This window comes from Gossypium hirsutum, chromosome D10, assembly GCF_007990345.1.
Source record: "Gossypium hirsutum isolate 1008001.06 chromosome D10, Gossypium_hirsutum_v2.1, whole genome shotgun sequence".
NCBI classification, from domain to species: domain Eukaryota; kingdom Viridiplantae; phylum Streptophyta; class Magnoliopsida; order Malvales; family Malvaceae; genus Gossypium; species Gossypium hirsutum.
Window position 1 is genome coordinate 26,802,869 of NC_053446.1, and position 72,089 is coordinate 26,874,957.

At 32.5% G+C, this 72,089-nt stretch overlaps 2 protein-coding genes across 2 annotated transcripts; one reads left to right on the top strand and one right to left on the bottom strand.

Annotated features, from left to right (window-relative positions):
• Nucleotides 1-11,527: 11,527 nt before the first annotated feature.
• LOC107914739 (serine/arginine repetitive matrix protein 2) lies at nucleotides 11,528-16,390 on the top strand. The gene is made up of 6 exons (XM_016843751.2): nucleotides 11,528-12,392; nucleotides 12,856-13,296; nucleotides 13,406-13,919; nucleotides 14,382-15,496; nucleotides 15,610-15,771; nucleotides 15,887-16,390. The coding sequence occupies exons 1-6, from the start codon at nucleotides 11,861-11,863 to the stop codon at nucleotides 15,922-15,924; spliced, it is 2,802 nt and encodes a 933-aa protein (XP_016699240.1). The 5' UTR covers nucleotides 11,528-11,860; the 3' UTR covers nucleotides 15,925-16,390.
• Nucleotides 16,391-31,832: 15,442 nt separating this feature from the next.
• Nucleotides 31,833-40,796, bottom strand: LOC107914738 (glutamic acid-rich protein). The gene is given in 6 exon segments (XM_016843749.2): nucleotides 31,833-32,830; nucleotides 33,047-33,982; nucleotides 33,985-34,056; nucleotides 34,059-34,125; nucleotides 39,117-40,039; nucleotides 40,377-40,796. Coding segments are annotated over 5 exon segments (1,635 nt in total). The 5' UTR covers nucleotides 39,195-40,039; nucleotides 40,377-40,796; the 3' UTR covers nucleotides 31,833-32,348.
• Between the last annotated feature and the right edge of the window lie 31,293 nt (nucleotides 40,797-72,089).

The following is a 72,089-nucleotide window of genomic DNA, read 5'->3' on the forward strand; positions in this document are numbered from 1 at the left end:
AAGATTTCCTATTTCACTTATCTCATGTCCATTTTTGTTCATAACTTAACCAATGGTCTAATTACCATATAAAGACCTCTAACATGTAGAACTCAACTTTTTCACTTTTTACAATTTAGTCCTTTTCACTAAATTGAATGCCCAAACGTCGAAATTTTTGAACAAAATTTTCACGAAATCGTTCCGCGAAGTTGTAGGCCATAAAAATATAGTAAAAATAAATTTTTCCTCATCGGATTTGTGGTCCCAAAACCACTGTTCCAAATAGGCCCAAAATCGGGATGTTACATTTCTCCTCCCTTTTAGGGATTTTCGTCCCCGAAAATCTTACCTGTGAAGAGATTTGGGTACTATTTTCGCATAGCCTCTTCGGGCTCTCATGTAGCCTCATCAACCCCATGCCTATTCATAACACTTTCACAAGTGCAATACTCTTGTTCCTTAGTTGCTTGATCTCTCTATCTAAAATTTTTACCGGTTCTTCAACATAAGTCATGTCTGGCTGAATCTCAACCTCTGTTGGTGAGATCACATGTGACGGATTGGAACGGTAATGACGTAACATAGACACATGGAATACATTATGAATCTTCTCTAAGTCAGTTGGCAAAGCTAACCGATATGCTAAGGTCCCAATTCTTTCAGTCACCTCAAACGGTCCAATGAAATGTGGACTTAGTTTGCCTTTCTTGCCAAATCTAAAAATTTTCTTCCACGGGGATACTTTCAAAAACACTTTGTCACCAACTTGATACTTGATCTCTTTTCTTTTTAAATCTGCATAAGACTTCTGTCTGTCTGAAGCTGCTTTTAAACAATCTCTAATAACTTTTACTTTCTCTTCCGTTTCTTTGACTAAATCAACCCTGTAAATCTGATTTTCCTTAAGCTCTGTCTAATACAAAGGCATACGACACCTACGTCCATACAAAGCTTCATAAGGAGCCATCTTCAAACTCGACTGATAACTATTATTATAGGCAAACTCTACCAACAGCAAATATTTCTCCCAACTGCCTTGAAATTCTAAAACACAACATCGGAGCATATCTTCAAGTAGCTAAATAACTCTCTCTGACTGACCATCGGTCTGAAGATGGAAAGTTGTATTGAAGTTCAACTTTGTACCCAAAGCTTCCTACAATTTCCTCCAAAACCGCGAAGTAAATCTCAGATCTCTGTCTGAAATAATCGATAACGGTACCCCATGTAGTCTAACTATCTCTGAAACATACAATTCAACCAACCTGTCAAGTGAAGAATCCATACGAATCGGAATAAAATGAGCTGACTTCGTTAACTTATCAATCATAACCCATACTGCATCTTTCTTTTTCGGTGTCAACGGCAACCCTGCTACAAAATCCATGGTAACTCGGTCCCATTTCCACTCAGGAACTAATACAGGCTGCAATAAACCTGAAGGTACCTAATGTTCGGCCTTTACCTGTTGACAGATCAAGCATCTAGAAACAAATTCTAAAATATCTCTTTTCATTCCTGCCCACCAGTATATCTTCTTCACATCATTATACATCTTTGTACTACCTGGGTGAATAGACAAAGGACTGCTGTGTGCTTCTTGTAAGATGTTTTGAATAAGCTCATCATTCTTTGGTATACATATCCGATTTTTGAACATCAAACAACCATCAGAACCAATCTGAAAATCAGACTCTACACCTGACCCGCACTGAGCTCTTTTAGCTTGCAACTCATTATCATCTTTCTGAGCTTTACAGATTTCTTCAAGAAACATCGGTTTAGCTCTCAACTCAGCTAAAATAGAACCGTCATCTGATAAATCCAAACTAGTATTCAAAGCTCTCAATGTAACTAAATACTTTCTACTCAAGGCATCAGCAACAACGTTTGCCTTACCAGGGTGATAATCGATCACTAGCTCATAATCTTTAATCAATTCTAGCCATATTCTTTGCCTCAAATTCAAATATTTGAGTCATCAAGTATTTCAAACTTTTATGGTCAGTGAATATTCGGCACTTCTCACCGTACAAGTAATGTCTCCAGATCTTCAACGCAAATACAATGGCAGCTAGCTCTAAATTGTGTGTCGGGTAATTTTTCTCATGTGGCTTTAACTGTCTGGAAGCATATGCTATTACTTTATCTTCCTGCATAAGTACACAACCCAATCTATTCAAGGATGCATCACCGTAAATCAAAAATTCTTTACCTGGTTCTGGCTGTATTAAAACAGGAGCTTTAGTCAATAATGCCTTTAACTTGTCAAAACTCTGCTGACATTTTTCAGTCCATTCAAACTTAACATCTTTCTGTAACAACCTTGTCAACGGGGTAGCTATCATGGAAAATCCTTTTACAAATCGTCTGTAATAACCAGCTAATCCAAGAAAGCTTCTAACCTCTGATACATTTCTAGGAGGCTTCCAATTAACAATTGTTGAAATTTTACTCGGATCAACTTTAATACCATCACCTGAGACAATGTGTCCAATGAATCCAACTTCCCGAAGCCAGAACTCACTTTTACTAAACTTGGCATAAATCTTATTATCTCTCAAAATCTGTAAAACAATTCTCAAATGTTCGGCATGTTCGGTCTCATCACGAGAATAAATAAGAATATCATCAATAAACACAACTATAAATTTGTCCAAGTACGGTCGAAAGATTCGGTTCATTAAATCCATGAATATGGCAGGAGCATTAGTCAAACCAAATGGCATCACAAGAAACTCATAGTGACCATACCTAGTCCGAAAAGTAGTCTTCGAAACATCTGACTCTTTAACCCGCAACTGATAATAACCAGATCTCAAATCTATCTTAGAGAACACAGTGGCTCCCTTCAATTGGTCAAACAGATCATCACTTCTAGGAAGTGGATATTTATTCTTTATTGTGACTTTATTAAGCTATCGATAATCTATACACAACCTCATTGAACTGTCTTTCTTTTTCACAAAAAGCACTGGTGCACCCCACGGAGAACAACTAGGTCTTACAAAACCTTTATCAGTTAATTCCTGCAACTGAGCTTTCAATTCTTTCAATTGCAACGGGGCCATTCTATAAGGAGAAATAGAAATAGGAGTGGTACCTGGAATCAACTCAATACCAAACTCAACTTCTCTAATAGAAGGCAAACCTGGCAATTCTTTCAGAAACACATCGGAAAACTCACAAACTACCGGCATGGATTCAATTTTCAACTTTGGATCTTTAGTATTCAATACAAAAGCAAGATAAGCTTCATACCCTTTTCTCAAACATTTCTGAGCAGACATAATAGAAATCACGGTAAGAGAATTATCTGACTCTTCTGAATTAACCCGAATAATATCACCATTTTTTCATTTCAACTCAATGTATTTCTTTCCACAATTCACTATCACATCATAGGCAGTCAACCAATCCATACCAAGAATCACATCAAACTCATCAGATGTAAATAGCATGAGATTAGCGGGAAAACAGTAACATCTAATCATCAAAGGGCAATTTTTACATACTTTGTCTACTAACACATACTGGCCTAATGGATTTGATACTTTAATCACAAATTCGGTAGATTCTATGGGCATGTTCATACTAGGCATCAATCTCATACAAACATAGGAATGGGTAGAACCCGGATCAATCAAAGCAATAACACTAGTATCATAGAGAGAAAATGTACCTGTAATCACATCGGTGGAGGATGCCTCTTCACGACCGCGAATAGCATAAGTCCTTGCGGGTGTTCTAACATCTGATCTAGCTGTTGAGTCTCTGGACATACCTCTGTTACTTGCTCCAACTCCCAAATTCCTCTGTGGTCTGCCTCTAATGGGAGCATTTCTCGATCTTGCACTCGATATTACTCCACTTTTACCTGTTTCAGGACAATCCCGAATAAAATGATCTAGTGCACCACATCTGAAACATACATTTTCATTTGCTCGGCACTCATTGAGATGATGTCTACCACACTGAGCACACTCTGGTCTAGATGGTCGAGTACTACCCACACTTGCAACTGTAGTAGTCTGAGCTCTTGAACCCACAAATCCTCTACCTCTGTTTCGGCTAGGATACCCGGCTGAAAAATTTGATCTAATAGAGAACTCTCTAGGCCTCTTGGATGTAGACTGAAATGATCTGCTCATCTGCCTTTTCGTCGTGTCTTGAACTTCAATTTTATCTTTGCCCCTTTTTTTTTCTTTTAACAACTCCTCTGCCTTACAGGCTCTCTCAACTAGAACAACATACTCTTTTATCTCTAGAACACCAACTGACAGTCGGATATCATCATTGAGCCCATCTTCAAATCTTTTACACATAAAAGCTTCTGTAGATACACACTCTTGAGCATACTTGCTGAGTCTGACAAATTCACGTTCATACTCAGTAACAGTCATCTTACCCTGCTTTAACTCAAGGAATTCTTTTCTTTTCTGGTCAATAAACCTCTGACTGATATACTTTTTACGGAACTCCTCTTGAAAGAAATCCCAAGTAACTCTCTAACTCGGTACAACTGATACAAGAGTCTTCCACCAATGATAGGCTAAATCTCTGAGAAGTGAAACAACACACTTCATGCATTCCTCAGGTGTACAAGATAACTCATCAAAGACTCTAATAGTATTCTCGAGCCAAAATTCTACTCTCTTTGCACCATCATCTTTAGTAGCCCGAAACTCTTCATCCCATTGTTTTCTGATCTTATCAACTAGTGGCCTTTCTCTTATAACTGTACCTGTACCTGTAACTGGGGGAGCTACATGGGGGATCTAAAAATCATGAGGGGGTGGAGGTCTAATAGCCAGATTCGTACGAACGAACTCAGCAAACCATTCATTCATAGCTTGGAAGAAGGCTTCTCGAGCCCTTCCCTATGACTAACTGTAACGGGCATTTCACTAACATTTTGTGGCACTGTCCCTTCTGTGGGAGCAGGTGTATTACTCTCTACATCATTTGTACCAGCTCGTTCGGGATCCATAGCTATAAAAGAAAACATTTTAAAATCGTCAGGAGTCGTCACACTATCAAAATACAAGTATGGCATGTATAGCTAGACTTTTATTCATACTGAATATTTCGATAATCGGCTAAACCTTGGATCTGAAACCAATAAATGTAACACTCCTTACCCGAGACCGTTGCCAGAGTCGAGCATGAGGCGTTATCTGATTTAACTTACCAGTTCAGAGCATAAAAATTTGCTTTTAAAATTTATTTCACTATTCACCATAATGTTGTGCACCTGTGCAGCAGTCACTAATTTAATTATAACTTGAGTTAAAAAACTTGAAATTTAGATCCGTAAATTTTCCCTAAAACTAGAATCATATATTATCTTACCATAAAATTTTCAGAATTTTTGGATTAGCCAATTAGTACAGTTTATTCATTAAAGTCTCCCCTGTTTCACTGCCTGATGGTTCTGACCTTTATTCACTAAAAATCAAATTTCTCATCGTATGATTTTCATATGGTGTTCTCACTTGTTTCTACCAAAAATAGACATACTAAGGAATCTATAAATATAAATTATAACTCATAATTATTTTTGTACAATTTTTAATTATTTTCTAAAGTCAGAATTGGGGACTCCAAAAACCATTCTGACACTGTCTAACCAAAATTCAAATATCTCAGAATATGAAATTCCTTTACCCACACCATTATTTTTCTATGAAAATAGACTCGATAAGCTTTAATTATATATATCATTAACTCTCTAATTCATTTTATACTATCCTTGGTGATTTTTCAGAGTCACATCACTGTTGCTGTCCCAAAACTGTTTCATTGCAAATTTTTACTCTTTCATATTCTCTAGGTATAAACTATCACCTAAGCATTCATAACACCACACATGTTCTTAATTAGCCATTTCAATAGCTAACCATTAGCCATATCATACAAACACACTCAAAATGACTAAGTCTCTATACATGCCATAACTTTACACGTTTCGAAGTCACATAATACCGAGATGTCTGTAGATAGTGTGAGACGAACTCCGACGTCCTTGTGATCCTCGAACTGACTTGGCGATACTATAAAAATAAGGAAAATAAAGAAAGTAAGCATAAAGTTTAGTAAGTTTACAAGTAAATAAATAACAACATTTATCATAAATAACCATACTCATAAATTTCATCAAACATTAGAATCTTTACTCGCTTCTTTACTTACTCACTTACTTGTTTACTTACTTGCTTACTTAAATAACTCATGATTATAACTTACTCCTCCCTTGCTGAAATTTCTTTCTCAACTGATAACTGAGATATTCTCAATCCTTATAACTCACCTGAATTTATTATTATGATTTTATTTGAACTTTCATGTAACATGGTCTATTTACTAGTCCATTGAATCACTTGGAATACTAAGGATACTCGGGTCTCTTGTCTGATGATACATGCCAAAGCTATGTCCTAGACATAGTCTTACATGGGATGTTTTCTGTACTGCCAATGTCATATCCCAGATATGGTCTTACATAGGAGTTCTCATATCGGTGCGCATGCCATGTCTTAGACATGGTCTTACGGTGGACCTCTCATCTCGGTGCCAACGCCATGTCCCAGACATGGTCTTACATGGGACCTCTCATAATCTCAATAATGATGCCAATGTCATGTCCCAGACATGGTCTTACATGGGATCTCATTCCCTTAATGTCATGACATTTGTATCCGATACATTCCCAATGTTTCAACGGGGATTTTGTCACTGATTCTCTGTCACCTCATACTTAAGTCAACATTAGATATTTTCATGAAATAAATACATAATTGCTGAAAAATAACAACATTAATAATAATTATCAAAATATTGCATTTATTTACCGTAAACTTACCTCGGTACAAAATATGATCAAATCTAGCACTTTAGTCTTCAACCTTTTTCCTTCCCCGGTCTAACTCCGAATTTCATTCTTCTTGATCTATAATAGCAAATTTATCTTATTTAATACTCACATTCATCAAAACAATCCTTGACTCGAGCTTTGGAAAATTATGATTTTGCCCCTAAACTTTTGCATAATTACACTTTTGCCCCAAAAGCTCGGAAATTAAAATTCATCCCTTATTATTATGTTTTATGAAATTTTGAACACTTTTCCCTTCTATGGAAACATCAAATTCTCAGTCTAACACTTACTTATGAGCAGTAGGTATTTTTACCGATTATGCCATTTTACTCATTTTCACTTAAAATCGCTTAGCAAAAGTTGTTTAACATAATTCTAAGCTTCATATTCTACCATTAAACATAAAAATAAACACATTTCACCTATGGGTATTTTTCCAAATATGAACCCTAGGTTAAATTATTGCTAGAATAAGCTAAATCAAGTTACCGAGACTCCAAAAACGTAAAGAACATTAAAAACGGGGATTGGGATCACTTACTATGGAGCTTGGAAGCTTGAAAACCCTAAGTATGGCTTCCCCCCTTGCTAATTTCGGCCAAATGAAGAAGATGAGCACGATTTTCCATCTTTTTCCCTTTTAATTCATTTTAATTACCAAATTACCAAAATGCCCCTAACTTAAAGATTTCCTATTTCACTTATCTCATGTCCATTTTTGTTCATAACTTAACCAATGGTCTAATTACCATATAAAGACCTCCAATTTAAAATTTCATGACAATTGGACACCTCTAACATGTAGAACTCAACTTTTTCACTTTTTACAATTTAGTCCTTTTCACTAAATTGAGTGCCCAAACGTCGAAATTTTTGAGCGAAATTTTCATGAATTCATTCCGTGAAATTGTAGGCCATAAAAATATAGTAAAAATAAATTTTTCCTCATCGGATTTGTGACTTTTCGACTAGGCCCAAAATTTGGATGTTACAAACATTCAATGTGAAAAGAAAAAGAAAGAAAGGAAATTCACGGGGATCACAATTTTAATCCTAATCAAGTTGTCAGTTAAATTTTAAATGAGCTGGATTTTAACATAGAAAATTGAAGAAAAAATTAAAAGTACACAACTTAAGACTAATTTAAAAAATAAATTAAAGTGGTATTATCATTAGTGTGTCAGGTAGCACCAGCGAGGACGATTAAAAACAACCAATTTTTGTAAATAATTTTTTCCTTGACCTATTTTCGTAATTAATTTTTTATATTATTTTTGTAAAAAAGTTATTTAGTTTATTATAATTATCATACTAATTTTTTTAAAAAAACTCATCTTTATTCTTTTTCTCTATCATTGTCTAACATGAAAACTTCACTTTCTAATTGTATGTTATCATTAATTTTAATTTTACTTTATTCTAATTTTTAATTAGAATTAGAATTATATTTTTATACGAATCTTCAATTTATTATTATTTTTAAGTAATTTGTAATTTCAAAGTAATTAATTGCATCAAAAGTTCAACATTAATCAAAGATGATGATGATAAATTGAAGAGGAAGATCAATATAGAAGATGATGATAAGAATAATGAATTGAAGCAGAAGATTAATATAGAAAATTTAAACATATTTGTAATATTATTAGTATTTATTTTTAAATTATATTATATTTTAACTTATCTTTAATTTATTATATTGTTAATTTTTTAAATTTATAATTATATTAGTAATCTCAATAATTGTTTCACGTAGGAAAATAAACTATTGAAAAATTAAAAATTATGTTATGATTCGTAAAGTTTAATTTGATTTTATTTTATATACTTTGAATTTAATTTTTAATTAATAATATTATTAGTTAGTTTTAAATCAGAAAAATAAAATGTAAAATGCTTAAATAGTTTTTAATATTAAAATTTAAAAAATGAAATTAATATTTTAACAGTAATACATTAAAATATAAATGTTTTATTAAATAATAAAAATATAATTGTGTAATTTTAATACATTAAAACCATAATTAATTTTATCAATTATTATTATGCATATACAAATTAAATCAAATTCTAATCTCAATTCTCAAAATAATTTTTAATTTTTGAAATTTGATATTTACATAAAATTTTAAGATAGAGTTCTTCTTTCATCTTTATTCAAACTCATAATAAATGTTAAAGTAATATATCTTTAATTACACTTTCATTATAATTTAAAGGATTAATGATAAATTTGGCTGTTTACATGTTTTTGTCAAAATGACTCTAATTGTATTTTTGAGCCTTTTTTAGCCATCAACCTTTATTCTTTTTTTCATATTGCTTTTTTTTAACAGATTTGATGAAAGTAAGGTTAAAAATGTTAATGGGATGATGTGGAATTTCACATGTGGAATATTTTTAATGAGATGTAATTAATTGCTTAGATAGTCCAATAAAATAATTATATGTGGAAAATAATAAAATAAATAAATAATTCATGAAGTTAAGAAAATAACTCTTAATTTAAAGAAAATAAACGTAATTATCTAAAAAAGAGTTTCAAAATGAATACACAGATTCAATATTTTCGATTTGATTTATTAATTATCTTTCTGAAATCTCTCAGTAAATAAACGTATGCATCATTTTGATTTTTTTAAATAATTACTTTTATTTATTTAAATTAAGAGTTATTTTTTAATTTCATGTATGATTTATTTATTTTATTATTTTCACATATAATTATCTTATTGAGTTACTTAAGTAATAAATTACATCTCATTAAAATATTTCACATATGAAATTTTACATTTAACTTTTTTTAGGTGAAATAAATAATTACAATTCTAAATTACATAGCGTTATTCTGGGGGTGAGTAAAACCCCTTATCTTGTCGGATTCAATGAAAGTTGGGGGAGAATAAAAAACTTGCAACACCAGAGCCAACTTCGTTAAATAGTCAGCAACCTGATTTTGTTCTCTAGGAAAATAGCGCAAAAGCCACTGACATTCTTGGGACAAGATGCATTTTATCAGTCAAATCTGTTAAAAAAAACAATTCGAAAAAAAGGTTTATGGAAAAAAATGCTCAAAAATGCAATTAGGACCATTTTGGAAAAACATATAAACATTAGTGACCAAATTTGTCATTAAACTTAATTTAAACTATTCAATTTAATCAATAAGCAATATCTTATTATTTATACTATTTTATTTTCATCAATTGTGTAAAGATTATTAAAATATTTTTATTAAATAAATTTCTATAATACGAAATAAAAATTCAAATTTTATATTAAATTATTTTATATTTAGATTGTTTTCTTATTCTAGCTTTTCGCTTAACATCATCATGTAGAAAAATCAAAACATCGAGTGGCATTCTATATTTTTCATATATAAAAGAAAAAAAATTACATTATGTTATAATAAATAATTATATATTTCATATATACAATTTTATAAATAATATAGTTTTATAATATAACTTAAATAATATATTTATGTTATTTATAAATAGTGTAGCTTTTAATTTATAGAATATTAAATTTTTATTAGCACTATATTTGAATTATCAAAATAATTAATATAAATTAATTATGTTAATTAGTTATTATTTGGAGGAATGCTGCTTATATTAATTTTAAGAAGTTAAATTATATCATATATTGAATATGTTAACCATGCATTAATTATGATTTGACTTTTTATTATAATAATATTTGAGTTAATATATTTCAATTATATTTAATCATTCGAATAATGAATATTAATTTACACTAATTATAGAAATTAAATATAATATAAAAAATTAATTAAAAATTAAACACGTAAACATTAAAAATTAGTAACTTTCTAAAAAAAGGGCTTTTAGATATTTTCTTAATTGATTTGGGAAATGACTAGAAAACATTATTTATAAAATATATAATTATGACATGTTTTTAAAAGATATTAAAACCAATAAAATACAACGTATAGTGAGACTTGAACTTAGAATATTATGATTTTCAATCTTTAATATATAGTGAGACTTGAACTTGGAACATTATATAGTAGGACCTGATCATGGGTTAGATCACTCGCTCGAAAAGTGAGTAAAAATATATGTTTAAAAAATGAGTTTGGATAAAAAATAAGGCATGTTTTCTAAACGGGGCGAGCCTTAAGTAAGATTTTTGGTCCAGACTTGGCTTGACCCGGCTCGAATCTGCTTAATTTTTTTTTGCTTTTGTTTTACTATCATTTTGTTGTTGTTTTGCTGTCATTTTGCTATTATACTGCTATTATTTTCTTTTTATTGTTTGGATATTATATAACTATTATTTTATTATTAATTTTGCTACTATTTTAGAGGTATTTGATTGTTAAGTTGTAACTATCTTAACATTATTTAATGTTTTTAATATATTTGATGTATTATATATTTTAAATTTATTTCATATAGAAAAAAAATTAATACAGATGGGTTGAGTTTAGATTTAACATTTTTTATCTAGACGGACAAAACTTTAAACCTATTTTATTGCTTGAATCCCAACCTAGTAAATGAATTTAAAATTTTGGCATCAACCGGACCCGGCCTGAACTCGGCCCCACATGGCCTGGTTTCAGTTCTGATACAAACAAAATTACCCGGTTAGGCGTTTCTATTTTTTGTTTTTCCTTTTTAAGAAAATTCTTTCCATTTCCTGGTAACCAAACAAAGTCTAACGGACCCCAGAAGTTATGAACAGTCAAATCGAAAAAGCGTTATATCAAACCTACTTTTCCTTTTTCTAAAACAAATAAAAAATATTTAGCTTTGATTTTGAGGTTTTGCGTGGCTAATTGGTTAGGTTTTGATTCATTTGCATTAGTAAATTGGGACTTTAATAGTATTCTAGTTCTGAAATTTCAGCTAGGTTTACAGGCGTACATTTGATGGATTTTTTCCTCAAATATGTTGTTTTATTTGTTGTTGACATTTGCATTATTGCTTATTCGATTGTTCTAGCAATTTAGGTGTTTTTGAATTGATGGCGGATAGAAACACGGCCGCTTCAAAGCCTATATGGATGAAACAAGCCGAGGAAGCCAAGCAAAAAACTGAGGCTGAAAAAGCTGCTGCTGCTAAAGCAGCTTTCGAAGCCACATTCAAGGATGTTGATAAGAACCGTAACAAGGATGTGGTGGCTGCTTCATCGGATAGTGAATCCGAGGACACCGGTGACTTGGTGAACAAGCCAATTGGTCCCGTGGATCCCGTTAATGGCATGGCAGCGGGGCCAGGAATAGCGGGTGGCACTGCCTGTGCTGCCTCCACGTTTATGGTGGTAACGAGAGATGCAGATGAAAGGAAAGTACAGAGTGGGGGTGCGCAGATTAAGGTGAGGGTTTCTCCAGGTGTGGGTGTTGGGGGCTCAGAACAGGATGGCATTGTGAAGGATATGGGAGATGGGACTTACTCTGTAACTTATGTGGTGCCTAAGAGAGGGAACTATATGGTAAACATTGAATGCAATGGGAAACCCATCATGGGTAGCCCATTCCCGGTGTTCTTCAGTGCAGGTAACATCGTTGAAACTATGTTTATTCGGTTTTAACTGCATGTTTAGCTGTCACTTGCCATGCATGACTTTGCATGTTTCTTGTCCCTATTTGATTGTCTATATAATACGTGGATCTTTTAATATTCAAACCTTGCCATGCATGACTTTGCATGTTTCTTGTCCCTATTTTATTGTCTATATAATACGTGGATCTTTTAATATTCAAACCTTTGGAGTATTTTTTGCTTCTAATATGAAATGCAGTCTTTTGTATATTAGTTTTGTTATTCTAGGTGAAGAAGGCTCACGATTAGGAATTTGAAAAGTTCCCAATGATATTCACCTTCTCATTACTTTGCACTCACTGTCCATATAAAATTGTTGTTGAGTCTCTGTTCTTACTTTTGGCTTCACTTGTAAGCGTGGTTCTTGGTTGCAGTCTGTAGTGCTCAGGGCATAGATGTTGAATTTTTGTTATGCAGGTACGTCTACCGGAGGACTACTAGGGGTGGCTCCTGCATCCACATATCCAAATCTAGTAAACCAAACCATGCCCAACATGCCAAACTATACAGGTTCTGTTTCTGGAGCTTTCCCTGGCTTGTTGGGAATGATCCCAGGCATTGTTTCTGGTGCTTCAGGTGGTGCTATATTGCCAGGAATGGGGGCATCTCTTGGGGAAGTTTGTCGAGAATACCTCAATGGCCATTGTCCTAAAACTGATTGCAAATTGAACCATCCTCCTCACAATTTGCTGATGACTGCTTTGGCTGCAACAACCAGCATGGGAACTCTTAGTCAGGTACCTATGGCACCTTCAGCGGCTGCAATGGCTGCAGCTCAGACTATTGTTGCTGCTCAGGCCCTTCAAGCTCATTCAGCTCAGGTGCAAGCACAAGCTCAGTCAATTAAAGATTCATCTGGTACTTTTTGCACTATCTTATTTTGAACTGTCTGTTTCTTTGTTAATTTATTTCCCAAGTTCTATTTATTTTGTTGGGCTCAAGCTAATGGTTGTCTGCTGCGTGTCAGATTCTCCTGACAAAGCTGGGAAGGCTGATGCATTGAAGAAAACCCTACAAGTTAGCAATCTTAGCCCACTTCTCACAGCTGAGCAGTTGAAACAGCTTTTTAGCTTCTGTGGTTCTGTTGTCGAGTGTACAATCACTGATTCAAAACATTTTGCTTATATAGAATACTCAAAACCTGAGGAAGCAATGGCCGCTTTGGCATTGAACAATATGGATATTGGTGGTCGACCATTAAATGTGGAGATGGCTAAAACGCTTCCTCAGAAACCAGCTATTTCATCATTGACATCATCGTCTCTGCCTATGATGATGCAGCAAGCTGTTGCCATGCAACAGATGCAATTCCAACAGGCTTTGCTTATGCAACAAACCTTGACTGCTCAGCAGGCAGCTAATCGAGCCGCAAGCATGAAGTCTGCAACAGAGTTAGCTGCGGCAAGAGCTGCCGAAATAAGTAAGAAGCTAAAAGCTGATGGGCTTGTTAATGAAGAGAAGGAAATCAAGAGTGAATCTAGGTATGTGTCCTCATCAGGACAAATGTGCTTCCTTACATACATGTCTTGTTACTTAAGGCTTACTTTTTGGTTAGGTCCGAATGCTTCAATATTGTTAAAGAATGAAGTTACTTATTGAGCTACATAAGGAATGCAAGCAGAGTTTCGCTATTTGTTATGATACGTAGAACACCTATGTTTGCTCCTTTAGGTTTATTGTGGTATGATGGACTGCAGCAGCAGCACTTTTTTCAACAAATAATGTTTATGATTCACTATTTAATTAGGAGCAGAACAGTAGAAGAGGTATCTTTTTGTAATGATTCTCTTTTTGTTGTTAGATCTTTGATTATGTCTTTCCAGAAGATGCTTTTACTTATAGGAACCAAAGGAGATCACTGTGTTTCCCTTTTTTGTCTCTATGTTAAAGGCTTCAAATTTGCTTAAAAGTAAATTGAAGTTCTTCTAAATCATTACTTACAGGTCACCATCTACTTCCCGTGCACGGTCAAGATCAAGATCCAAATCAAAGTCACCCCTCAGTTATCGAAGACGGTCAAGGTCAAAGTCAAGATCACCAATCAGCTATAGGCAAAGGAGGAGGTCTCACTCTTATTCACCTCCACCTCGTTTCCAGCGAGACCGTAGGTCCAGATCACCTGAGCAGTCTCATCATTGTTCAAGGTATGATAGTGAAAGACTGTCATATAGAGATCGAAATGACAATGATAGGAGTAGGAGAAGAGATCTGGACAGATCACATGATCCTCGTTCTTCTATTTTGAGGAGAAATAGGAGTAGGAGCCCTCAAATAAGAAAATCACTTGCTGTAGATTCAGACTCCCCAAAACATAGCCGAGAAAGTTCACCAAAGGTGAGGAGATCATCCCGTCCTGGTTCGAGATCGCCAAGGCATCGTAGAAGAAGGTCATCTCCAAAGGATGATGAAAGAAAATCAAAATGCAGAAAGCGCTCTAGGTCAAAATCTGTCGATTCTGATAACAAAAAGGATGAAAAATCAAAGCACCACAGCAGAAGGCGCTCCAGGTCATTATCTTCAGAAGGTAAGCATCGAAGAAGCAGGTCTTCTGCAAGTTCAGATGATAACAAATCAAAACACAGACGGCAGACCTGGTCAGTTTCTCCGGAAGGCAAGGTTCGCCCCCACAGTAAAATTGATGAAACAAAAAATGATGAGTTGAAACATAGTCATAAAAGGCGATCTCGGTCTATATCTACTGAAGGTAGGCAGTACGCCAAAGAGAGGAGTGGTAGAAGTAGAGATAAGAAGTCTAACCATTGGGATAGAAGGCAATCGAGGTCAAGATCTGCTGACCGCAAGCATCCCAAAGGAAGCAGGCTGTCCCCCAGAAATTCAGATGAGAAAAAATCAAAACACCAAAGGCGCTCTAGGTCAAAGTCTACTGAATTCAAGCAACTTTCCATTGATAAAACGGATGAAAGATCAGAATGCTGTGCGGAAAAACATTTTTTATCTGCTGAAGATAGGCCTCCTAGAGGAAGAAGATCTTCTCCAAGAAGTTCTGAAGACAATGATTCAAGACCAAGAAGGCGCTCTAGGTCAAAGTCTGCTGAAGGTTGATATTATTTGGATAGTGTGAATAAATGTTCACTTTTTGGCATAAAAGCAGGAAAGACTGGAGATTGTATCAAGCTGCTTACTTCCATTGTGAATGATATAAAAATGCAGGGGATGAAGGAATGTTGGTTTCAAAAGAGGGCTCCAAAGTTTCTGTAAATGATGGTCAGGAATCAAAGAGAAAATGTTTTCTGCACTTTGGTAATGCTGAAGGACTCTCACCAAATAAAAGGTCGGATGCAGAAGAAGCAAACAAACTTGAAAGATCAAGTGGTAAGCAGTGGCTTGAAATTAATGCTAATGTCACTGTTCACCAAAAAATAACTTAACATCAATAGAGTTGTATAGTAAATGACTAATAGTAACTTCTATATGATTTCCTTTGCAGAATTAGAAAATCATTCAATTTCTCCTCAGCCGAAATGAGTTGTGGGCTTTATGTGGAACTGGAATTTGGGGATTTCTGTGATCATTGACTTCTGAGTCTCTAGTTTAGGCGTGTTTCAGCTCAAGCCAAGCTTGTTCAGATATGATCAACTTATTTAGAGTTTAATGAGCTTTTGGCTCTTATATGAATGGCAGCTCTAAGAGATTGCTTAGTGTTTATTTTGGTGCTCAGGTTTTTAGCCATTTTTTGGTTCTTCATATGTGTATGCCCTTTGTGCTCTTTTTTGATCCTTTGCAGGAATGTGGAACAGGTTGTAATTGAAGTCTCTGAGATGTCATTTACTATGGATAAAGTATTCCAAGCTGTGTTCTGCTTTCTTCTGGAATCAACCATGCAATGTTTGTAGCAAGCTTCTTTTACTGCTAGATGCATGTTGGACCATTATCTCCATTGCTGAACTGTGAATTTAATTTTTGTTTATTTGAAAGTTCGATTCCTTGTTTCCATTAACTTTGCCTCTGTATTGAATTATTTAGAAACTCATGTATTAGCAGGTGTGCATGTACCTGAAGTCATGTGCCCTCCAATCTGTTGATTGTAGAATAGGGGCTTGTTACTGTCAGTCTAGAAAATAAGTGATCCATGTTGGGAAGCTAGATCTTACTGTAGGCCTCTTTGATCTGCCTTTTTGGTTACTGATTCTTGTTTTCTTACAGCCACCTCTGCCTTCTAGCAGTCTTTATGTTCTACAACTATTGTCCTTTCTTTGATGAACTTGATCATAGGTTCCATTTTTTCTTTTTTGCCTTAGATGGTCTGGATGGCCTGTTATATCCCTACTCATGCAGGTTTTATAAATGGTGTTCTTGCTGAAGCTGTTCAATGATAATTTTTGGAGGGTTGGTTTTTAATTAATCTATGTGAAGGTATGCAGTTGCTTTGTGGTAGAGAGCTAATGCTATTAAATTTCTATTGATAATTTTGAAATTTGTTTAGCGTTGATTGATAGAAATATGAATGAATGCATCTATCTGCTGCCGTCTGCAATACTTTGTAACTTTCCTTTTTATTTTTATTTTAATTGTGTTACCAACCTGGTTCTTTATCTAGTCCCACTTTTTTACTTTCCTATTTTTGTTTTGTTTTGTTTTCATTTTGTTGTTTTTCCTCCTTTCCAAGGAAAGTTGTTGGCGAAAGCTACTTTAAGGTCCTGTGTAACCAGATTCCTTTGGGATGAATGTCTCTGTTTGATCCCCATGACAGATTGGTTAATCACTTAAGTTCATGGTTTGTCACAGGTAATCTTCTATGCCAGTGTTAGGCTAGTTCTGTTTTATAATACTACTAATTAGCAAGTTAAAATTGCTTGCACTTTGTCTCCTAGATAGATAGGTATTAATTCTTTTGCTATGGTAACTTGCTTCTGGTCAATCAAAATTCTGTTGATCAACTGAAGCAATTTGTAACCTTTAGCACTCTGCTTTATCTCATGGTCACACTGGGAAAACTTCATCTAACCACTATCAGGTTCCTATTTGGGATTTGAGACATTATTTGGTCATCTCATTGGAGCTAGGTCTGTGCTAGTTTAATCATTTAGAATTTAAACTCTTAAGATACTTTGTTTTGGTTGAAGATTGCATATGCTTTTTGCACTCAAGGAGAAAAGGCATAACTCGCTCATCTTTTCCACCGTCCTGTCTTCTTTTTTTCTCTTTTTTCAAAGTCTTCCCCCCCCCCTCCCCTCTTTTCTTTTCCTTTGGTTTCTTTTCTAGGGTTGAAGCATGGATATCAGGATATGGTGAATAAGAGCTGAACTCAGCCTTGGTCTCAAACATCTTGTTGCATTTGACAAAATCTATTAATAATTCCCAATTCCCTCCTATAGAAATCCACCCTGTCTCTCTCATGCTGCTTTCCCGTTTATGTAATGTTGATCCTGTATTTTTATCCTCTCATTTTATGCACATCTTCAGTCGTTGGCCATGCCCGAGTGGTCTGACAAGTTAATGATAGGTGATGAGTTCAGGACATTTTGATTTGTGAAGCTGTAGTTCCTAAATAGTGTACCCTCCCTCAGCAAGGGAGTAGGATTCGGTTCATTATCATTACCATATTTACTTGTGTAGGCTTTATTTATTGATTAATTATAAAATTCATACTTTTCAAGAAACCTAGCCTGCCCTCTCATTCTATTTATTTATTTTATTTCAACTATTAAGCTAAGCAAAAAGAGGTGCGCCAATTTTGAATTCATGGTTCACCTCATATTATATGTTTAGAAATGCAAATTGAGTTTTAAAAAATGATGTTTTTATTTTACTTATTTTTCTTTCATAAGTGCAGGATGAAAATTATCAACTGATTGGATGCATTGAGAAGATATGAAACTAATAATAATGAATGAGTTTTTAAGATGGAATTTATTTAATGGAATTATGCATCATGGCTCATGCACCTCCTGTTTAACACAATTTAGGATCACAGACTAAATTCACTCTGAAAGGTGTGCTTAAAATGAGATCACAAAACTAAAAAAACAAATTCGAGATTTATTTATTTGGTGACATCTTGGAAAAAGATAAACATACAAAAATTCTCTTGAAGAGCTACTGCTGTTAAAATCTACAACTTTCTATAATGAAATATATTTATTTTAAAATATGGTTTCTTATTTACACATAAAAAAAATGTTAAACGTATCTAAATAAAAATTCAACTAGAATTGGATCGAGGAGGCCTAAATAAAATTTTTGATAATCTTGCATACTGAATTACAGTTCATTAAATAAATTTTTTTATCTAACTTAAAATATAAATATTAATGTAAAATATCCTAATATTTATAAAATAATGAAATAGTAGAATAGATTTTTGGGACCGAGGCAGACTCGAACGAAAAGGTAAAGATATCTTGAGTCAATCTAGTTAGATCCTTTAAACACCTAAAAAGCATGTGAGAAAAGCCATCAAAATTTGCGATAATAATAACGGTTACTTTGATTCAGAAATAATTTGCGCATCCAAACAACATTGCTCTATATTATTTTGGATAAACAACATTTTTAATAATATTTCTATTTTACTCTCTCAATTATAAATATGTCATTGTTTTCATAAAATAGTTTAATGTCATTAAATAGTTTTAACCAGTGACAGATGTGACCTGTTTTATTAGCATAATAACAAATAGCTCTTTAATATTTATACATTCTATTATTTTAAACTAAATTATAAAAAAATTCAAAAATTTTTAGAAATAGAGATTTACAAAAAAAATTCGATACAAATTCTAAAATTTTATAAAAATGCATAAAAAATTATAAAAGATAAATAAAAATAAAAATGGTGTTTGTTAGAAACTGACTGCTTGCCCCATTTTATGTTCGAATAACAGTTAGAACAAGCAAAGTCAAAACAATCAAAGTATTTGTATTGGCATGTTTGACTTTTGATTAAATCTCATTAAAGCAAGAAATGAGGAGATATTTCATAGCCAACATTTTGGAATAATCATGATCATCAACTCATGTAACTTGGAGACGAAGTGGAGAAGATTGAAATGCTTGTAAAGGCTACGCTTATCCTTATATTAAGTGATCAGAGGTTGTTGAGTAAAACCAGATAATGATAGAATTAATGGTATTATTTATTAGAGAATTCGTGTAGATAATTTCAATATTTAAATAAAGTGATAAACCTTTATCTTGTGGTTGGAGATCATGCTATATTCATGGCCTATATATTAGCAGCTTAATAACGATAGTGGTGGATAATTTTTTTAGTGTCTTCAGCATTTGTATTTTTCTAATTTATTGGGTAAATTAGTGACACTCTTTTATTATTTGTTGGAGAAAGTTTTATTGTTTGTATGTGTGGATATTTTTGGGAGAGTGATTTGTAACAATTTGGGTTTAATATTAAGGTTGCAAACATTTGTTGGTGTAAGGGTAGTTTGGGCATTAGTTGATAGTTGATTTGGACGAACTGTGGAATAAATTCATTCTTTTAGTGAGGTTCCTGTAAAGTAGGATTAGAGAATCCAAACTACATTAACGAATATTATTTGTTATCTCTCCTTACTTTCATCTTTGCTTTACTTTGTCTTTTAATCTATTCTATTCAGTTCTGTTCCAACCTTTGTTCTAATAAAAGTTAGAATGAAATTGGTTTTTAGTTGCAAACCAAGTTATTTGTTCTAACAGTATTTCGATCATAAAATTTGGTACGAAGTGCAAACTAGGCCTTCTTCAATTGGTATTAGAGCTGGCTACAGACGTACATGAAGATGATCCTGTGTTCAATTTGCAACTATGGAATCTATTAATGTGATTAAGGAGCAATTAACTTCACTTACCATAGCGTTTAAAATTTTTTCTAAGAATGGAATGAATTTAGATGTTGATAAGAACAACCATAGAAGAAGATCCATGTAATTTATGATAATTTTGAGCCCAGGAAAAGGTAAATTCAATGCTATGAATGCAAGAGCTTTGGTCACATTCAATCTGAATGTGCTAACACCATCAAGAAGAAGCAAAATTCACTTGCTAGGAGTGATGAAAAGTTTAGTGATCTTAATAATTCAAATAAAGATTTAAACAACTATGTTGATTTTACTACCTTTGTTCCACAAGTTCCAACTCTTGTTCCAATAATTGTGGAACAAAAGATGATTTAGATCATGATGTTGAGCCATATGATTCAATATTCCTATCAACATATAATAAAGAAGATGGAAATATTGTGTTAGATGAATGACTTATTGAGAGAAGAAGTCATCATTCTTAAAAGGGAAAATGTAAAGTTCAAAAAAGGGGTTGTTCTAAAAAAAACTAAAAAGGAGTTAGTTGATGCCAATGTTGTTTTAAAGAAATTTGGAGACCAAAGTGAAAAGCTTGATGAAATTTTAGTTTCAAAGAGATTTGAACTAGACCATAGAGGATTTGGTTACATCAATAAAGGTAAAGAACTTATGATTCATACAATTTTAGTTAAAGCAAAAGAAGTAAGTTCTTTTTAAGAGGGAAAAAAAGATTTATTTGTAATTATTGTGGAATATAAGGACACATCAAGCACCACTATTACAAGATGATATGTGATTGGAAAAAATTCAAGGTTGTTGCAAAACCTGATATAACAATAAATACAAGAAGGAGACCATGAAAAAGCTTATTTGGGTGAGAAAAGATAAGCCACATTTGAGTTATGAAGATCAACAATTTATCAATGCTCGTGTGAAGTATGTGATTACAATTTCTGTTGATAAATTTAATATCTATCGAGGATCAGACATACTCCATCTAGATTTCATGAAAAATATCCTTGTTGTTCCATGAGATATAATCCCTATTATTGATGTAGCATTCGATCTCATTCTCTTTAAACAACATGATGCAAACTAATTGGGAATTAATAGAGTAAGGGGGAGCAATACTGTTGATTTTACTTATGGTTGATTCCAATGCTTCTATACTCTGAATTGATGCTGATTTGGTGTTATTGGTTATTTGTTTCTTTTTTGTTGTGTTAATTATTGTTGTTTTAATTGTGCTTCATGGTGACTCTAAATGAAAATATAGAAGCTTTTTTTAAGTATAATTGAAGAAAAGGCTTTATGTAATCAGTGAAAATTGTGGAATCAAACTAAAGAAAGATAAGGATGTTTTAAACCATATAATAACAACATATGGAACAACCTTGATTCAACTTGTTGCAATTGAACAAGAGGCAGAGATTTGGATATCTTGAGGGTTGAAATGAATTCATCAATATTAAGTTTTAGAGATTGAAGGCTAAGAAATAAAGGTTGTTAAGCTGTTAGTGAAAGGACCACTGAGAAAAGGGGAAGAGATGTGCAACAAATTCTTATCGCTACTGATAAATGGTTGATGCTGGTTTGAACTGCTATTCAACTTCTAGACTTTTATTACCATTTTCAATTTTTATGGTGGCTATTTTCTCTCTTTTTGGTTATGAGTTTAGTTTATTTCAGATGCTTTGTACTCCATGTTATTTTTGAGGTTTGGTACACAATGTGATTATAACACCCCATATCCAACCTGATCGTTAGGTTTGAGCTACGGAATGTCACATTTATTATCGGAGTAACTACAATAACATTCGAAAATCAAATACACAGTTTGTACATTTCATTAGGACTAATACTTATTTATAATATGACATCTAATCAAATTCAGGATTTAAACGAGCTTACGAAAGCTCTTTCGATATCTCGAGGTCGAATGAGGAGCAAAATGCAACATTTTTAAAATTCTTAGGTTGGTATCACGATGTTGAGGGTATCACGTCACGACGTCACCTACTGTTTTCAAAGTATCCAAATGGTTCCAAATCACAACACCTAGACCAAAAAACCAATTGCATCATTTCATTAATTTAAGCTTCATACATAATTCAAACACTTCATATAATATCATTATTATCCAAACTAACAGCATGACCATTCACAACTCAAATCCAAACTTAATACTTATGAACATTTACACCATTTAACCATTTAAACCTTATACCATTTACATGATAACTACAACATCTCATATGCTTAAGTTCAAAATTTACATAAACTAATCAAAATATCAGTTTGACCAATTCACAACCTAAAACCAATTCAACCCTTGGTACATGTCACATATTTAAAACAGAAAGAACTGTACAAACATTGTTAAGTCAAGAGGTGAAGTTTGGATGTTGGATCAGTCCTCGAGACCTCAAGATCTTCTAATACCTGCGCACGAAATAAACAAACCGAATGCTAAGCAATAAAGCTCAATAGTATTTTCATGATTCAAGTCAATAACATTAACATTAATAAGAACTAATGTAATTCAATAAAGGATTTAGTCATAACCATTTCAATTCACTTCCTTATGTATCATATACCAATTCCATACACTAATTCATTTGGCAATTTCAAATGATCGTACCATACCATGCTTTCTAATATATACCACAACCATTTTCTATCCATTTCCATTCCTACTTATTCATATAACCATCTAACTGCATATATAAATAGATATATACCAATTTGATGCTCAACTTCATTCTACCATCTCATTCACTCTTGAGTCTATTGGCTCGTTCATATTTAAATTAGTCCCCAGGGCTCATTTTTAACCGGTTCGCATGATCTTTCACATGATGTTGTTTTTCCACATTCCATATATATGCACCAATTCATGTTTTATAAACTCTATTAACCAAACCGGGACTCAAGACGGATACACGGATCTATTACTTTGTCATCCCAGGTTGCCCAAAAATGATGACTACTAGAATATGTACATACTACCACCTCGGGTTGTTCGACAATGGTAGCTTTCATAATCTATTTACTCTATCATCCTGGGTTGCCCGACAACGATGACTACTAGCATATGTACATTCTACCACCCTGGGTTGCCCTATAACGATGGTTTCTAATCACTATACTTGACCCTATGGCATGCCAACTATATCTGACTTTACCCGAACAACTAATAAGGTAATCAATGTTTTAATTACATATCATAAACCAATCTGCATATCATGATCACATGTCATAACCTCATTTTATATTGTGCTCGTTTCTACCATGCTCAGAACAATTTACAATCTTTGCATTCAATACCATCGACATAATTGAATTCTAAACAAATAAAGTTTTACCTTAATAGTTAATATGCAATAAACATGTATATGTATGTATATAAATGGAATGATCTCAAATCATAAAAGTACAAAACTCGTCGTCATCGTTAGCTACGTTTGACAATTCAATAATAAAAACAACATCAGTTTACATCCAATTAACATTCAAATACAGAGCCAAACATATTTTGTATTTAATTCAATTTAGTCCCTATATCTGGGATACTCGTATTTTAATGTCTAACAGCGGATTAAAATCTTATTTCACATTCTTTCATTAGAGACTTTATACTTCCTATCTATAACATAATTTCATGATAGTTTTCAATTTATTCAATTTAATCCCTAATATTACCAAGTTATCTAACGAGCTTAATTTAGTTTCCAATTTAGTATTTATCATGATCTAAGCTTATTAACTATCAAATTCAAGCCTAATTCATCAATTTCTTTATAATGGAAATTTGATAAATACTTAACAATTAAAGAAATTGATACATGGGCTAGCTAAATCAAGTTCACATGATTCAATTTCCATGAAAATATTAAAGGACTAGTTTGATTACCTTAAAGAATTTGTGGCCGAAAGTTGTTTAAAAAGCTTGAAACTTTCTTTCTTTCTTTCTAAAGGTGGGACGACATGAACTAAGTGAGGAAGATGATGTTCTCTTTCTTTCCACTTGATTTCTAAAGTTCACATCATTAGTAATTTTTAATTAACAATTTGAACATGTTTAATTGACTTAATTAAGGTTTAATTATACATTTTAATTATCATATTAAAACTAAGTGAGAAACCCATCATCTTCCACTATCTCATGACAACCAATGGTTACTTAACCATTTTAGTCTTTTGAATAATTGTTATCTAGGTCTTCAAGCATTTTTCTAAAATAAAATTCAATAGTGATTATAATTTTACAATTTAGTCCCTGTGTTTTAATTATCTATTTTCTCGGTTAAATTACTTAACTGATCTTCAATATATTTTCATGATAGCTTAATTAATCTTTATATTTCATCCTTACAAACTCGACTTACAAAAATAGGATTTCAAAATCGCATTTTTTGACACTACCTAAAATCAAGTTGTTACAATGATGGCCAAGCATGCATGTTGATAAGGGGAGCTTCTTTTGAGTATCTTATTTGGTAGCTTTGACAAAAAAAGGGGGGGGAAAGTCTTTAGGCAGAAAATGAATTTGGTGAACTTGGATATGGTAGCAAACTTAATGTTCTGATGCTTATGGTGTTTATTTTTAGATATGTGCAGCACGTTTCTTTATACTTGGTTGATGATTGATGAACAAGCACAAAACTCGATGACTCAAGTTGATAGGGGGAGTCTTTAGTATGATGCACCTTCTTAGGTAAAGTTTTAATTTAGTTTCCTTTATTTGCCCTCATATGTGTTGAGAGTGCTAATCGTTTATTGTTGTTTTTTTTAAATGCCAAAGGAGGAGATCATTGGAAACTTTGATTGTCTGTATTGCTTGTCCCATTTCATGTTCAATAGTAGTTAGAATAAGCTAGTTTGGAAATTAAAGTTTTTGTGTTGGCATGTTTGATTTTTTATTAAATCTCATTAAAACAACAAATGAGGAGATATTTTGTAGCCAACATTTTGGAATCATCATCATCATTTGCTAGTGTAACTTGGAGAAGTAGAGAAGATCGAAATGCTTGTAAAGTCTAGGCTTATCTTAAGTGATTAAAGGTTGTTGAGTAAAACCTGATAATGATGGAATTAATGGTATTATTTATCAGAGAATTCGTGTAGATAATTTCAGTATGTAAATAAAGTGATAAAGCTTTATCTTGTGGTTGGAGGTCATGCTATATTCATGGCCTATATATTAACATCTTAATAACAATAGTGGTGGACAATTTTTTTAATGTATTTAGCATTTGGATTTTGCTATTTTATTGGGTAAATTAGTAACACTCTTTTAGGTATTTGTTGGCGAGATTTTTATTGTTTGTATATGAGGATATTTTGATAAGAGTGATTTGTAACAATTTGGGTTCAATATTGAGACAACAATTATCGATTGGTGTAAGTAAGGTAGTTTGGGCTTTAGCTGATAGTTGATCCGGACGAATTGTGGAATAAAATCATTCTTTGAGAAAGGCTTCATAGAGTAGGATTGAAAAATCTAAACTGCATTAACAAATGTCGAAACCAGTTTTAGATTTAAAAAAACGGGGATCGACTTTGAAAATGAAAATGGGAGTTGCCACCGATCTTTTATTGAGGTGCGATCGGATCACCTTGAAAATAATTTTAGGTCTGCGAATTTTGAGAAAACAGGTTCGGGAGTCGGTTATGCACGAGGAAGGGTTAGCACCCTCGTGACGCCCAACATTGGTACCAAATTGATTGGTTAATGTCTTAGAGTGGAAATTTTGAAAAGATTTTAAAAATACAATCCTTTTAAATTTTAAATTTGAATAAACCAAATTGAGCAGCAAGATGTACTCATTTTGCAGAAATAAATTGCTACACTCAGTGAGTTAGGGTGTAACAATTCAATCTTCAAAATTAGATTTGTTCCCTTTTTAAGAAAATCATGTGTTTAATGAAGGTTACTTGATTTTTAAGTCAATCAAGAAACCAAAATCCAGTAAGTTAGGGTTCAATTTCTCGAAATTCCTAAACCTCAAATATTACCTTTATTTTAAAATCGGGACAACAAAATATCGTATCCAGTAAGTTATGATCCAACATTTTGTAATCTTAAGAATTTTATTTTAACAATCGTATGGTTTTAACAAAATGAACACTTGATAATCTAAATTCATCGAGAAAAATTGAAGCCCAGTAAGTTAGGGCACAATTCTCTCGGGAGCTTATGAACACCACGCTTTTTTAGGAACTTTGAAATAAAACAATTATAATGCTTTAATGAATGCAATTCTTACAAATAGAACATAATTGAATAGCAATACATGTAATGTAAAAGACAAATAACTATCTAAATTTAAACTAGAAGCAATCAAGCAAGTAATAGGCTAATATAAACATTCTTTAATCATGTTATACAAACATCCACATTAATAATTAAGCAACCTAAAAATTAATAATCAATAAATAAAAAACTTTGAAACAATAAGAAAAAGGAAAAGAAAAAAAATAGTAACAATGAATAAGATGAATATTTGATACAATTTTGGTAATTGAACCAAAAAAAACAAATAAAAGGGTTGAATAAATTCTAATGAAAGATTTTTAAAAAAGGGAAATAAAATAAAAGTGAATAACATAAAATTAGCACTTATATTTTGATTTATAAAAAAAAATCTAGTATAAATAATCATACATACATAGTAATAATGTACAAAAGTTAAATAAATGAAATAAAATAACAAATTTAAAAGGAATAAGGTTTCTATGCATAAAAAATATCATTTGAAATTAATAACATATTATTATATATATATACACATATATACTAAAAAATACTACATATACCTATATAAAAATATGAAGTATTATTAAAACTTGAAGTTAATTATATATATATACACGTGAACAAAAAATAAAAGGTATGTATAAATTATATTAAGGTAATATCCTAAACATATATAAGAATATTTATAAAATTAAGAATTGAGTATATAAAATAATATGATATAATAAAAAATTTATAGAAAGATTAGGTTAACTGATACCCGTATATATATAAAACTATTAAATATAATAACGACAAATGATAATAAACTAATTAATTTAACGAAAGTGGATCTATTTGAATTCAAACAAAATACTAAGGGTTAATTTAAAACAAATGAGCAATCGTCCATATTGAAAGCCACTGAAAATCACAGGGACCATCGTAGCAATTTAACACAAAAATCCTCTTTGGCTTACAGATTGAAATACTCAAAACGGCATCGTTCTAAACTGTACTCAATTGAAATCCGAATCAATAGTAAGATATAAATTAAAATAAATAAAAAATTTGAATCAAAGTCATATAAAATGTAGAAGGGTCTACTGCGCAAATAGATCGTACAACAAGAATGCGCGGATCCTCCCCGGGTCGGGTCACTGCGTGGGCCAAAGGCTGCTAAACGGCGCCATTTTACAGGCGTTTTAAAAGGCAAAAAATTTGCTACCCTACTGACTATTTCAGAATAAAAGAAAAGAAAAAGGATAAAAAAAACCCTAAGGGTTTCGTTCCCTGCCCAAGTGTCGCTCTTCGCCTCGACTCCGATCGTACCAGAGGAGGACGCGAGCTTCGACGGCGTCGACGTCAAGGTGATATCCCCTCCTTTCTCTGTGTTTTATCTCATGCATAAGAAAGTAAAAAAATAAAATAAAATAAACAATGAACCCACAAAAAAAATTGAAAGTCGCCTCTGTTTCCTTTTTTTTTTTGTTACACAAGATTCGTCATAAAAACAGAAAAGAAAGAAAAATGCAGAGAAAAAGATGAAAAGACACCTTCCCAAACTCAGTCTTTTTTTTGTTTTTTATTGATACTGGTGTGTAACCCTTACAAAAGGCTCTCTGTTTGTTCTTATAGCCGAAATCCGTGAGAAAAATGAAAAATAACCCCCCAAATCCCTTTTTTACATTTTTCTTATTTACTCCTCTTTTTTTCTGATTTGCTGTCGATTTCTCTTTTTTTCTTTGCCTTTTCTGCTTTGTTGCGTTCGTTTGTCCTTCTTGCAGGTACAACGTACGGAGGGTGGACGTGGCACGTACGGAGGCGAGCGCGAGGGCAAAGGCTCGGAGCGTACGGAGGCTGGTCACGCGCGGAAGGCTTGGCTGCAGCGCATGAATCTTTTAGGGTTTTATGTTTCTAATTTTTGTTTTGGGCTGCATTATGATTGGGCTAGGGGTATTGGGCTTAGGCTAATTGGGTTTAGGCTAATAGGGTTTAGTTTACTGGGCTGTGTTGATTTTGGGTTTGTAAAAACAGGACATTGTTTATTGTTTTTGTTTTTTTATTTTTTGTTTATTTAATCTGTATGGGCCCGTGCTAAAATTGGGCCTAAGAACAAATATTACATGTTATCTCTTTACTTTGCTTTCTGTTTACTTTGTCTTTAATTTGTTCTATTCGAATCTATTTCAACCTTCGTTCTAACAGAAGTTAGAACAAAATTATTTTTTAGCTACAAACCAAGTTACTTATTCCAACAATATTTCGATTATTAAAGTTGGAACAAAGTGCAAACCGAGGCTTCTTTAGTGTCAATCAGTAAAGCATAATTTGTTCAACGAATAATGTCAATAATGGTGATGATTGTTTCCACATCTAACATAAGTAAATGAACAAAGTGTAGATATGATGTTCTGGTGACCTGGTAGGCACAATGAGATTGCAAGAAAAATAAAGTACAAAAAAAAAATTAACACTTAAACAAGGAGCGCATTAACACACAATAATTTCAAGGCTTTAACATAAATATATATTCATTTTAGATTTTAGGGCTAGAATGTATGAAAATTGAAACATTAATTTACAAAGTTGAATTTCAAATGTGCAACATAACTAAATCCAGTCTTCAAATTTAAATAACTCATAAATCCCAAACAAAAGGAGTATATATGTTTACAATAGAACTAACCGTAACACAATGGATCTTATTAGCCAATTTCTCCTATGCAGTTTTTGGCCATTGCTTAAATAATGGCTTAATTGAACAGGACTATATCATTTGTTTGAGTTATGTATTTAAACTTTTTTTTATTAAACCCTAAACCCTTTTATCCCATTAATTGGATATCTAAACTATAATTCTATTACCAATCCATTAAAAAAATATCATTATAGCATTAAAATTTGTTAATATTAAATAAAATAAAAATATCTCCATTCCCTCTCTTTCCCCCCTAACCCTCTCGCTCCCTCTCTCCCCATCTTCTCACTCATTTCCCTTTCCTCCCTTTTCTCCAACATTTATTTATTTTTTCTTATCCCATTAATTTGATAGTTTCAAAGCTTAGAGATCTAGTGATTGCGAGGAAAAATGTGAAAGAAAAAATGAAAAAATAATTAAAAAAATAAAAATAAATAGATAAATAAATGAAGGTGTCAAGGGTCACAATTTGATTAGCTCTGGCTTTTTTTAACAGAGCATTATGGTGTGGAATTATAGTTTAAGTACTCGGTTCGACCAAAAAATAGTTTATTACCTAACTCAAACAAGGGATATAGTTTATGGATCTCTTATTCAATTAAACCTAAAAAAATTAAGGGTAAACTATAGGTCTGTCTCGAAACACAACACTGAAACTTGATAATTGAGTTGGATTTGAGTCCTAACTTTAAAATTGACCCCACAATAACTCGTAACTTAATGAATTAGAAACCTATATATAAATGAATGTACGTGTATGAACATAATGGGTGGTTTAATTGTTATGCATGATAATTATGATCTAAACTTTGTGAATATATGTTAAGTTAGTTTAAGTTGTTTCGATAACGTAATGTGACATCACACATTCGGATCTGACTACTAGGTTGGGTGTGAGGTGTTACAATGTTCATATTTTGGTTAACTAGATTTAAAAATTTCTTAGCCACTAACATTATGAAATTTAATAATTTGGTCACTTTGTTAAATCACGAGCGGCAACCTTTTTTATTGACATAATAATAAATTTAGTCATCCAATATTTACATATTATATCAATTTAGTCTTAATTTTAAAAATTTTAACAAATTTAGCCCTCAACTTTACACATTCTGTCAATTTAATTTTTCTTAATTTCAAAATTGAAAATTAAAAAACTTTAAAAAATAAAAAGTTATTTAAAAGTTATTTTCAATAAAAGTACATAGAATTTTATAAAAATACATATAAAATTATAAATAAATGAACACTCAACTTTCTCTCATTTTTTACATAAAATCTATTTATTAAAATAATACTTTTATAAATAAAATATTTTTTTAAAGACCCATGAACAAGACTTAAATCAAATTCAAAATTTTCCTTGTTTTTAGTTTATTTTATATATAAAAAAGTTTATTATACGTCTAGCCTTACTCCTCGTCAAATATATCGAGCATTAGACATCGCCTTCGCCCACAACCACTGGTACCAACAGCCCTTACTTCGAACTCCTTGATTTCCACATCCTCCATCATTGTGCCATCAAACTAGGATTTGGTTGTGGAGCTATCAAAATGGGCTTCTACCTATTAGGTCTCCAAGACTTCATCATCACCTATCTATCCTCAATTATATCCGCCCTTAAGCACAACCTCAAATGCAACAAACTTGTTTTAGGCAATAGTCTAAAGACATTGATTCTTATCTTTTTTTACTTCAGGCTGTAATTTTGATCCAGCCTAAACATGGTGGTCGTTAATAATATTGAAAAAAATGAAATGTTGAATCTATGTAAGTCTTCTTCATGGTTTTTTTTCCATGAATTGTTTTATTGATAAGATTATAATTTTATTTATAAAATTATTATTTTAATAAATAAATTTCATGAGAAAATATATAAATTTAGTTATTAATATTTTTCTAAATTTGAATGTATTTTTACCAAAAAAATATTTTTTAACTTTTAACTTTTAATTTTTAAAAATCAAGATTAAATTGATAGAATGTAAAAATTAAGGGCTAAATTTATTAGATTTTTTAGATTTAAGAAACATTAGATGGTCAGATTTATTATAATACCAATAAAAAACTACCACTATCGGTGATTTAACAGAAGAGTAACCAAAATATTAAATTTCGATAATGTCACTAACTAAAATATATATATTTTTAATTTAGATGACCAAAACAGAAACATGTTAATAATTGGATGATTATTTTTATAGTTTACTAAAAAGTTAAATGCTGTAAAATAATCATGAATCACATGTGGTTGTACGAAAACATTCAAATGCACTTGGCTCTTTGTCGAACTGTATGCCTACCATAGTCATTATCACTCTTTTCCCTTTATTGCTAGTATCTTCTCTTTCGTCAGCATTCTTGCTTGGACTTCTATGTATTCTCTCCTTATCATGTGAACTAAAATTTCCATATATAATTTTTTAGAATTAAATTCCATTACCAACTATATATTTTTGTAACTTTAATTATAAACATCGAAGCATTCCATTAACTATTTAAAAGCAAAGTGAAAAAAAATATCAAATTTCAAAATCGTTAATGACTAAATCAATTTTGATGAGCAAATAATAATACCCAACTATAGGTGACTATCCATGTAGGGTTCTTTGGTCAATATGGCTAATTCCAAGACCAAGACAAACCCTTGATTCAACCGTAGCAACAAGGAAGGAACATGGAAAAGGGCAGAAACATGAGACTGAAATCATATTTTGGACAACAACAAAAAATGGTTAAAATATAAACACGGATGGAGGTGAATAAATTGGAAACCGAATGCCCTTACTTTCTTTTTCCTTCTATCTTACATTTCTTGTAACTAAGACCCTTCTATGTTACAAATCAAAATTGCAGTGGAGTTTTCATTCACCACAGCTTGTCGTCTTCTTCTTACATTCTCAATTACAAACTGCCTTCTCAGCCTTTTCAAGCAATTATAATAAGAATTGCAGAAGCTTTATACCTCTCTTTCTTGGAAGGCACCATCTCAGCCGAGACTCCGTTGCCATCGTGTGTTTCAAATAAATATGTGATTGTTGACGTGGTGGATCAGTTGCTTTCGACAAATTTGGTGGTCAGTCATGCAAAATCATTCACTGTAACACCGGAGTTCAACAACAAAAAGAATGCTGAAGAGAAATCAATCCGCCCAAGGGCCAAATCCTGCTGTGGTGTAGGAGGGTTAACCAGAAGCCAGTAATGAAGAAAAAAATCAGTATGGAATAACATATGGGAGAGCACAAACATCGGTGGACTCTATCTGCAGAGCTTCTGCCCACACCTGTGGTGCCTCATCAATCTTGGAAAAACCCACCTTGGGCTTCTTCGATTGAGATCCATTACTGTGGAATAGCCATGATTGGTCATCAAAATCAGACCATTCTTCCATCTCAGGCACTGAAAGTACCTGGCTCAAATACTTGGAATCCGGATGGGGTGGTTTCTTACACACTTCATCCATTTGACTAGCTTGTGCACTTGCTGATAAATGCGTTGCCGGGGAAACAGATAACACCTGAGCTTCACTGGTACCATTCAACTTGTGTTCTTTAGCATTCACCTTAAGACCAGTTCCTGCCCCATGGCTATTGGAAGCGAGTGGGATGGGAGCTTGGCAAGATTCTAATGTTTTTCCATTGTCCATCAATAGAGAGGAAGAAGTTCTTGGCAACTTATTGGGTTTAAGGTCATTAACTGCGAGAAAGAAGAAAATAAAGAAAGCAGAACTTGTTATCAAGATGGCTATAGAGAAACTATTAATCCCTGCTAAGAAAAACAGAGAAACTATTGCCGTCAAAGCAATTACACGATTTTATGCACAGGTTTGTAGCAGTTTTCTAACAGATAAAGGGCAGCAAAATTTCAAATGATCATTGGCGATGATACATAGAATCATGGTATAAAACTCACCATGAAGAAATCCATTATTTTCCCAGTCCTTCCGCTTGCGGTGATTTTCCTCGACAACAGCGCCCTTGTTGCCCTCCTTAGAAGAATCTGATGCTTTCGGATTAATGGTGCCGACAGGGTCATCTTTATTGTTTCTTTTTAAGTTATCCAGCTCCAAATTCCTATGTTCACCTTTCGCCTTTGCCTTCTCTTCCTTCTTCTTCTCCTTCTTCTTCTTCTTCTTCTCTTTGTCCCTATCCTTATCTTTCCCATGACTTTTTTTCTCCCCATCTTTAGTCTTGTGCTTGTCCCTGATTTTATCGTCACTTTTTTTTTCTTTGGTTTTTTCTTTCCCTTCATCCCGCCTCTCATTACTACTCCCCACTTGTCTCGGGATCCCTTCAACTCTAGAATTAACTGCTCCAACAATATTCTGAACCATAGCATTTCCACCCGATCTTGTCTCGTCCCTGATTCCTTGCACATTTGACTTACTATCATCACTTCTCTTGTTCTTTTCCTTCTCTTCAACCAATGCATTGGCAGTCTTAGCCACCAATCTGACCATTCCCTCATCTCTTTTTGGTACGGTACCCATATGCTTTTCCTCCAATTGGTTTCCAGCTCCGGCACCTTCACCTCTGACCCTCCTCCCCAACTCATGCACAAATTTAGAATCCCTGAAATCTTCAGCCTGATGACTTTGGCTAAGCTTCTCCCCATTATAACCAGAAAATTGCCCTGCAAATTTCTTCTCACCTGAGAAACTGCTTCGATCTTTCTCACTACCCTTCTCTTTTGGGATAAACTTCTCCCCACTGTGGCCTTCAGATTTTCCAGGAAGCTGCTTCTCATCAGTGGTTTTCTCCCCATTTTGACCCTCGGGACGACCAGGAAATTTCTTCTCCTCCAAGTTATTACTTCTATCTTTTTCTTTATCTCGATCTTTTTCCTTCTTTTGTCTCTGTCTTTGTGTTTTTCCTTTTTGTCTTTCTTATCCTTGTGCTTTCCATCACTTTTGTCCTTTTCCTTTTTTCTTTATTTTCTCTCCTCTCCTTCTCCTTCTTCTCTTTCTTATGCTTCTTCTCCTTTTGCTTCTCCTGAAAATCTAGAATCATATTAGAAAAACATAGATTCATGAATCAAGCGCAAAAGATAATTTTACATAGCAGGGAATCAAACAAATCATCAGTAACCCTCAATAGATGAAATTTATACTAAAGGATCCATTATGCACCAAGTTGCAATTAATACTGAGAACAACGTTTTTGGAACTGGACCAATGGTCGAACAAGTCTGACCACCGATCCAATAATAAAAAATAAAAAAGAAAAATTCTGAAAAATAATTAAAAATAGGAAAAAGAATCAGAATTTTTAAAAAAAAAAATTATAAACACAAATAAATAGCAATAATGAGATAAAAATAAATTATACATTCCAAATTCAAATAAAAATTTAAAACATTAACAGAGTGGACTACATTAACCCTAAAACTTGGAAATTTTTAAAACATTATCCAAAGTCCAATATTCATCCAACCAAAATTAAGTAAAACATTAAAGCATTCCAATATAAAACATTAAGACATTTCAATCCAAAAGTAACCATAAAACATCAAAACCTTCCATTCTAAAGTTAGCTAATTAAAAACATAATGGCACTTAGGTTTTTTTGCTGGTTTTTTCTTCTTTAGTGTTTAGATTTCAGTTCTTTTAATTTTGCTGCCCCAATGTCCCAATTTAGCCATTTAGGTTAGTTTTTATTTTTCTTTCCTCTTTTCTTTTTAAGTACTAGGGATGATTTGGGCCGGTTGGTTTAAGCATTGGGGTTGGGCCAGTTGGGCTTTTTTTCCCAGGTTGGGCCATTAATTTGGGCTAAACATAAACAAACCAGTTCAACCCCGTTTCCAAGCGGTTCGCTCTAAAATCAGTCTAAACCCTTATCGGTATACTGGCTGGTCTGGATTAAACAACACTGACCGAGAACAAGTGTACTTATGAGTGAAAAAACTGTCGACGAATTACACACTAATCACAGCAAGAAATTTTCCAAAGGATTACTTAAAAGATTATCACAGAAGATAGTTCTCTGATAATTCTTCTTTGCATTATGTCCTGAAAAGACAAAGGAATTAAAAGAAATCCGATAGTTAGGGGGGAAAGGAACAACAACACACCAAAAAGACAACAAAAAAATGAATGCTTGTAGTAAGTGGCAGACAAACCATCATTTAGCAAGATATAATCGATCAGCAAAGCGAAAGTATTAGGTTTGAATAACTAGAATAGAATCTTAGTTTTCACACACCTCTACAATAAAAAGTTTTATGCTATAAGACACATAAAATACCCAGCTGTATGTCTAAGAAAGCTTTCTGGTAACATGCTACACTACGTTACTCTGACACGGGTATATTCAATATTTTGTAAATTTTGAATGTATTTGGAAAGTCCTTAAAGGGTCATATCATAAACTCATGCCTACATATGCATAGGACACAAGTACTTCAAGGAAAATGAAGAGTTGGAACAACATCAATGCTACATACCAAATTAACGAACAACTTCTACTAGTCAAAAAGTATAGGAAATGATACTCAAATCCATGGAGTACTGCATTTACACCAAAATGTACTGTAAATCTGTTCTATACTTAGGCTGCATATGTGATGAGGCAGGCACTCAACCTTTTATTAGGTATAGAAGCTGTAGAACAAAGGCTTGCAAGAAAATGGAATGTAGTTAATACAGCAACCTTTACAGCAGACGACAGAGAGATTTGCATTACCAATCCCCTAACGGTTTCAAGAAAATGAGAACAAGTAGTGAAGTACTAGAAAACATCCATTCACAAGAAATTCACAGGATATAACATGCCTAGTCACGTACATTGTCCAGTTAAATTTAATATGCAAGCATTCATCATTAACAAAGCAGTTATACATTGCACTTGAATAAGGAAGCCTTAGAGGAATAGAATTTATAGTTAAAAAGGAGCTGCTAATGCAATCAGCATTTTCCATAAAATAAGGAAATATAGTCTACCTACTCCTTTCTCTCAATAACAGATCGCTATAACCAAGCTAGATCAATAAGAGAAAACAAAAAATAAATGGCTCAAAACAAACTTAATTAACTGTATTCTAAAACACAAGAAAGAATAATGTGAAAGCCAACATAAACAAACTTCATTTTCCTTATTGCAAATTACTTGGAATTCTTGATGCCTTTTATTGGTGTATTTAATGCCAAAGGTGGAACTACACTTTTTCTCCCAAGTATTATGCAGTAAAACACAAATGAGAGTGCAATATACCCATGAACTGCTTAATACCCCAATGAACAAGAACTGTTATATACCCCAACGAACATTGCTTAAAAATATCGCTTCTCCAAAAAGTCAAATTCTCAATGAAGTAATTTGGGCATTTTCTGACTTCCTCATTTACTTTTCTTCGGAGAAATTGGTACCTTTTGAGGGAGACAGGAGGAAGGGAATCTTTCATGTCCTCTAAAATTACACACTCACTCAGGAAAAACAAAGCAAAACTTTCTAGAACATGCTTAAATCAAATGTTTGTAAAGATGCAACTGGTATCATATCAAAAGAGCATCTATTTCCTACTCTTCCTACTCCTAGACTACTAGAAGCTTTGCAACACAGGTAGAACTAGGGTTGTAACCGAACCAAGCCGAGCCTGATTAATGAAGGCTCAAGTTGATCTAAATTGAACAATTCGATCTTGCTTAATTAAGCTCAACAGCTCAAACCCAACTCCTATGTCTCAGCCTCCCTTACTTTATTGAGTAAAAACCATAAACAAATTCAAATTCAACCTTAATTTGCAACAATCATCTCTCAAGATCCCACTTCATGACTAAGAAACATGTGATTTTGAATCTTAAAGTCTTTATTGATCAGTTCAGACCATGAAATTAAAGTATTAATGCAGAAGAAGTTTGTTGCTGATGCCGCTGCTATTGTTGATGCTGAAGGAGTTGCTGATATTCCTGTAGCTAATGTTGTTGGGTAGAAGACAAGAGGGTGGTTCAGGGAAAGGGTGAGGCCCCTTGGTGAGAGTAAGGTTGGTTGCTGGATGAGATGAAAAGGAAACATTCAAACGTTAGGAGAGAGAGGAAGGAGGTCGAAGCTCACGTTAAGTGTGAACATAAAATTAGCTATTTAGGGTGTGTTTAAGTATTTATATATTTAGGGTAAATTTGTAATTCAATAATTAATTAATGAAAGTATATATTAAAAATACAGAAACTCAGCTAGGCTCATGAGGTACTCAAGTCAAGTATTAGAATGCGAAGAGACATATCCTGGAAATCGAATTGGGATCTACTACAGGGAATTAATCAGAATTATTCCTTTATGATCTAATATACCCCTAGTACACTTACTAAAAATTCATTCAGATACATATCCTGGAAATCGAATTGGGAGAATACACAAGGGGAGTGGGAATTTGAAACAAGAACATAAGAGAAGCCAATTTTGGTACACCGTAGAAGAGTAGAAGTTCTTTGAATATGAGGACATATAAAGAAGTTATATGTCACTGTTAATATCCCACTGGAGAGGATATATTTCTTATGTAGCATCATAGTAAAGCTGAAGATATGGATTATCAATATTTAAATTACCAAATGCAATAAAAAGAGAAGGAAGAAGAAATATATATTGAATATGGAAGAGAGGCAAAAAGAGTCACACGTACACAAATTAACATTAATACTTCATTAAACAATCACCTTCAAGCACAGCTAATTTCATGCAAACATGATCACAACTAGCATTAGCAAAATTAAAAAATAAATTTAAAAGAAAAAGAATAACTCGTTCAGTGTGAGTAAAAGAAAGTCAGAGCCCTTGGATCTACTTGTTCTTAAATTAAGTCAAATTAAGCAAAAATCTGTACCTTTAACTAGCATTCAACACTCAACCAGAAAGCTCTTGGATTAATTATTAAAACTGCATAGCCAGTGACTTTTGGACATCCAAGTGTCTTAGACAGAAGACATAACCTACCTAATGAAGTTTCAAACAGATGGAACTAAATACTACGCCATATTGAAACCACAAGCAATACAACTTGTTTCTTCTGGCATATTTAAAGCACTTCCTTCAATTTCATACACTTAAATGAGCTAATTAGTTCACTCTCAATCTGACTAGCAAAAGCTGCAAAAAACTAACTCTATATCTTCCAGTTCAAATCACTTGATCTGAACAGGCCATATTTTTCAACTCCATTGGTGCCACATTAATTTGTCATAGCTAAGTTTCTTATGCAAAAAAATATATTTAGTCCAAACACAAACAGGTTATCCCAATATTCTAACAGATATTAACAAAGTCAAAACTTGGGAACAAACTGCTTCTTCAAGATATTGTAAAACAGGCATCAAAATAAGTAATCCATTCTTAACAAATTAATAATTTAAAACCCAAGCCAATAGGACCAGCCTGTGTATACTCAAAACTGTCACTTATTTCAGGGCGGAACAAGAATATAACATATGTAATAACAAAGGGAAAAGGTAACAAATTAAGAAAGAAGAATTGTTGAAAAAAAAAGTAATCTTCAGGAACAAACATGAACTTTCCTTCATATATGATTCCTAGAACAAGTCCAACATCATTCACTAGAGTTTTGTGCACAGTAGATTAAGAAGGAACCACCTAGTGATGCAATATCCTTAAGTGATGCAAAATTCCAAAATCCTAAGTCAGATTCCAACACCATAACAATAACTGAAAATAAAGCTATGAAAAGGGTTCATTCACTCATAAACATCACAAATAGTGCCTAATGGTGAGTACCTAAATTAAGCACCAGAAGTACTGTTCTATCACTTCAAATAAGCTTCCGTTCTGCTATTCATTCCTAGATAATTAAGATCTTATCTTTCAGAATATACAAGCTATCAGTCTAAACCACTAAATCACATAAGTACTTCCATAAGCAAGCCATTGCATTTTTCTTGAATCCCCAGTAAAAGCAATCACAAAATATTATGAATACATAAAGTATAGGTTTGAGTCAAGCAAAATGTTACAGAACATAAGTAAACGGTGTTAACCTTTTTTAGAAAGTCTGCATCATCGGTCCTAGCCTTCTTTTCATATCCTGGTGGTGGGAAGGGAAAGCAACGCGACATTTCACAGAAGTTCAGAAACCAATACACGAATGCCTTCCGAAAGCCAAAGCACTTGAATTATCTTCCAGAAGCAATGTTCCAGAAAGGGAACAACCAGAAACTATGCTCCGTATCCCTTCACACATTTCCAGCTTCAATGTTCCTCCATGAGTCCTATCACTCTTAACAGCTCAAAAAGTTCCTAAAACCCACCACGCCCCTTAACCACTCTAACCTCAAAGGTAACCCCAAGTCAACTATCAACCACTAAAGAAATCACTTCAATTGCAAAAATTGCCACTGCAAGTCCGGGATCACTTACTAAACCCTAGTATAATCTTACACTAAGCTACTTCAACAATGCCCGAAATAGAAAGCTAACTTAAAGAAATGCTCTTTTGATCAAGAATTCTAGCTCAAAAGTTATGTTAAACCAAACGGTTTTCTTAGAAACAAAAATGGTCCAGTAAAATCTGACCTCCTATGGTGTCTTCCCGGACAATAAGGAATCATCACCTCCTCCTTCCAATAATAATCCAATACCAAAACCATCCCCCAATTGAGATCGAACACATAAAAATACTGAAAACCCTAACACCCTTTTGTCTAAAACAGGTAAAAATATTCAAGCTTGTCTGATCACTGTATACACAATTCCATAAGAAAGCAATCTTCTTCCATGCCCAAAAGCCTTGCAAATCACCATTTTTCTTAAGCAATCTGTTCAAAAACCGAAGTTTGAGGCAAATAACTCTTCAATCCGACAACCCAAATACTGGAGCTTGAGCCCATTTCTACTCTGATCGGAACCCTAATCAGTTCCCAATTTAGGAAATTTCCCCAATCTGTTGATCCGCATGAAAACCCTAAAAAAGAAAACCCATCAAACAAAAACTTCTACTGAGTAAAAAATTAAGTACCCATTAAGAAACAAAAATCATGGAAACCCAAATTTTATCTAACAACGATTAAACAAAAAAAATCTCGAAAAACCAAGAAAATTTAAAAAAAAAAAAAGGAAACACTTTTGCTCCGAGAACCTTAGGGTAAATGGGTATCGATCAAAAAGCGAAAAGGAAAGATTTGATTCAAAACGTAAATTCTGTTTTGTTTGTTTTTTTCAGAAAAGGAGAGAAAAACCAACTTTTGAAAAACAAAAACAACATTGAAATATTGAAGATAAATGGGAAGATTAATAATTACCTTGCCCGCAACAAAGTGGGCATTGTAGAAAGGAAGAATAAATAGATCCTTGTTTGTTTGTTTGTTTGTCAGATTAATAAAGATTAGATTTATAGAAATATAGAGTTAAAAGGAAATAGATAGATAGAAAGAAGAAGTAAGCTAAGTTTAATCTCAGTTTCAATCTTGTTTTGCAGTCATATGATTAATATTGTTTTAGGTTTTTTGAAAGGGTCTGGGTATATTTAAGAGAGAGATGGATGGAAAGACCAAGAGAGAGAGAATGAGAAAAGCTTGTTTTGCAACAACAAGGCCCTTACTATGATTTCGTTCGGAAGTTACACGCGAAAGAGAGAGAAATATATATATAAAATGAGAAAAGAAAATTAAAAACCAAACAAAGAGAAGAGAAGAGAAGGGGAGGGGAGGGGAGGGAAGAGAAAAGAAAAAGAAAGGAAAAGGAAAATATATAGAGTTAGTGGATTGTTAGACGCTTTTTACAACTTTACAAATTAAAGATTACATTAGATTACACTCTCTTAGATGCCTTAAAGAGATCAGAAGATATGACTTTTAGTTAATTAATATGATGATAAGCATACATTTTTTTTAAATAGAAATTATATTTATGTGAAGAGATTTTTACCTCACATACTAGACTTCGTTAACAATGCCATGTCAATATATACAAATGGTCTTTGTATAAAGATATCAACTTGATTGATGCAATACAAATTTAATGATCAACTAAATTCAAAAAATTAAGAATCAAGAAAGTGCAAATAAATAAATTCAGGAATCAAATTATATATTATCACTTTCTAATTATAAATTATAAAATAAATATAAGATGTAAAAAATTGAAAAAAAAAAACCTGTGTGTTGTACGTAATATGGTGTGAGGGTACATGTCTTCCCCCTCTCTCTCTCTATTCTTTTATGGGAAAGATTTCATCTCACCATCAATGGTAGTGGATACTGCAAATGAGATTTATTCATTTTGGATTTGCGTTTTTTTTTGTATTAATTTAGATATTTTAAGCAGTTAATTTGGAATGTATTCATTTTTTGTGATTTATCATTCTTTTTTTCTTTTGAATGTTTGAATTTATTTCTTGAATCTTTTATTATTATAAATAATGGGTTCGAATTTGGATATTTAATTTTATTTTTATTTTTAATTTTAATTTTTTTACTTGTTAAGTTGGAATATTTGAGGGATAATATTGTTGAATTTAAATTTGGCATTGAGATGGTAATAATAAGTCTAGTCACTTTTTCTTTAATGGAGGTGGAATGTAGAGTGGATGGTTTTAGTAATCATTAACTTTCTTTTAAATTACTATTTTACGGTTAATACTATATCCATCGTATATTAAAATTATATATACATGCTAATGCAAAAACTTGTGAGAAATTATACATACTTCTAAATTTTATATTAAAAAAATTGCATATACTTACAAACATAAAATATATTTTTTTTTTGTAAATTACAATAACAGGGCAAAACTTGAATAACCAACGCCAATTAATGTAACTCAAACTCAAGTCATATTTAAGATGGTGAATACCTTTAACCATCCATCATATAAAATTCATAAAAGTGTAACTTTTGCACTTAACAATAGAACCCTAAATATGGATAATATTTATCATTTTCTCTTTTGAAGAGTAGAGAGAGAGAGGGGTTTGTAGTTGTCAACCCAAATATCTCATACTTCCTTAAAATTATAATAAAAAATTAATGTAATTTTTATTTTAAATAATTTATGATTTAATTAATCCAATCGGAGATTCTCAGCAATAATAATTTATAGTTGATGATACTCATCAAGTGAATCTCAATTTATTTGAAAAATGAAAAAAACTATACTATGAGGATATTTTTATCATTTTATATTTTAGGTAAAATCTAAAAAATACATGTGTGATTTATACTTAAAACACAATTTTTAATATATTAACTTTACCATTTCAACCAATATTCTATTTATCTGTTACATTAAATTTTAATTAAGTATTTATTATATAAATATTCTTCACTTACATAGTATATATGTTATAATCTAATAATAATAATCTTCTCAAGTGAATAAATTAAGATAATGTTTTATATAATGTTATTACTTTGTATTTTTTTTTCAATTCACTTAAATTTTATTGACTTTAAAAAATTTTAATTACATATTTAAATAATTTTTTTATAATAATATTTAAATAATTATTGTGTTAATAAATAGTACATTGTTGATGTGAAATTCAATGGACGTAAAAGATAGTTCATATTATAGTTGAGAGTCATTGTTAATATATAAATGTGGGGATTAGGGGATGTGCTCTTTTGGAACTCTTCTTGCTATTGATGGAGGGAGTTTATATAAACGAGTTGAAATTTCATTTGAGTCTCATCAAATGAAAGCGTATTAAGTAGAGATTCATGAAAAGTTTTAATAAGGTGCAACTAAATATGATAAAATGTGACTAGACGTGATTGTATTCTAACCTAATAAGTTGGTGTTGAAGTCTAATTTAACATGAGCCTTAAGTAGATTTTTTCAGGATTTGGAAGAGCCTTTTTGTTTGAGTAATTATCTTGGCAAATCTCTTTTAGCTAGGGCGAAGTTTTCTCAAATGATTTGTGAAGAAGAGGTGGTTTGAATCAACATATATTTTGTTGTATAGTTTATATATGAAAACTATAAGGGTAAATTACACTCATGATCATTCTAAAATAGAATCTATCCTATTTTGGTCATTCTAATTTTTTTTTCAATTTAGTAACGGTGAGAAGTAGTCATTGTCGTTAAATTTTCTGTTTTCTTTTAACTGATTGCTAATGTGGCACATTGACACATTGAGCGATTAACATGTGGCATTTTTTATTGACTCTTGACTAAAGTTTAGGGACCTCCCTATAATTAACCCAAAACTTTTTTCCCTCTAAACTTTATAGAAAGGTCCATAAACTTTAGTCAAGAGTCAATAAAAAATATTACATGTTAGTCACTCAATAGGCTAATGTGCCATGTCAACAATTCGTTAAAAGAAAACGAAAATTTTAACGACAGTGACTAATTCGCACAATTATCTTATTTAGAATGACCAAAATAAAACAGACCTAATTTTAAAGTGATCATGAATGTAATTTATCCAAAAAGTAAAAATCACATAGTTTAGTCTTTTATCATTTTATATGTCTTATTGCTATTATTATTGCATATTTGATATTTTTACTATTATTTTATTTTAATAATATTTACTAACATAATTACAATTTTTTATCATACTGTTTTAAAATATTATATCCATCAATTAATATTTAGTTATATTAATGTAGGTTAAATGAAATTACTAATATTAATAAGTTGAAAATATGAAGGATTACTGCGCTATTAAGTTGTGGCACACATAAATGTAGGTGATATTTTCTTTATAATATTAACAACATATTTATACTATTAATCAAATCTTTAATTGAGTTAATGTCACGGATCAATCAGATATTAGTTCAATTAGAAAAATTATGAAAACATTGTTCAATAATTAAATTAAGTTATATTTTTTCGTGAATATTTTAATTTTTTTATTTCAAAGAACCAAAATAATTAAAATTTTGCATGTGGATCAATTTGAATTTATGTTATTTATATATAGCAATAACATATTAACTTTATCACTATATTAAAGTTTTATTTTAATATAATATATATTAGTTGTGTTTACGCTTTTAATTTTTATTTTACTCACAATTTAATCTTTTTTATTTTAATATTTTATATATTTTATTTTTAAACTATATATTTTATTATTTATTATATATTATTTTATAACTATGGTTTGTTTTCTAATTATGTAGGTTTTACAGCCACGCGTGTACGATATAATTTCTAGTAAAAGAAATAAAAGATTATGTATGATAACAATAGGAGGGTGAAATAACTTTGAAAAACCCAAAATTTTCAGAAAAGAAAATTCTGGTCATAAATAAAAATATGATTCAACATAGTATAATAATATTACAGTGTAGAAAGAAGCTGAGAAGAGAGCGGACGCGCTTAGGAGGAGCGTGAAAAAAGAAAAGGCTGCCAAGTTACATTAGGAAACCATTTGGGGAAAGCACATGTGGGTAGGTTTCCACTTGCCTGTTACCTATTTAATCTCAAACCTAGTGCTTAATAAACACGTGGCACCGCCCTAACCTATCATCTCAACTATCTGTCCGTACACGTGTAATTTTATCACTTTTCCTTACAAAGAAAGATGAATTGTGTGTGATTTGTCTCTTCTCAACACCTTCCCCCACGTGATCCTGTTTCTCAAATTTATCCTATTAGTTTTATTATTTTATAATAATTGTTTTATTTGGGCAAACTTTTTTTTAAATAAATACAACTCAAAAATCAACAATAACATGAAGTCATCTAGATGGGATCTTCTATCGGACATAAACCAATTCTTCTGTCTTATACTGCCTTAATCATTTTGTTTGCGAGTTTATTTTCATCTTAGGGAATATGTTGCATACCTCATTAATTTAAAAGCTCCAACAAAGCATGAATTCTCTTTATCAAAGTAGAGTTGGAATCTCCAATTATTCCTTCTTGAATGATGTTGATTGTTTCAAGACTGTCCATCTGAATTAAGACTCTATCGATTCCCAATTTCAACCCATCAAAAATAACCCAAAGTTCAAAATCTAGAATTGCACAATTGCCCAAATATCTACTGAAACAAATAATCCACCCCCATTACGATCTTGTAGAAATCCTTCAGCAGTAGCGAACGCGTCTTCTGCTCTAACAACGCCATCCATATTCAAACGTATCCAACTGTTTTGTAAGGAAGGGTCATACTCGTCCTTGAAGATTTATGAATGCGAGAATTTGAAATGGAAGCATATTGCTTTGCCCAACTTAAGGAACCTTTTATGACTGCATCGTGGCTCCAAGACAATCCTTGAAAGATGTAAAGGGTGCGATTCTTCCAAATACGCCAGATAAGAATTTTGAATAGTCTGTGCCAATTATTTCCTCCTCCCAAAATAGCCGATTGTTGATTGTTGAGATTATGCTCTATCCATTGCTAAAGAGACCCTAAGAAAAAAGAAGGATGTTTACCTGTTGGAATTAACTGATTCCAGATGCCTCTAGCCGCAATGCAGTCTCTTAAAACATGTAACACATCTTCATAACCATGGGCACAAATTCCACAAGTAGTATCCACTCCTATTCCTTTTCTTCTTCACTCCACATTAGCAAGTAATCTATCTTTTAAGGCAAGCCATATAAAGAACCTCACCCTTTGCGGTCCTTGGAATTTCCATGGAATTTTCCAAACTACTTCATTCGAATTCCAATCCCCTTCTCGAAGCTTCTTGTACGCATTTTTAATAGAGAACGAACTAGACATGGTGCCTCCTTAACTAATTCTGTCTGTCCTAGAATTTGGCTGTAGTGGAGGAGTCCTCACAATCTGATAAATAATCTCTTCAGGAACCCAAATTTGAAAGAAATCTAAGTTCCATTCACCATTTTCAATAACCATATCGCTGATAGCACAATTCATATTTAGATTAGAGTTAAGAGGTATCCTTTTATATAAAGGCCCAATATTTGGAATCCAAGAGTCTCTCCAATGGTTAATGCTTCGTCCATCTCCAATAGACCAAAAGAGATTCTCATGGATGAGAGGCCATACCTTAAAAAGAGATTTCCACAAAAAAAGAACTTTGTGATCTTGATAAAGTTTCCGACAGGCCATTTTGAACCCCATACTTTGATCTGAGAACACTATCCCACAGTGAAGGCAAATTAGACACGATGTTAAAGTATTTGGGCAAGCTTTAGAAAATATTAATCACTAAACTTTGAAAAGTTACGTAATGATTATTAATAGTATCGAATTACTACATTTTAATCATTCATTAGTTAATTTTTGTTATCCCTTGACTTGTTGAAATATAGTTAAAATATTAATTTTGTACTTTTCAAATTTTTTAATGATAGTTGTTTGAATCACTTTGGTCTTTATTCCTTTTTTTTTGAAGCACTTTAACTCTGTTGGTTTCGTTTTTGATCAAATTGATCTTTTTTTGACGGAATTGCATATGTGTCCATTAGTTTACTGATAGTCAACGGCATGCACCGATGTGGCACTTTACATGTGTATAATTGCTGACATGGTACTATTTTGTCTTATACGTTATAGTTAAAATATTAATTTTGTACTTTTCAAATTTTTTAATGATAGTTTTAAAAAATTAAAAAGTTTATAAATATATATAATCTTTTTTTCTAAAATTATAAAATATAATTTCAAAAATATATTTCTATGTATTTAAAAAATAAAAAATAAATAAAATTTAAAAGACATAATACCAAAAATAGCCTTTTAACGTTTGTGATCAATCACTTTGGCCTTTATTCTGTGTCTAAGCACTTTAACTCTCATAGTTTCGTTTTTGATAAAAATTGATCATTTTCTGACGGAATTGACGATGTGTTCGTTAGTTGACTAATAGTCCACAGCATGTGTTGATGTGGCACTCTACATATGTATAATTGTTGACTTAGTGCTATTTTATCTTATACGTCATATCAACGAAACAATTAAAAATAATTCAAAAGGTTATAGAAAATATTAAGAAAAATCTTTTAAAAAATAATTGCAAATAAAAAATATATTTAAAACCTAATTGTTTTAGTTATATTTTTCAAGCTATTAAAAATATTATGAAAATGATTTGATTTTTTTCCCTTAACGAAGATTCAAAGTTTGATTCATGTTCAAAGGGTTAAAAAGAGACTGGATAAGAGTTTAAAGTTTTCTGACCATCGTTGGCGACAGCTGGCGTAACGATTTGGCGTCGATTTTTGGATTTAGTGGTTGTTGTTTTTAGATTGCTTTAGAACAGAGAAAAAATTGAAGGGCGAGAGAAGGGAGAAGAGAATATTTAAGAAAAAAAAGAAGAAGTTTTTGTTGTATTTAATTAAAAAATTAATGAAAATCAAATAGAGTTTCAATTAAAAAGAAAAGGTAAATTTGATGGTGGGACCATGGATTAAAAATTGAAAAATGGAATATTTTTTAATTTTTATTTTTTTTCTTTGCTTAAAATTTTTAAAATTTTGAATTTTTAAAAATATTTATTTATTTTTATAGTTTCTTAATTTTTAATTATTTTATTGACATGACATATAAAATAAAATAGTGCCAGGTCATCAATTTTTCACACATGGAGCGGCATATCAACAAATATTGTTGACCGTTAGTCAATTAACAGACAATCATCAATTCCGTCAAAAAATAAACAAAATGATAAAAAAAAATAGAACAATAACAGTTAAAGTGCTTAAAAAAAAGAATAAGGGCTAAAGTGACTAATCAATTGAATGTTAGGTTTATTTTTATATTATGCCAATTTAAAAAATTATAATCAAATTCCTAATAACATTTACTATTATTGCTAAAGATCACGTGGCTTTTCAAAATATCATGAAAAGCATATGCAACTAAAATCTCACCCATTGAGTCTAAAGTCTTAATTTTTTATCTAATGTTTATATCCAAATTTCCTACAATATTTTGGACTTATACAAATAACCCATACTTCTAATAAATTTGAACTTAATATTTTTTCCCACCATATACAACCATTACATTTAATCCCCTTTGTCTCTTTTATACCAAAAGTATTATTGGGGATCGACCCATATAGACAATGAGATAATAAAAATGGAGAGAAACGAACATAAATATTTTACATGAAAAACCCTCAAAGAGGGAAAAATCACAGACAAAGGAGGTATCGACTTTTCACTAAATCAGTAAACAAATGAGAGTACAATATGGAAAAAAATAAACCTAAAAGTACTAAACGTACAATCCAAAACTCCGAAAATAAAGTCCTGCCTCGAGAAGAAAATTCTCTCAATAGTTACCATGGAACTCTCAACAAAACTCATATCCGATTGCATCTTGTCGCCCTTAAAGAAAAGTCATTACTGACTGGTGTGCTAATTTTGCCCACTCAAAACAGGGATACAATTGCCCCTTTAAATAAGCTAAGATTAAAGTTCTAATCATACTAAAATATCCCTGGAATAATAAAAGTTCAATTGGGAGAAGAAGTCCTACTTGGAGTAAAAAATGTGTTTACTTACGTAGAGAATACGTCGTGTCGTCCCATGTATGCTCATCACAACGTCATTGCTACCTTAAGTTGGGAGTTCGCAGCGTCGTCTCGACGTCAGAGACCTTCTAATCCTGATGTTAATCTTGTTTTGGCCCTTCTTTGGTTACTCGTCGGTTCTCATCTGAGGCGTCTTCAACATATCCAATAAATACAAGACACACCCTACGAGAATAATATAATCAAAACTGGTTTTTCAATATTCTTTTAAATTTTAGAATTATATTATTTTAGTAAAATTCATCAACTTACTCAAAGAAATTAATAAAAAAGCAAAATAAAATGAATGATATCGACAATTCAAATATTGTAACGCTCCAAAATTCATAGATTTAGAATTAATAAAACCATTAAGAAATGAACCTTAGTATAAATGGTAAAAAGCCCCATTCTATTTATTTTCTTTTTTTTTCAGCCACTAAAGAACAAACTTAAACTAGTATACATATTACATGTGGTAAAAATAATCTAAGAATGGGTAGTATCCCAAGTATTAAGGCCTTTCATTTCCCCTTTGTCCTTAGGTTCAATTCACGCCACTCTCTTTCCCATTTCCTCTTTTTTGACGACAAGAAGGGATAATTGCCTAATCAACCCCTCCAATTTTGAAACCCTGAGTATTCAATAACTTTTCCTAACTATACATTGATTTTAATTCCTTTTCAAACCGAAATTAAAATCCTCTTTTTGTTTCCTTTAAAATCTATCATCTTCTTTTATTCTTTTCTTTTATTTTCATAAAATTTTACATTCATTTGCTAGAAATTGATCTCTTGAAAACCTGAGTCACAATGAATCCTTGTTTGAACTTTTGTAATCCCATTAAAGATCGGTAAGTATTCTTATTTCCAATTACATAGCACCCTAGAAATTTGGAACAAAATAGTTCTTATCAATTTTCCAAAATCAATTTCGAATCTTTTACGAGTTTTCCTAAAAATCTTGAAAACAATATCTAGTTCTCGCTTAATTTTCGGTTGAAAGACCAATTTTAGGTACCCTAGATCATATTTGAATTAAAGGGACTTCGCTTGGTCTCTTGGTGAAAGGTGTGTTCTTTTACAAGTGAATCGGGGAAAAATTATGTCTAGGATAGGGCCGCCCGGGTGGACCACATGGCCATGTCCCCTTGTAAACTATAGGATAGTTCGCTTCTCACATGGGCACGACCCTTCCACACGGGCATGTGGACCACATGAGTGGTTATACATCCACTGTCACTATATTTCTGATGTACTGATATTGTTATGCAAAACCATGATAGTACTGATTGCATGAGATACATGCCATTGTTACCGCTAAATCGAACATATGATAAGCAAGTTTGTTGCTAATTTTATGATATGTTATAAACATAATAATTGCTACTGTATATACTTGATATATGCATGTTAATGTTACCATACTTAACTGTTATAACATGCCATATTGCATTGCATAGGGGTGGGACGTTTGAACAGAGGAAGTAGTCGACAGTTCATTTGCTCGACCAGTGGTTTATCCACAATATATTAGCAACTTTTATCTACACAAATGAATGGTTCATCCACCAATACTCTAGTCGGCAGTCATCTGCTCGACTAGTGGTTTATCAACAACTTATTAGCATTTTTTTATCTACACAGATGGATGGTTCATCCATCAATATATTTATCATTAGTAGTTATCTGCAATGATTAGTGGTTTATCCATAGTGTGGTATAGAGGTATAGGAGTTATGGGAAACTTCTAACTGTGGTGTGTAATAGTGGGGTAGGACCTTTCTACTGTTAAACCGAACTTGCATTGCATTCATAAGCAATTATATGGCTACGAACATTGAAATATTATGTTGATTAGTTGTTTTGAATTATCGATATTCTGTATTTCTATTAATTATGATTTATTCTATGAGTTGATATTATGCATGACTTGTCTACTAGTTGCACTGGTTCCCCTGTGATGGAACTCACACTAAGCTTCATAGCTTACTCCCCATTTAATTTCCATCTTTACAGATGACCCATAAGGTTAGGACACAAACACGACATTTGGAGGGTCTCGACTTGATTTTATTTACTAAAATATTCTTAAGTTATTATTTGATATCTTATTATTATTCAAATATTGTAATATTTTATTTTAAACTGTGGAAAAAGGTTCTACGATTCAGTCAAAAAGGGAAGCTAAGTCCTTGTTTTATCAAACTTTATGAGATCATCGAAATGGTGGGACCCGTTGCATATAGACTAGCATTTGCTGGTGGAATTGCAAAAAATGCATGATGTTTTCCATGTTTGGATGCTCAGGAGATATCGCTTAGATCCATCTCACATTATCTTAACGGAAGAAATTGAAATTCAGTCTAATATGTCTTATGAGGAAGATCCGGTCGAAATCTTAGCTTATGAGGTGGATGAGTTACGAAACATATGCATCCCTTTAGTAAAAGTGTTATGGTGTAGCTATAGGATTGAGGAAGCAACTTGGGAATCCGAAGAGATGATGAGATCTCAATACCCTCACCTCTTTTTAGGTAAATTTCGAGGACGAAATTTCTTAAGGGGGAGTTGTAACGACCCAGTTTCCAGTGGGTCAAAAATTAAGGTTCTAAAATGTCATTTTTGTAAAATGTGTTCATAGATATTAATATTTAATATTTATGAGACTAGTATAGAAACATATTAAAGTTAGTCTAGGAATTTTGCTTAATCAATAGTAAATTAAGGTACAAAGGTTATGACACTAAAGTTAGTGGAGTTGAAAATTACGATTTTGAGATCTCGTTTCCATAAACTGAGTCAGTAAATATTATTAAATAATATTTACGAGTTAATTATAATTTTATATTAAATTTTGATTGGATAAATTTACTAATTGGACAATTAGTAAAAGTACAAGCGCATCGGTTCTTAAGTTAACCGATCTCGTAAATAAAATTTATAAATGTTTACAGAGTTAATTTTTAGATAGATTAAATTTTTGTTAGGTAATTTCGTGTACTTAGTGCTTAATTTAAGCACATAAACTAAATTGCATAAAGGTAAAAGTGCAATTTATAAAATGATTATAATTAGAAGTTAATGAAGGGACTAAAGTGGCAAGTTAACCACTAAATTAAATTGTTTAGCCGTTTAGTATATATATTATATATACATGTGGCGAATTAGAAAGAAAAAAGAAAATGAAAATGAATGAAAATGAAAAGAAACTTTACAAAAAAATGGGTTTAGTTAGTGGGGTGTGTAAAATAGAAACAGATTGTTTCTTCACCCTCAGACCATCGACGCAAAGGGAGAAAACGTTAGGGTTTTTAAAAGTTCAAGTTTCAATTGGTATGCTTTAATTAGTCCGTTTCTTGTAATTTTTACATTTTCAGAATCCCGATTCTATAAGCTACCTAACCCATGTATTATTTTTGGTACTGTCAGAGATTGAGGATGTTACCATTATTGTATGCTAAAAGTGTTAGGGACCAGTTTGATAGATTTTTGGGTTAAGTTTGAAAGCTATGTTGGTCCCAATATTTAGGTATTTGATTGAATAATATACAAAGGTTGTGTATTGTTAATGTGGTCTATTTGTTTAATTCGTAGCTGACGTTAACCCAGAACCTTCGGGGAAGAAGGGAAAAGACAAGATCAACGACAAATAGCTCGGTGATCATTGTTGGTGTTTCTATAACCCGACTATTTCAATTATTGTTATTAATTATACATATATACATTTATATCCAAATACATATCACTTGGTTGGTAAGTTTATAAGAAGAATTAGTTCTTGAAATAATTTGGTTTAATGGTCAAATAAATTTAAAACATGAGTTGGAAATGATTTCACACATATTAGTCGGTTTTACTGACCAATGCAGGGCGCATTTATTGTCAGTTATATTGACCAGTGCGGGGAACACATATTTGTCAGTTTTACCGACCAGCGTACATCACATTTATTGTTGGTTATACCGACCAGTGCTGGGCACACATATTTATCGGTTTTATCGACTAGTGCAGGGTGCATTTATTGTCAATTATACCGACCAGTGCTGTGCACACATATTTTTTGGTTCTACCGACCAGCGCAAGACGCATTTATTATTGTTTATACCGACCAATGCTACGAACACTCATTGTCGATTTTATCGGACAACGCTAGGAGCAATTCATTAATACAGGTTTATTCGTTAGGCACCGAGTGCCAAATTTAGAGTGTTAATTGGAACCGTATACATGGCTAAAGTTGAGTTACATTAATAAGGAAAATAAAGAGATGGAATTGAAATAGGGATTAGAAATGAGTTTGATGAATTGTATTAAATGGAACGTGGATTTCTTGATTATTCCGTAATATAACTTGGTTTCGGATCAAAAGAATATTTTCTAATTTGTTATCCAGTAAATTACTCCAATTTTTGTTATGTGTACAAGTTAGGTATTCTTTTGTCAGATTGTCAGTTCAACATTGAGCGGCAATCCCGGACTCAATGTTGGTGGTTTGTTTCTTTTTGGTCTTGGAATGTACCTAGATGGCTTAAGGTCTTTGTTTAGTTATCCCTTTTGTAACGATGTAAGCATGCATATTGATAAATGAATGTGATCATTTTGTAACGTGAAAAATGTGTTAAGGTGTCAATTGTGGCATATTGGTTAGATTTAGGATGGATGATTTTGGCATACTTCTAGTGTCCTTGGAACTGTCATAAACTATGTGTAATCTAACTTTTTGCAGGGGGTTTTTCATAAAATAAGCAGAAATGCTGTTGATTTTTAAAAAAAAAATAATTTTACCACTACACTACCATTTCAATAAAGTGAAATAGTAAAATAGGTTGTTACGACATTTGAATGTGGCATTTTATATTCGGATCCTCTAATTGGGTTGGATATAAGGTGTCACAAAACTGCCAACACTTCCTCCATAAAACATATCCCATCCTAGATGCAAGTGCAGAACTAATAGATATCATATAAGCTTACAATGTACATGCTTATGGTGACAGATTGTAACCTTCCAAACCCGGCCTGAACGTTATAGCTAGATTGAGAAGGCTACATTAGCCACTGAAATGGCTAAGCTAACTAACTTTACTTTTGAAGACCTTAAATAAACTCATTTTAGAGAAAACCGTAGTTCTACTTTGAGTTAGCTTAAAAACATTCATTCATTAGGTCGTGTATACTTAGGATTCCTTTATTGTTGATAGTGTTTTTTAGAAAAACTGTTTGCTTGTCGTTTTTCTTTAAAAAAACTCAATGTTAAACTAATGCAGTGGAAAAACCATTTTTCAAGTCATTTTGGAAACTTAGTTGTCTTATCGATTTATTTTTCAAAAATGGTTCCTTTACAATCCAGCGGAAACGAGGGAACAATATCAAATTTTACTTAAGCCCGATATCATGCATTATTCGGTTATTATGCTTGGGTAATCCATACATGAAAAAAATCCCAGAATAAAAGTTACCAAGCCACAAACCAAAAGTTATTAAAAATTACAAACCAAAACCATTAGAGATTGATTAATACTTATTAAAAAATAATTCGAGGTCCAAGGTGATTCTCCGAATGCCGAGTCTGGTCCTAATTTCGAGGTTTACTTGAAAAGTTAAACACTATTAGAAGGTGAGCTTATGAAAAGCTCAGTGCGAATCGAACAATTATTTAAACAGACAAAAAGATCAAATACAATGAAACATATTAGCATTAACAGAAGAAAACAGAACCATCATAGGAATTTCATATCATTACATAGTCACTATCAAATTGATGTCAAACGGTGTATGAGCATGGGACATCATTCATTTGAGTAACAATCATTAATTTCGATACCATTCAATACAACACAATACAACACATATCATAAATAAATAAGATTTGAATATGTCGTGAGTATGATGCGATGCAAAAAAGTTCTTACCCATACCATCCGCTACACCCCACGAGTTCCCTAGAACTCGTCACCCGAACTCCAAAATATTATGGGCTTAAGCCCGTTGTGGTTAAAACCACTGATAACAATATACAGAAAATTTTACCAGTAAAAATGCAGAAAAGCTGCAAGTAAAAATGCGATAAATTGCAATTCCCCTCGATACTCCAGGTGTAGTGCACTGACTACGAATAATGCATACTTAATATGTCACCGGTACTCCACGGAACTCCTCCATCAACTACAAAATCCCAACCCAATGCATATGCAATATGTTACACTATCTCATACATAATCATATCTCAATACTTTTTACATTCATTTGACATGCTCAGCACATCCCCAATAATCACATACTTTCAGTAAATGGAAACAGTGTTCCAATCTTTCAAATTACTATTGTGTTGGTATCAATCAATAACGTTCAATTTCACATACTTTACGAATCTTCATTCTGCATAAATAGCATCCTTTTCAGTACATAATATAACAAATATCTCATGCATTTAAATCATACATAAGCTCAATATCTCAACACATTATATCATTCAGTCAAACATTTTCATATCTCATAACTCGAATATGCAATTACAAACTCAACCAAACATTCATGCTATCAAACTAGCAATTTTTCCTACTTGTCAATCTTTTAAGGCTCGAAACATACCTAGTTTGGCCACTCATAAAATCAATAATTTGGCTATTAAGCCAATCCAATCAACAATAAAATTTATCAAATATAACATGATATTTAAAATTTTCAAAAAAAAATTATGAGTTTAAGACCCACACCTCATTTTTCACTTCCTCGTAGCACACTAGAGAATCTTCTAATTTTCCTTAATAATTCCTTAAACGAACCTAAACCAAAATTTAGTATAAATTCAATCAATTTACCACTAAACCAGCCCCTAAACATCCACTTATGAGTTCTAAACAATCGTTGAAATTATAACTATTTTATGAATCCAAACTAGTTAGATTCCTTACGCTGTATCTATGTGAACCATACGTACAATCGTTCTTCGCCTTTACGGATGATTTGGGGTGTTTGGGTTAGCACCTAATTCAATAATATATTGGAGTATCGGAGTATCTAATTAATTATTAAATTCCTTCATTTAATTAATTCATAACCTTTACCCAACAACTGTGTCGAAATAACAAACTAGTTACCCTTAATTGCACTTACGCTTCACGATTCGTGGGATCCGATTGACTAATTGATCAATAACGTCTCTCCCTAATTAACATGTGATTAAAGTTTGATTAAGAGGGTTCAAGAACATAATTTAATTCTGTAAAAATATGGGCAAGACCAAAGAAACAAAACAACCCCCTTTCTTACACATAAGCACACACACCACCACCCATAGTGGCCAAAATTGGGGTTGAATTTTAAAATGGTTAGAGATCTCATTAAACTCTGGAAAAATACCTTTGAAATCATTTAAAATCCCCCAAATTCTAGACGTGGAAATTTTGGTTTTTAATTGATACGATTAATCAAGAAATTGAAGAGAAAAGATATCTTACCCAAGCTAGTTGAGAGAAACGACAATGAAACTTTCTTGGCAATATTCGGGATCGATCTTTGGGTTCAAGATTTTAGATTTAGGGCTGATTTAGATGTTGATAAATGGAAGCAATAGATTAAAGGAGATGGTGCACAATCTTGATGCAAAAAGAGGAAGAAAGAGATGGTAAAACGGGAGGTGTAGGCTACGACAAAAGTGGGAGAAAGAAAGAAAATTGAAGAGAAAAGAGGAGAGGAAGATGGTGAACGGCTAGGGTAGGCAAAAATTGAATTAAAGGCTAAGAAATACAATAAAAAATTATATTTATACTTTGGGTTCAAGGGCATAGATAGCACATACATTAAAAAAGAAAGGAAATTTGCAAAAAATTAATTATTTTTCAAAGGAAAGGATTCGAACTTTGGACCTCATTTATTTTTCATGCTTTCTCATATTTCTTTTAACCATTAATCTTTTCCTTTATTCTTGAAATAATATTCATTTTAAAAATAAGGCATGTCACATACTAGGGTTTAAGGCAAAATTTATAAAATAATAAAAATGGTGAGAGAGAAGGGATTTGAATTTACAAAATAATTTACAAAATTTACACTTGAACAACAAACCAATACCTCATTTAATTCCTAAAAATGCATAGATAATCTTAAAAATTAAGCCATGACCACTCTCTCTCGATTCGTAAACCTGATTCTACTAATCCCCGATTTTCGAGATGTTACATAGATACAAAACATATATAACATTTTTCAGACCATACATAGCATATTACAAATTTTACCTATCTTATATCATTTCAAACATGCGTATTTATATTAAATTTACGCTAACACATGGTTAGAATTCGTGTTTTATAGCTTAATTAATAACATACTGACCCTAGGGAAGGCTTACGATCGATCCAAACAATGTTTACGGCCCTAGGGAAAAATTTAGTATTTTGGGCCCACACACCCGTGTGGCCCACATGGCTCAAATAGCCCAGACCATGTGTCTCACAGTCTAGCACACAGTCTGTCACATGGTCATGTGTCACACACAGCCTACCACACGGCCATGTGTTACACACATCCTACCACAAGGCCTGGCACACGGCCGTGTGGCATCGACTATGCAATTTTTCTGGATGACACACCTTGTCAAAACCTATGTAGACTCACCAAACATGAATTCCAGTACCCTAAATCGATAGATTACATGAATAATTAGCTAAGATTCAATCATCTCAAATTGATCAATTAAAAAAATTCAAAAAAAAACTGATTGTCTCGACAACCCACAACCCCAAAACAACATTAAACCCTTACATTAAAGCGAAAACAACACCCTCACAAACCTCAATTTACTGGTGGATCACCCATTCCATGACCTTCACCTAGGGAACCCCACACGATTAACAAAAAAAAGCTGAAGCATGCAAACCAAGCAAAGATCCAACTTAGCTAGAGGTAACAACAAAAAAATTCAGTCAAATAAAAAATGAAATTGGAGGCACTTACACAAGTCTCGAGCTACAAATAATTCAACTAAACGCGTATTACAGAAATTTGATAACCCAGGAGACCAAAATCAAGAAACCAACGAAGTTTTAAGAAGAGCACGAAAGGACAAAAGAAAGAAAAAAAAAGAAAAAAAACAAAGAAAAATCAATTTGAAAAGAAGAACAAGGAAGAAAGAAAGGCGGCGTAATAGGGAATGAGGGAACCAAAGCAAACAAAAAAACGTAGGGAAATAAAAATATTTAATTATATTATTATTTGTTTTTGAAACAAACAGATAACTACCCATGTGATATTCCTAAAAATAATAACAACAATCTATATCCACAACTAAACATATATCTATTTAGAGAATTTAAATTAAATCTAAACTCATCCTTAATTTGACAAAACATAAAATATTCCCACTTGCTTGCAAAAAGATTCAGGCTCAAGACCTTAAAGACACAACCAAAGCCTCTAACCACCGAAATAGATACTTGCTTATGACAAAATCTAACGAATCAAAGAAAACAAAACTTTGGGGGGTTACAAATTGTTTTGTGAGTAAGTGCAAACTGATTTGTAAACATGCAATGTTTACTGCATAAGCTCTTAGGAGGAGAATTTAGAGGTGAGTGTTATAATGTTTAGGTACATAGGTGATATCTCTATAATTGGGGAGTGATAGAGTGTGAATCACTTATTGTATTTGTGATTAAAGATAGTTTAATTATTTACTGAGCTAGGCTCCACTGATATAAGGAAATTGAATTACGTAAATAAATCTTTGGTGTTTTTTTTTGTTTACATTTTTTTCCACAGTGACAAACCATAGTGGCCATTACAGTTAAGCACTTCAATTATCTATTTTCATATTTAATAAACAACAACAATAGATAACAGCACCTTAAAAACCTACTAATGTGTATACAAATAAATTTCTTATATTTATAGTAGAGAGCTAGTTTTATAGTCCATTGTGTCAATGGACTAATTTGAAAAAAAAAACAGTAAAACTTTCAACAAATTAATTAATTATAAACTAAACATTCATAAAAAGTTAGTTTTTTCAAAGTAAAATACATTACACAATGCAAGGCTTAAAATAACTGCATGATTTTCTTTTCAAAGTAAGTTCCTAATAGTAATAGTAAATGTTGTTGAGAATTTGATTAGTGTTATGAATATCTTATTAAGTTGATGTCCATCGTGATCAAGATAAAGTTTTGATGTACTTTAAATTCTAATAGTTATTAGAATTACATCTCTACTTCTTTTATACTTTTTATGCCTATAAATAGAGACTCTGATGAAGCATTGTAATCATCCCTTTTTATTAAGAAAGTACATTCTCTATTGCTTTCATATTTTCTTTGTTCTTTATTCTCTCAATCTCTCTTTATTTTATAACACGTTATCAGCATGACTCTCAAATTTTTTTCTAAACCCACCTCATTCTTATTTTTCATTTGATACCCCCCAAATTTTGAAACCCATACCTCAATTGCTTTCTATCCTTTTGTAATCTCTTGTTGAATTACTTTCATTATTTTTCTATCCTAGCATTCAAATGGGGTGCTTGGCTATCCAGAATTGACAAAAAAAGAGGGGTTCAAACTTGTGTGGCGATTTGCTTAAAGTTCTTGGGAGGAATCGAATTTTATTTCTGTATTGACTTAAGGTAATCCTAAATTTTATATCATAAATTGTTTTATGCTATTTCCTATTTTTATTCTTAAATACATTATTATAATTATATTTGACAAATAATATGATTACTATTATTTTACTAATATTTTTTTAGTGATTATAATGTCAAATCTTACCAAACTTGAATTTGCCGCCCTAGACATCTTAGGCAACAATTATTTGTCATGGGTGTTAAATACTGAAATTCACCTAGATGCTAAAGGTCTAGGGAATACTATAGTAGCAAATAAAGAAGCATCTAACCAAGACAAGGAAAAAGTAATGATTTTCATCCGTCATCGTCTACATGAAAGATTAAAAGTGGAATATCTCACTGTGAAAGACCTTCTTGAGTTGTAGAAAAAATTGAAAGAATGATTTGACCATCAGAAAACGGTGATCCTCCCTAAAGCTTGTTACGATTGGATACACTTATGGTTGTAAGATTTTAAAACTGTAAGTGAATACAATTCAGAACTTTTCAAAATTAGTTCTCAACTGAAATTATGTGGAGAGACCATAACTGATAAGGACTTGTTAGAGAAAACCTTTTCAACCTTTCATGCTATTAATGTGCTCCTGCAGCAGTAATACTGTGAAATTTTTTAAAAAAAATATTCTAAAATGAGTTCATTCCTTTTAGTGGCTGAACAAAATAATGAGTTGTTGATGAAAAACCATGGAATTCGACTTACTAGTATTGCACCACTCGTTGAACTGAATGCTGCAGTACACAATAAATATGGAAATAAAAATATAAAGGTCACGATTGTGGTCATGGTCGTGGACATAGTGGGGGACATGGTCAAGGACGTACTAGTAATCGCTATCATGTTGTTCATAATACTGACATTTCTAACCACCAGAAAAAGAATAGCAATGAAGGACAAGAAAGCTGTGGTCAAAATAATCCTTCAAAGGTTATTGAGAATTTACGTTACCAATGTGGTATGAGGGGGCATTGGGCACGTACCTGTCGTATGCGTTAACATTTAGTGAAACTTTATTAAACATCTATTAAAAGGAAGAAAAATAATATTGAGACAAATTTTATATTCAAAAATGATGAAATGGAGGCAAAAGAGGAGGGTGACGTAATTCATGGCTTTAATGATATAACTCACCTTGATGTGACAGATTTCTTTGTGAATCATTAGAAAAGTTGGTGTTATTTTAGCATTTTATGTTGTTTTTAAGTATGTTTCGTTTTCTTGCATAAAGAATAAGTTGGTGTTATTTTGACATATTTATGTTATTTTTTTTATTTTCTTGATTCAAAAAAATAAAAAAAGTATGTTTATTTATTTATTTTGCAAGTTATACATATTCAATAAATATTTGCAACGTTTCTAATGTTATATATATTTTTTATGAAGAATAAGAATGATCAACAAAATTTTGTTGGATCCAAAATCAAAGGGGACATATGTCTTGCTGATAGTGCTACAACATATACGATACTCAAAAAGAAAAAATATTCTCATTTAACAATAAGTGATGCTCATATTAATACAATCTCGGGTAGTTCAAAACTTATTGAAGGCTCCGAAAGAACAATTATATTATTACCTAAAGGTACAAAATTTGTCATTGATGATGCTTTATTTTTCACTAAGTCTCAAAGAAATTTATTGAGTTTTAAAAATATTCATATTAATGTATATCATATTAAGGCTATGAATTAGAAAAATATTGAATATCTATATATTACAAATGTTGAATGTGGAAAGAAATATGTTTTGGAAAGATTACTTGCTTTTTCATCAGGTTTATATTATGCACATATTAGTGCAATTGAGGCACATGTTACTACAAACCAGAAGTTTGTAGAACCACATACTTTTACTATTTGACATAACCGGTTAGACCATCCTAAATATATTATGATGCGAAAAATAATTCAGAATTCAATTAGGCACCCATTAAAGAACCAAAAGATTCTTAAATTCAAAGATTTCTCTTGTGATGCTTGTTCTCAAGGTAAATTGATTATTAGACCATCACCAGCTAAAGTTGGGATTACATCTCCCGCATTTCTAGAATGTATTCAAGGTGATATATGTGGGCCTATTCATCCACCATGTGGACAATTTAGATATTTTATGGTACTGATAGATGCATTCAGTAGATGGTCACATGTATGTTTATTATCGACTCGCAACTTGTCGTTTGCGAGACTACTTGCTCAAATAATTCGATTAAGAGAAAATTTCCAGATTATGCAATAAAAACTATCTGTCTTGATAATGCTGGTGAGTTTACATCTCAAGCTTTCAATGATTATTGCATGCCAATTGGGATAAAAGTTAAACATCCTGTAGCTCATGTTCACACACAAAACGGTTTAGCTAAATCGTTTATCAAACGCCTCCAAATAATAGCTAAGTCATTGTTTATGAGAACAAAGCTCCCTATTATAGCTTAGGGATATGCTATTTTGCATGCAACAACACTTATGCACATCAGGCCAACAAGTTATAATAAATACTCCCTATTACAATTTGCTTTTGGTCAGGAGCCAAATATTTTCCATATTAGCATTTTTGGATGTGCAATATATGTTCTAATTGCTCCACCACAACGAAAAAAGATGGGTCCTCAGAGGAGGTTGGGAATATATACTGGTTATGTATCTCCTTCTATAATTAAGTATATTGAACCATTAACTGGAGATTTATTTACCGCACGATTTGTTGATTGTCATTTAATGAAATAATATTCCTAACATTAGGAGGAGAGAAAATACAACTGGTAAAAGAAATTACATAGAATGGATCATCATTATTTCAATTAGATTCTCGTACAAATCAGTGTGAATAAGAAGTTCAAAGGATCATACATTTGCAAAACATCACCAATCAACTGCCAGATTCATGTACTAACCTAAAAAGAATGACAAAATCTCACATACTAGCTGAAAATGCTTCAATACAAATTAATATCCCAATAGGGAAAACTGTTAGTGCAAAAGAAAGTAATCCATGCCTGAAGTGTGGAAGACCGGTTGGTTCTAAAGATAAAAATCCTTGTAAAAAAAAGGAGTAAATACTCAAAGTGATTATATTATGGAGGCAAGTTCCCAAGAAGAGGTCAAAGATATAACTAATCATAATCATAAAACCCCAGAAGGGATTCAGGTACCTGAAAATGATTATAACGAAGAGGTCTCGATAAGTTATGTTACTTCGTGGAAAAGATGGAACCGAAAAATATAGTTTTCGACAATAATTTTGCATATAATGTTGCTATTAAAGTAGAAAAAGAAAATGATGATCTTGAGCCTAAATCTATTGATGAATGTAGAAATAGAAAAAATTAGCCAAAATGGAAAGATGAAATTCAAGCAGAATTGAATTCACTTTCTAAATGCGAGGTTTTTGGACCTGTAGTCCAAACACCTAAAAGTGTAAAGTTGGTAGGATATAAATGAGTGTTTGTGCAAAAATGAAATGAAAAAAATGAAGTCATAAGATATAAAGATGACTTGTAGCACAAGGATTTTCGCAAAGGCCAGACATTGATTATAAAGAGATATATTCTCATGTGGTGGATGCAATCATGTTTAAATATCTTATTAGTCTGGCAGTACGTGAAAAACTTGACATGCATTTAATGAATGTTGTTACAGACTATTTGTATGGCACATTTGATAGAGAAATTTATATGAAAATCTCTGAAGGATTTAAAATCCCATAAGGATATAGAGTTTCCCGGTAAAATTGCTCGATCAGATTAAAGAAAAGTTTATATGGATTAAAATAATCTGGACGTATGTGGTACAATCGTCTTAGTGAATACTTGTTAAAAGAAAGTTACAAAAATAATCCAATTTGTCCATGTGTCTTTAAAAAAAGGTTTGGATCAGATTTTGTTATAATTACTATTTATGTTGATGATCTAAATATTATTGGAACTCCTGAAGCGCTCCAAAATACAATAAATTGTTTAAAGAAAGAATTTGAGGTGAAAGATCTTGGAAGAACAAAGTTTTGTCTTGGCTTACAGATCGAACATTTAAAAGATGGAATTCATGTTCATCAATCAACTTATACAGAAAATATATTAAAGAAATTTTACATGGATAAAACACACCCATTAAGTACTTCAATGGTTGTACAATCGTTAGATGTGAATAAAGATCAATTTCGTCCTCACGAGGATGGTGAAGAGTTTCTTGGTCCTGAAGTACCATATTTAAGTGTCATATGGGCATTGATGTATCTTGCAAACAACACAAGACCTGATATAGCTTTCGTTGTAAACTTGTTAGCAAGATTTAGTTCTTCTCCAACACGTAAACATTTGAGGTATCGAGAGCTCGTTTTCGTAAATCGGACCCGTAAATATTTTTATTAAATATTTATGGAGTTATATTAGAAGTGAATTGAATTTTAGATGCATAATTTTATCGAATTAGAGCTTAATTAAGCTTTAGAGGCTAAATTGTCAAAGTAGTGAATGTTCAATTACTATGTGCTTTTATTAATTAGAAATGGAATAAGGACTAAAGTAGTAATTCTACCACTTTAATAAATTATAGTGGACAGTGGTGGGTTTCATAATGTTTTATGTTATAAAATTTAATTAATAAATATATTATAATATATAATTGATAAAATAATAACATTATTATAAAACATAGTGGGAATAGAATGAAAACAATTTTCATTCTTTCTTCATGCAAGTCGAACCTTAAGGGAGAAGAAGAAATATTCCGCTAAGGGTTTTAAACATTTCAAGCTTCAATTGGTTAGTCAATATAGTCCACTTTCTTATAATTTTTATATTTTCAGAATCTCGGTAGCTTAGGCTAGTTGACCCATATTGTATTTCTTGGTACTGTTAAATTTTATGAATTTTGTCAGTGGTGAATAGTTGTAACACCCCAAACTCGGCCTAGAAGTTATGGCTAGATCTAAAGATGTTACAAAAAAGTGAATAGTTGTGAATCTAGTTCCCGACTATTTTGGAAAGCAACATAAACTTATGGTACTTAAAAACCCGATTTATCTAGAAAACGTGTTTGTCATACTTACTTAATTAAAATTGTTGTTCGCTTACATTTTCTAAATAAATCGAATATTTTGCAGCAAAAATTTCTTAGAACGTTATATTTTGGAAAACTGAGTTTATTGTCTCGAAAATTGTTGATTGTAAAAAAATAGTTGTTTTATAAAAAGTCATTTAATAAAGTGTCATGCCAAAATTCCAAAATAAAAGTGCTAATGAAAAATAATCCCAATTGTTCAGAGAGTCCAAAATTTACAAAAACTCTTCAACCAAAATTTTAAACAAGTCCAAATTAAAACAGACTTGGTTTACGGAATATAGACATAACCGAGCTCTCGTTGAACCGACCCGCCTAAGTTTGAGGGTTACCTGAAAGCGTTAGACAAACAGAGAGTAAGTTTTTATAACTTAGTTTGTAACTTAATAGAAAATAGAATTACAAATTTATTTCCAGATTTACTATGTAGTAGAGCAAATACAAATGTATATCTCATACAAAATTAGAATCATATGCAAATTACAATCCTACCCCATCCACTATGCACAATCTCCGACCATCCAACACACCATGTAGAGTCTTAAAAACCCATCCAGCCTTACACGCCACTTAGTGTCGGTATGACACTTTTTAGAATATTCGCAACAGTGCTGCCAGTATAATGGCGAGATATCATTTCTCACAGAACACTTCCTCCACAAAATACATGTCCCACCCCATAATTAGATATAAATGAAAATAAAAGATGCCAAAATTTACATATCATACATACTCGTATAACAGATGTAGAACATGCTTTATACATAACAGATCATACATATCACATCACAATACATGAACCTTATACATATTATACATATATTTATGTCAAGTTTCATACTAACAGATTAACAAAAGTCATGTTTTATAGCTTATATAATCACATGCCGACCCCACGAAAGGCCCACAGTCGATCGGAACGACGTGTACGACCCTAGAGAAAAATTCTAAATTTTGGACCCACACGAACGTGTGGCCCACACGACCCAAATTCCCTTTCCCAGATGGCCCATACGGTTTGGTACACAACCCATACATGCCTGTGTGGCCCACACGCCCATATGGTCCACACGGCCTAAAATGGCCTAAACTGTGTGTCACACACGGCCTGTCACACGGCCTACCACATGGCCATGTGGCGTCGACAATACCCAATTTTGGCTTTTATCGTTCACTATTTTCCAGGTTTCTCGTTACGCATTTGTTCGATTTCAACCCCAAAGCAACCACAAAACCATCAGCACCTAAAAGCGAGATTCAATTCATTAACTTAACGACAATTTACGATACTAATTCAAAGACAAGTATAGTACACAACACCCTTAATCGACTCTCAAAAACAACCAAACACTTACCAAAGGACGAACAGCAACCACGCGATTCAAGTTGTTGGAGAAACGTCAATCGTCTCACAATTCTACCCTAATCAAACATCAAAGAGATTAACACAGAATAAATGCACCACACACACACACACCCCTTAACCAAAGTCAACGAATGGAACAATCCCTACAACGAATAAAAGAAAGAAGGATAGAAAAATATTATAGACATAGAATAAAGCAGCAACGAACCAACACACAACCAACACAAAAATCGCAAAACACAAAAGACAACCAATTAAAAAGAATATAGGAAATTTGGAGTAGATGGATGAAAAAAAAGTCAATTCTTGAAAGTCCTTCCACTTGAAATCAACGTGAAAATCGTATGAAGAGGTGAGGGAAGGAAGTTTAGAAACGTGAAAAACAAATGGCAGAAAATCTTAGGATATTTCTCTCTTTTTTCAAAAATAAAGAATAAAACAAATAACAAATCAGATTTTAAGACAATTAAAAATACAATGGATTTACCCAACAACCCAATTAACCCACACAACTAGTTCTTATCTAAAAAATTTGCTTCCTAGAGTTTAAATTAACTCCAAACTCCTCCATCAGATTGCTAGAAAGTGAGCAAAAAGAAAATACAATGTTTCCTACGTACTTGGAGATTCGAACACAAAACCTTAAACAGACACACTAGGCGCTTGACCACTGAAGTAGACACTTACTTGTGACAATTTTTAACAAATAATAATTCATATTTTTGGGATGTTACAATAGTTGAAGTTTTAGGGCTTAAATTGATAAATATTATGTTTAAAATTAAAAATGACTAAATTGTAAAGTAAATTATTGATTTTGAGCAATAGTGACCAAATTATGAAAAATTTAAAATGTTGGGATAGAAATGAGAAATATGGAGTTAAATTAGGCTTAGAGTGAAATTGGTATAAAAATTTGAGGTTTAATTTAGAAGCTATGTTAGTCCCGATTTTAGGGGCTAAATTGAATAAAATGTAAAAGTTGTATAAATTAGCGATTGAGGGTGAATTGTTTTTGTATTGAGGAAATAGGTTGTTTGTTTTATTTTGTATTTAACGCCGACTCGAATTCCTCGAAAAAGAAGGGAAAAGACAAGGTTGCCGACGAATAGCTCGGTTTACGATTTGTTTTTCTATAATCTGAACTATTTCGATTATTACATTTGTACAATCTATTGCATGGTAAGTTATAAAGTAAACTACAAAATTGATTTGGTGAGATATATTGAAGTGATTGGATTGGTTATTTGCTTTAAGGATTAAATTGATTAAATGTGAAAATATTGAATACTATTTGAAAGGTAAAATTGATTTTGATATGGAAATAAAATATATAGTTATTTCTATTGAGTATGAAAATAAAAGTGAGATGACTTATGTTAAAACTCTTATGAATTTTGAAGAATAAAACTATGAAATTATGAAAGTTACATGTTTCTTTGCATATCTTTTATTGCATTTTAATCTTGTGTTTGAATATTTCATATTATTTTTACATATTCAGATTATAGAAAATACCACTGAGTTTTACTCAACGTACGGTTTTGTTTTTTGTGTGTAGGTTAAATATTTAATGGTTCAATCATCGACTCAGCATCCAGTAGTTATCCCGAACTCAACTGTTGGTGAAATGTTCTTTTGATCTTGGCATGTACCTAGGATGTTCTATATATATGTAATGCTCATTTTTTGTTTTGATGGTATTTGGGTTTCTAAGTTTATAAGTGTTGAATATGTATATATATGTGGTTGATAGGAATAGTCATCTTAAAGATATCTTGCTAAATTAATTTGGTGTTATGCATAATGGATGAATAGTTAAGGAGTTAATATGCTAGGTGAGTTTATAGTTAATGCATAGTTATGAGAATGATTGATAATAGATGGTTTGATATCAATGAACTGATTAAATGCTAAAGTTACATATTTTATGTAATTAAATTGGTTAATTTATGAGAGTGCACCACTAAATTTTCCATGTTTTTGTTGAATTTTGTGTAGGGGTGCAATTTGGGGCTAAATAGAAGAAAAATGAAACAATTGGGCTAGATTGAAGAAAGAAGCGACGAAGGAGGGCCAAAGCAGAATTTTTCCAAGATTAATTAGCTGAAATTTTTTTTGACCTAGTGGGAGATTATTTTGGGATTTATTTTTATATCATGGAATATTTTTCCTTGATTTTTTATACTAGTTGGCTCTTAATTTAGCAAAGCCACTAGTATAAATAGTGGCTTATTTTGTTCATTTTAATCATCAATTGATAAATCAACTTTCATCTTTGAATTCAATCTTTTATCCATTTTTTCTCACGTAGCATCTGTTGTTCATAGTTTCTTTTTCTTCAATTTATTAATTCCTAGCTAGCCACCTCCTTAAATCATTTGCAATTCTTTTTTTTCAAATTCCCTTTTCATTTCCAGTAGCCAACCATCCATTTTAATATATTACTAAATTTCTAGCCTCCATATTTAATTACGCCACCCATCCTTTCCACCTATTTTTTTACCTTATCCAATTATGCCCAATACCATCATGTCCAAAACCTTAGCCAACTAAACCCATTTTCAGCTTTAGGCCAAAATTAGCCTCGTCAAAACCCGTGAGTTACAAACCTGAGAAATTTAACTCCTAAAATTCCAATACTTATTACTTCTCCGGATTAAGAGTATGATTTTGTCAACTCACAAAGTCAGATCAACATTAAGTCAAAAAAGACGTCGTTTGATTTAATGTGGTTAGACGTACAGTTGGAATTTCGAAAGGAACGTTTCTAATCGGTTTTCTGTGAACATATTGGCGTGCCAAGTGGAGATTGATGTTTGGTTCTGTCAAGGGAAGTAGTAACCGGATTTAAATGTCCCACACGGTTGAGGGCATTGGTTCGAGCTAGGCTCCTCTAGAACGCAAAGCTACCGGAGTTCTAAATCACGAACGTTTCGTGGTTGTTCGATCGGTAAGGGTTAGTTATTAGACGTTCCATAACTAATTTACACAAGGAAGAGTTGGTGTCCGAGGCGTCCTTGGTAGCTATAACTAGCTTATTGGAAAAGAGGAGTTCATCTAATTTCGAGGATCGGTTCAAAGACAAGGAAAATTCGTGCCTAAAGCTGAGCTTATTCTAATTAATTTTTCTTCATATTTATTTAACTGTTTTTATTATTCTGTTTTCAACTTTTTCTTTTCACGCATTTTATTTATTTATTTCAGGTCTTCAAATTTTATCCCCCCGAACTTCTTGGACACGACAACTGTCCTGACATAAATCTGGTCAAAAGAGGAACAATTTATAGTAAACCCAGTCTCTGAGGAATCGGCCCTACTCCCTATACTGCTTAAATCATAAATTAGGCGTAGGTTTATATTGGTGGATTCGACACCCATCACTTTTGTCGTTGTTGCCAGGGACTGGCAACACTCACAATTGTTTAAATTATCTTCATGACCAGATCTTCATCCGGAGATCTCGAATACGACCCAGAGGTAGAAAAATCAGCATGAGCACGACGAAAAGAGACAGAAGCTCTTAAACGTGCAAGTAAAGCAGAAGTTGAGCTAGGACAAGGGCTCTTAGAAACCGACATTGAAAAGTTGAGATAAGCTATTTGTGCAGAGGAAATTCGACGTGGGAAACAAGTTGAAGTGGTTGATCCTAAGATCGAACCACTTCCTGAAACAAAAGAAGCAGAAGATAACCTCGGTGAACCAGAAAGGATGGCAAACCGAACCATTCGTCAACTAGCTGCTGCTCCCAACGAGCAAACACCGTTATGCATCAACTATCCAATCGGAGAAACCCTATTCGAGTTGAAGTCAAGCCTGATCCACCTTTTGCGCACTTTTCGAGGCTTGAAGAATGAAAATCCACACACTCACTTGAGAGAATTCGACATGGCTGCTCAAGTATGAAACCTCAGGGAGTAACCGAAGATGAAATTAAACTTCGGGCCTTTCCTTTTTCTTTAGTTGATACAGCAAGAGAATGGTTATTTTACTTACCTCCAGGTTCTATTACAACGTGGGATGACTTATTTCGTGTTTTTCTTGACAGATTTTTCTCAACATCACGAGCAGCTGAACTTAGGAGAGACATAGTGGGAATCCGCCAAACGGAAAGTGAATCGCTCTATGACTATTGGGAACGGTACAAAAAACTGTGTGTAAGTTGTCCTCAACATGGTTTGACCGAACAATCACTTCTTCAGTATTTCTACGAAGGTTTGCTCCCTATGGAAATGAAGATGATTGACGCTGCTAGTGGAGGGGTGCTTGTCAATATGACTCCTCAAAAGGCAAGAGAATTGATATCCACCATGGCGGTAAATTCTCAACAGTATCGGTCGAATTCAGAACCCACAAGACGGGTTAATGGGGTAAAGTTTCATCCTTAGAAGATAAATTGGATAAGCTGACTAATATTGTTCAATCTTTGCTTATAGAAAAGAAGAATCTGACCCAACTGTGTGGAATATGTATTACATCTGAACATCTGATGGATTTGTGCCCAATCCTTAACGAAAATTCAACGGCACATGTCGATGCTGTCGGAGGTTTTTCGGGACCTCCACAAAGACGCTATGATCCTTTCTCTAACACTTACAATCCCGGGTGGAAGGATCATCCCAACTTGAATTACAAAACTAATCCCCGATATAATCTATCGTACGAACCAAGACCTCCACAACCGCCACCCAAGCCGAGCATATCTCTAGAAGCTGTTATAGAGAGGCTTGCCATCGATGCTGCAAAATATCAACAGAGGACAAAGGCATCAATACAGGAGTTAACTAATCAAGTCAGTAAACTCTCGATGGCAGTTAATCATTTGGAATCTCAAGGTAAGTTACCTTCCCAGATAGAGCCAAATCCTAGGCAGAATGTAAGTTCAATAACTCTTCGTAGCGGAAAAGTTCTGGAAACAGTTCCAGACAAAAGTAATGGGCAAGATAAGAAATGGGAAAAATAGATCTATGATCCAACTGCCAGACTAGAATCAAAAATTCAGAAACCATTCGTGATGCCACCTCTTTTTCCAGGGAGGCTCGCAAAGGATAAGAAAGAGAAGGAGGAAAAAGAAATCCTCGAAACATTCAAGAAGGTGGAGGTAAATATCCCTTTGCTCGACGCTATCAAACAAATCCCCCGTTATACGAAATTTCTCAAGGAATTGTGCACTAGCAAGAGGAGGTTAATGGGTAATGAAAGAGTAAATGTAGGAGAAAATGTCTCTGCAGTACTGCAAAAGAAAGTTCCGCCCAAATACAAGGACCAAGGTATGTTTGCTATTTCCTGTGAGATAGATAATGTAGGCATTAAGAAAGCCATGTGTGATTTAGGGGCTTCCATTAATGTCATGCCTTATCCTATTTATAAATTGATTAATGCGGGTCCTTTGAAAAAGACAAGAGTAATAATCTAATTGGCGGACATGTCAGTCATCTATCCCGAAGGGTTGCTTAATGACGTCCTTGTTAAAGTTAACGAATTAGTTTTCCTTGCAGATTTCTACATTATTAATATGGAGGACGATAACTCAACTAATTCGTCTGACATTTTACTTGGAAGGTCGTTCCTAAGTACTGCAAGCGCAAAAATTGATGTTCAGAGTGGAACATTGACAATGAAGTTTGATGGCAAAATCGTGAAATTCAATATCTACGAAGCCATGAGTTATCCTAACTCATTATCAAATATTTCCAGTATCGATAGTATAGATTGTTTAACTAAAAATTATTCTGAATATCATGACTTTGATAAGTTGGAAACTGTCCTTTACAGAAGCATTAACATGGATGCTTTAAGTTGTCTCGAAGAATTATCAATTATAGAAGATCCGTTGTGAGAAATTTTCAAACACTTGGAGACGCAACCATCGTTGACGAATCGAGGTAACCAACTTGAACTATTACCTTCCTAAATTAAAATGTTGCCTTCGATTTTGCAGTCACCAACCTTGGAGCTTAAAGCATTACCGGACCACCTCAAGTATGTCTTTTTTGGAGAGAAGGACACCTTACCGGTGATAGTGTCAAACAGACTAACCAAAGACGAGGAGGAAAGTCTAGTTCGAGTTTTGAAGGATTATAAGAAAGCTATTGGTTGGACAATAGCCGACATAAAAGGGCTAAGTCCATCCACTTGTATACACAGAATTTCCATCGAGGATAACACGAAACCAAAGAGAGATGCCCAGAGGCGCCTTAATCCACCCATGATGGAAGTAGTAAAGAAGGAGATCCAAAAACTGTTAGATGCTGGAATGATATACCCGATCTCTGACAGTGATTGGGTTAGCCCGGTTCATGTCGTGCCCAAGAAAACTGGCGTGATTGTGGTGAAAAACTCATCAAGAGAGCTAGACCCTACCCGAGTCCAGAATGGATAGAGGGTTTGCATCGATTATAGGAAGTTGAACGTAGCTACTCGAAAAGACCATTTTCCACTTCCCTTCATCGATCAAATGCTCAAGCGATTAGCTGTGGAAATTCAAAGCGAAGAAACCCGGAAGTGCTTTGAGGAG

Coding starts and splice junctions, on each gene's coding strand:
- LOC107914739 (XM_016843751.2), top strand. CDS start 11,861: ATGGCGGATAGAAACACGGCCGCTTCAAAGCCTATATGGATGAAACAA. Junction 13,297..13,405: donor GTCAATTAAAGATTCATCTG/GTACTTTTTGCA, acceptor GCTGCGTGTCAG/ATTCTCCTGACAAAGCTGGG. Junction 15,772..15,886: donor CAAACTTGAAAGATCAAGTG/GTAAGCAGTGGC, acceptor TTTCCTTTGCAG/AATTAGAAAATCATTCAATT.